This window comes from Homarus americanus, unplaced genomic scaffold (assembly GCF_018991925.1).
Source record: "Homarus americanus isolate GMGI-L3 unplaced genomic scaffold, GMGI_Hamer_2.0 scaffold25827, whole genome shotgun sequence".
NCBI lineage: Eukaryota > Metazoa > Arthropoda > Malacostraca > Decapoda > Nephropidae > Homarus > Homarus americanus.
In genome coordinates, this window is record NW_024738300.1 from 6,486,334 (window position 1) to 6,558,422 (window position 72,089).

A 72,089-nucleotide genomic window follows, 5' to 3' on the forward strand; every position below is an offset into this window, starting at 1 on the left:
CATTTAGTATTGTAACAAGCATTCTTAGTTTCTCTAACGACCATCTGCATTGTTAAATGACCCATGTTTCACCTGCTGGTCTCAATAGCGGGAAACGACCCTATATATAGTACTCCACCTGTAGACAGAGTTCAGTCCAGTCCTCTTGTCATTCAGTTCACGTTCTTTTGAGTGACACTTGTCACCTGTTACTTATACTTCATTTTATTTCTGTGTTGTTCCTGTCACCACCAATGTGGTATATCTATGTGAGTACCTATTTATGTCTCTTATGTGTTCATCAGTGCTTGCTTAGTTACATTTAAGTAATTCAGTGTTGTTTCACGATAGTTAATTTCAGTGTTAGTTTTTATATGTTTATGCAGTGTTAACGTAATCCAATGCTATATTTTTATTCTTTTGATGTTTCGATGTTTTAGTATCATTTGTGTCTTAAAAGTTTCGATAGTGAATCAATTTGTTGTGACAGCCTACGAGGCTCTTTATTGTGTTAATATTTAATTAAATTAAATTATAAAGGTACTTTATTTATTTTTATTCCCTTTTAATTTACTTCACTTTCTTTTTGTTTGGTTACGCCTAGAACCTGGATATTAAAGTAAATTAAGAGACGGCGTAACAATGGGTAATTGTCTTTCTGCTCCTTTAGTCTGTATTTATATGGATTTTTTTGAGGCTAGATTACTACCCAATAAAGGGGACTTTATTCCTCCATGGTATAGATATGTAGATGATGTTCTTTGTCTAAGGTCTAGAAACGGTGACCCAATGGAATTTTTAGACAAGCCTAATTATCTCGTCCCTAGTATTACTTTCAAAATTGGAAGATAAATAAATGGACTCCTTCCATTTCTTGATATGCTTATCATGAGAAATGGACATAACTATAAACTTAAGGTGTACAGAAAGCCTACACAGGTAGACAGCTTCATACATTTTGTATCGAGTCACCATGAGTCTACCAAAATGTCAGTACTTTCTGCTATGTTTTTGAGATGTTTACGTATTTGTGACCCTGAATTTATTGAAGAAGAACTGAAACACATTCAGTCTATTGCACAAAAACTTGGGTACCCTTCATTGTTTGTTGATCATTGTTTTAAAAAGGGCTAAACAATCCGTTTATTCTACTCAAACTAGGCAAGTTCATACATTTAAGAATATTTTGACTCTGCTTTATCACAATGAATTTGTCCCGTTAGTTCAGTCCCTTAAATTATTAAATATTAATGTTGTTTTTAATTATGACTCAACTATTACTAATATATTAATTAAGAATAGCCCAACATTGAATGTAAATGGAAGTGTTTACTGTATTCCATGTAGCAGCTGTAATGGAAATTATGTAGGACAGACTGGGAAAGCATTACAACTCAGAATTAAACAGCACAAGTACAATATTAGAACGACACCAGAAAGCGAATCCAGGTAAAAACGTCACAGGAAAAAAGTCACAGAAAAAAGTCACAGAAAAAAGTCACAGGAAAAAAAGTCGCCTCACACCTATGGAATGTGCATGACGCCACCGTGAACAACAATGCTCGTACCAACAACATTTGTGAAGGGTGGAATAATAAGTTCTTCAATAAGTTGCTGTTGGCAACCCACCTCAAAGAAGAGTTCGTCGACGCTATGTGCAGCTACAAGAAAGCTTTCGCAACTTGTGTGTTACTCGACGGGAGGATCACAAGATTGTAACAGATTTTCTTCATGGCGTCGGTTGGAATATTCGTCTTAATCATCAACACTAAATATACATGTAATGTCATGCTATTATGTAAGTTGTTTTCAACGTGTACATGTCATGTAAGTACTTCAATAAATGACTGTTTTAAAGGTTTTTAATAAACTCTGATTGTTTTCGAGTATTTATAATACTATGGCATTATGTGTGTTGTTTTCAATGTGTACATGTTATATATTACCAATAAACGACTGACATAAATGTTTTTGTTTCATTGCCTTGTATTGTCAGTTAATAAGCGACTTAAAATACTATTTGTTTAATTACTTTAATTAGTATCTATGGTGTTTAATGGAAATGTGACTTTTTTTCCTATGACTTTTTTTCCTAGCCAAAATTGTGACTTTTTTCTGTGACTTTTTTTCCAGGCCAAAATTGTGACTTTTTTTCTGTGACTTTTTTTTCTGTGGCCTTATTACTGGTCACCCTGAAAGCAGTTCACGTTTCGTTCATATAAGGAACAATAATCATCCCATGGCTTAGGAAAACAGTTTAGAAGTGTATAAACCATCATGTGTCACAGAAAGACGTCTAGTTGAAGCAAGTTTGATTAGAGAAATATATTCTTTAAACCTTAGTGATGGTCAGTACAAAACTGATATGTTACACAAATTTATTTGTCAGTGGCCCAAGGTTAAAAATTATTTGAAAACATGTAATGTAGATGTATGATAGATGATGAGTAGGTCTCATATTTTTTACCAGACGTGACATGTCTAGTTATGTCGCCCGTTCTTGTAATCTCTTCTTATGTTTGCTGTGGTTGGTGTGTGGATTAGGGGATGTCATATTTTTTTACCTGACCTCATGTTTTGTAAGGTCACCCTGTGTACATAAGCTCTCTCTCAGTCTTTGTAAGCCTGAACAACTGGTTTCTTGTGGGTGGGTCGACGCTATATGTAATCTTATTTGTTTCTGTCAAACACTTCCTTCCTATGTGTGACAGTGTTTCCTTTTGTAGCAAACGTCTTCCCTTAAAATAAACTTTTATGACAAGTTGACTGGTTTTTGGTTGAAAGTTAATTACGGAATCACCCGTTTAATTTATACAAAATGATGAATTGTTTTGTATTCTGTACATTAAGTAATAAAACAAATAATTTATCATATTGCTTACGAAGGAACAATAGAAGGGAGATGGATAGGATATATACACTGCTAGTACACCTGCTAAAAGGAGAACTTCCAGTGATTTTTCCAACATTGCACATTCACAGGGATATATCATCGCTTTCCCTGTTTTATAGATACATCAACAGATGATGTTCTGAGGAACTACACTCAATAGTGCTACTACCATAATGCATCCTCAGTCCGCCCACGAAGGCATCTGGGAGGGCCCATGACTTTTTATTTAAATTCTATTCGACAGAACTTGTGCTTACTAAAATTAATTTATACCCTGGACTATCATTCTGTGGAACGCCCTGTTATGGTGTTTACCTATAATTATATAACCCCCATCAGTGCAAGTCAACCACAGTGAATAAATTTGACAAAAACACTTGTATGATCTCTAGTGCACTTTATTTTTTTTATAAGTATAAAGATGCTTATCAGTTTGTTCTTTCATCCTTGTTTGCAGATTTGTTAATGTTACGAAAACCTTCTTTTCGTAGAGGGAGAGAGAGAGAGAGAGAGAGAGAGAAAGAAAGAGCATTAACGGAGTACCTACAAAGATTCTGTACATAGGTATAACTTTTCTCTTTAATCCATCTCCATTTCCCCTGAAACATTGCTCCTCAACAGAGGTGATGGTGTAATAGGAGCGTTACAAAGCCAAGGAGCGGGAGTGAGTAAGCTTCTCCCCCAGCAGGGCAAGGAAGGCCAAAAAAAACCCCAGAAATAACAAATAGAAGGCGCCCTGCATATGTTGCATCCCAAGTGGCTTCTCTCTCGTGTCATCCTGCAGAAAACAGAAGTTCTTTGTCACATTTTAATATTATATGTAAAAATCATTAACATCAATCACTAAAGACCTTTCTATTAGAGTAATCACCCATACAAACATTTTCACACGTATTAGATACTATATATAGCAGCCGTCGAGAGAAAGAATAGTACCAGTAACTGCTTCGGGCAGCAAAATGTAGTGGAGTGAAGATGGAAGTGTAGTTGATGTAGTATAGATGATAGTATAGTTGATGTAGTGTAGATGAAAGCGTAGTTGATGCAGTGTAGGTGATTCTGTAGTTGATATTGTGTAGGTGATGATTTGCTGGAGGTAGTGCAACTGATAGTGTAGTGGATGTGGTGTTGTTAATGGGGAGAGAAGAGTAGCTAGTGTTCACCTGTGACGTGAATGCCTGGGCTGCCTCAGAATTCGGTGGGTTCGCTTCTCTGTTCTCTTTCACGCGTCTAGCCATAACTTCTTTAGTCCAGTAGCTTATAAGACCTGCGTCTTCCAACCGAGACCTCAGCTGTTGAAAACGCGTGTAGAATGGTGCGCCCTTCCTTAAATGGAACAAAACCGCGAAGGCAATAATATCTGAGTCTATATTACAAGAAAGTCAGAAAGTCACTTGCATAGGACATAGAAACAATAAACTTACCGAAGACTCCAACCAAAGGTAGCTAAAATGGAGACACCTCTCTTACTGACGTAGAATGGGTTGTTGCCATGTTGATCAGCGTAGCGAGAGGCAACAATGATGTTAATATAGTTCTCAAAGTCGACCAGACTGAAGCCGCCCTTCAGCACCTTGTGAAGTGCCTCATCCGCTCCTAACACCTGAGTAAATAAAGGCTTTCTGTTCTCGAAGCAAATCTTAAAAGGACAAGGTACATTATGTGTTTATTTCAATAATGATAATTACAGAAATACAAAAATATTTTATTATTCTGTTTGTTTTAATGTGATTCTTTTTATTGAACTTTGTACGTGATCATTTGTTTACAGTACGTGTTATTGAATTAATTTGTCACTTACTTAGATATAAAATTTGTGATATCAATTGTTTTGGACGTGTGTGTGTGTGTGTGAAGCTAATTTTCTTTATCGTACGTTGTTATTGGTAAACTTATGAAAAATACGTATGTATTAACCTCCATATGCTTGTACAGCTTCTGTACCACCGGGTTGGTGTTCTTGGAAAAGAAATCAAGAGGAATGCCCTTAAGTAGCCAAGGCTCAGTGGCCCACTTCCAGTTGTCTTGACTCACCAGGTCCTCGAAAGTCTTTATAGGCAGCGTCTTACCCTGGACTGTCATGTGGGCGATCAGTGATGAACGGAAGCCCGTGGTGATGACCAGGCAGAACACCAGCCACCAACCCACCAACATCTACACACATAGCAGAAGATGTGATCAAGTTACCACTTACACATCAAAACCTGCACAGTATATGTGTGAAATGGTGATAAACACACACACACACACACACACACACACACATATATATATATATATATATATATATATATATATATATATATATATATATATATATATATATATATATATATATATATATATATATATATATATATATATATATGGGAAAGAGTGACAAGGGGATCATATAAACTGAAACTCTTCTCCATACAATTATGGCGAGGACCAGAAAGCCAACTCACCGCCAGCTGTAACTTTAACTAAAAGTTGACAAGGCGGCTGATTGACCATCTTCACCTGTATAATACTACAGTCATCTCCACTTTCCCTAATTTTTTTTTTAGTTACCCTATTTATTTAGTTTAATTGTGTCCCGTTTTCCTTAGAATCGAAATTCCAAGCTTATGGCAAAGATTTATAAAAATGTCTTGATAATTTTGTATTAGTATGCATATTAGTATTTGTGCCATTATGTAAACTTTGTTGAATAAATTTTTATTTTTCATACAGTTATGAAAGACTGTGAGAAGCATTTGTGAAGTATAACAATAATTAGAAATTATATGTTGCTGAAACAAGAAAGTATTGGAACATATGTGTTTTGGAGACTCTCTAGCTAGGTTGTTGATGTGGTAGGAGGGTCAAGCTTGTGTGGTATGCATTTATCTATTGTTACCTGGGCAATCATGGATAATTATGGTGTTAACTAAAGTGTAATATGTTCATTATAGTCTAAAGATTATTGTAGCAGTGAGAGAGCCTTGTATTTGGTGGAGGTAACATTATTTTGAGTGAATTGATTTGTGGCCTTTTGTATGTACAGTACATGGATGGAGAGCACATTTTATTTTTATTTGTTGTTAAATATATTTTGTTGTATTGTTTAAAGCTGTATTTTGATTAAACCAGTTTTGAGGGAACAGTGGTAATAAAATAAACACCTGTCAGCTGTCAGGAGATTGCTAGTCAGAAGTAAGTTAAGGGTCTGTGTTTAACATTTAATCTCTCTGTTAACAGAAGATGTCATTTCAGAGTCTCCTCTGATATAATGGGCCTATGGCTGACTATATATCCTCCAGTGAGTCCTAGAAGAAAGTGTGAAGGTTGTAACAATACTCAGGATTGTTGATGGAGAAAATCAGCCTCTAAATACTGTACAGAATATCCTGCATACTACAGACACAATACTGTACTATTGGTACATCTACAGTATAGTTCCATTTGAATATATTAAATGTAAGAACAGACTTACTCTTCCTGAGTCACTAGCTGAGGGGACGGATGGCGGCTGCTCCAGGAGGGCGCCCCAGCCGTATAAAATGGAGGTGCTGAACTTAATACCCAGACCTCCTGTCACCCACTGCCATGCCCTCTGTAGTACCCACATACAGACTCCCCACGCCACCACGCTCAGCAACAGTGCCACCCAGAGATCTCCTGCAGGATGGAAGAGCTAATGAATTGATTACTTAATAATTTAGAGGTAAGTGATATTATGTAACCACGTAAAGAAGTAAGGAAAAATAATGTAACCTTTATCGGTGACACTATGATCAGTGCAACATGTGTCTCTGGACTATATTACACACAATATATCCAAGATGGTGTCATCTCACTGTAAATCATTTGTCATCATTTTAGTTTTAGCTATTTCTCTATAGCATCAAGTTCTATTATTAATACCTTCAAATGGTCGGATTAACGATAGGAGTTGGGGCAGGAGTGAAGGCTTCAGAGAAGTCACTGTCATCAGATCAGAGGGATAAGTTCTAAGGAACTCAATAATCACTAAGCGTTCTGCGGATATACCCGTTATGGTGGTGAAGTCGGTCTCCTCACGTTGAAGCTGACCAACCATCCCGGTGAATGTGCCGTTTTCATTCATACCCCATATTTTTTCAGGCTCTTCGCGAATCTCATAACTGTACGCAAAAGAAAATGGACCTGAGATATTATTAAGCAAAACGCATCAGAGGTCCTTTTCATTGTGTCTGCTGACAACTGTTTGAAAAGTGACTTTTGTATCAATTAAAAGGATCCACCAGTGCTACAGAATCAAAATAATGAGTTGCACTTGTAACAGATGGTCTGAAATATATGTCATAATAAATGAATAATACAAATACTGAAGGTATGAGAGTAAGTGTTAATCATTTGCTATACATCAGTTCCTCATGATATAATCTTCAACCTCCTTTACTTCTACATGATTGCCATGTTTTTATTCAGTGTAAGACAGTAATATACCCGACATGTTAACCATTTACCATATTAACCATTTTATGACGCTAGATTCATCTGTCAAAGAAAAGTGACGACGCTTACAAAAGATTGTTTCCTTACTCTTCTTTTTCCCAGTCTAAGAAAGTTCTTTGACGTACTTTACCCGCTATATGAAAATAAAATTAAGAAAACTTTTGCATTGAACAAACAAAGAATTCTACGTGAAATTAAGTGCAGTTGCGAAGGCTTCCAGTATCCGGGTGTCTATGGAATCCTTGAGCTGAACTAGGCCACCTGGCTCATCGGAGAGAGGTGTATAGTCCACGTATGGGAAGTAAGGAACTGCCACAACCGTCATTTCTCGACCCATCAAGGTCTTCACTTGTTCTGTTGAGAAAGTTTTCTGTAGGACGAAATGTAGTGTCATGACGAAATTTCTGAAAAACCAAGTCATAAATCGTCTTTTTTTTTTAATATATTTTTTTCAAGTATATGAAACTCAAATACATCACTGGCAGAAGATATTAAAATTAATAAATTCCCTTAAAAGCGTGAAAAATATATGGGATCAAATGTCTGCAGTGAAAACACTAAGAAGAGATATGTCTTAAAGTGTGTAAGGAGAATAATTGAAGACCCCCACCTGTGAAAAGGTTGTCAGTAGGTTGAGGAACTGAGGTAATATTATACTGATGGATAGGTTGGACGTCCGCCTCCCCGTTGTTGCAGTACATACACCGCAGGTACACCCACACACGCTCACTCACTGATGCTGTGTAGAAGGTTATGCTATTCAATGAAGTGATTCACACACACACACACACACACATACACACCGAGCCACATTCTCACACACACACACACACATACACACCCAGCCACATTCTCACACACACACACACACATATATATATATATATATATATATATATATATATATATATATATATATATATATATATATATATATATATATATATATATATATATATATATATATATATATACTGCGTAAATCCAATAATGAAAATTTTGTTTTTATTCAAGACATCTTCAGGCAAATTCTGAAGATGTCTTGAATAAAGACGAAAGCCAAGGTACTCTGTTGTTTCCATTTTCCCGTGTGTGATTTTATCAAGATATATATATATATATATATATATATATATATATATATATATATATATATATATATATATATATATATATATATAGTATATATTTCATTACTGTGTGATATTTAGAGACGTTTGAACATCAGTAAGTCAAGCCAAGACCGACCATGCCTCGTGGCAAGAAATAAGCGCAAGGAACGCCACCCAAGCGCAGTGGGAGCATTATGAACTAGGCCAATATAATATTTAATGTACTTTATATGGATGCGATTCATGAAGTTAAGGGACTATTAATAAATTTAAATTTATTGTAGATCGTTTCACAGTCTAAAAATGTTACGTGTGTCCCAAAGAAGCTATTTAGTTGTGAGTGATGACGTCACTAGGCCAGGGTAGCGTCTTGAAGAGATGCTTGGGAAGCGTCAGTAAGGCACCGACGCCAGGGCCACACAGACGTCTGCCTGCGAGTATCTGCCACAGAAAGTGATCACGTGGTCTCGCCTCGTTGCGTGCACGGCCATCAGTGTTGCAAGTAAGTTTCATTCGATCTCAGACAGGGTTAAGATAGGGCAGTGATAGAAGTTAACAATAGCTAACAGTGAGTTCATTGCAGGGTTTCGGCAGAACCCACTTGACTGAGATTGATGACTGCCGTTTGATGACTACCGTTGACGATTGATGATTGGCGATTGTCGCAATTGGAACGATCAGAGCAGGCTTGTCACTGGTTAGCAAGGTTTTAGCTGGGATCCCTCCAGACAACTAAAATTACGTGGGACCAGCATCAGCACTAGTTGATCAGTTCTTCTCAAGTGGGTTCACAACACCACGTGTCTACGGTCAGCTAGAAGTATTATCTACTGGTCAGGGTCACCTGCTGACGTTCTTTCTTCCCATCCATGGATGCACTGAGTGTAAACTGAAGCAGTCTGAGTGAATGAACAATCACACATTGAGACCAGGAGTCTAATGGTACTCTGAGACACTTTCCATTTCCTAGTATGGATGTGTTCTGAGCCTGTGTGATGCATGTTTAAGGGAAATAGTGGTAAGGTATATTTAGAATGTGTATGTAGTTAATAATTTTCTTAATATTGTTTATTCCCAGTCCTCAGGGACTGGTATTATTTTGTTGAGTGCCCTTAAGGCCTATTCATGGTGGAGTTATTAATTTCTTAATGTTTCATGCCATTTTCTCAGTGACTGACATTGTCTTGTTGAGTGCCCTTAAGGCCTGTTCATGGTGGAGTCAATAATTTCTTCATATTTTGATACCATTTCTCAGTGACTGATATTATTTCGTTGAATGCCCCTAAGGTATGTTCATGGTGGAGTTAATAATTTGTTAATATTGTTGATACTATTTCTCAGTGACTGATATTATTCTGTTGAGTGCCCTTAAAGCCTGTTCATGTGTGTAGGTAACATGTCCTAATATTTGATACTATTTCTCTGTGACTGATATTGTCTTGCTAGGTGTAGTTAATATTCCGTAAATATTTTTGATACTATTATTTTCTAAGGTTTATGTGTCACTAATTGATGTCAGATAACGAGGGAACTGTTTTCACATGAGGTTCCTCCTTTCTGTTGTAAGTAACACTGTTGATTTAGTCTTCCTTTAATGCATTTAATATTTCTTAATAATTTTGATATCTTGTATAACTTTTGCTCCCCAGTGTAGTGTTTTAAGCCACCCTAAGAGGTGCGCATATGTTGGTGTACCATTATTGTTTGTGTCTGTATTGTTGGAGGGAATAGAAGTGTCAAATTTTACAGTGCGTCTCATTCACCTCAATCACAGGTGCTTTCATTCCACGAGTCACGGAGAATTCATATTTTAGTAATTTAAGTGTGTTTGTGCTGGCTCGGGATTTTGTCCAAGGGGCGCTTCATCGTATTATATATATATAATATATATATATATATATATATATATATATATATATATATATATATATATATATATATATATATATATATATATATATAGTATATATATATATATATATATATATATATATATATATTTTTTTTTTTTTTTTTTTTTTTTTTTTTTACGGGAATTAGGCCACTCAAGAAATAAACGACTCACAACGGAGCTCTGGGGGCGAAAAAAAAGAACAGAAAGAAATTGAAAATAGAGGAAGAAAAAGGTTATAATTGTGCTAATCTGGTTGTGCATAACTGAAGATGCTGGAAACCAGCTTTTTAAAGTGAGTATTATATTGTATAAGTATGGAAACACAGAAGAAGGCAGAGCATTCTACAGTTTGGCTGTGTGAAGAAGAAGGAGGTACTGTAACGGGTTATTCTAGTGTGACCGACATCCACAGAGAAACGCAGGGCACCCGCCGGCAAGCAGACGTGTTACGAGCCAACGGCTTAGCTGGCAATATACAGGATGCCAAATACATGGAGAACATTGCCCGTTAGAGTACCTTTAAAAGAGAGAGTGAAGCAACATTGCGGCGAAGAGAAAGGGAATAGAGATTGTCGACTAAAGGAGGAGAGTTAATAAGACGAAATGCCTTTGATTCCACCTTATCTAATAGTTGGACAGAAGAAGAGTCACCCCAGATATGAGAGCAGTACTCCAAGTTAGGACGAATGAATCCCTTATATACTTGGAGCAACTACTCAGGAGTGAAGTAGATACGGCATCTGTACAACATTCCCAACTTTCGGGAGGCAGCTATAGCTATACTAAGGATGTATGATTTCCAGGACATATTGGAGGAAATGGTGAGGCCTAACATTTATTTCAGAATTTGGCAGGATGATAGCGTCCTGAAATGTAATTGGTGGGAGATCGTCTGATTTACAAAGTGTAATTGGTAAATATTGAGTTTCATTACTATTGAACTTAACCAATTTTCTACCTCCCCATTCAGAGATACTGCACAAATCCGCATTGATAGAAGTAATGATATCAGTTCTAGAAACAGATCTAGTTTGAGAGTTAGGAGGAAGGGGAAAATGTGAAGAAGAGTGAAGAGTAGAATCATCAGCGTAAGAATGGATAGAATTATTTGTAGTGTGAAATAAATCATTGATAAAAAGAAGGAAGAGAGAAGGTGAAAGAGCAGAACCCTGTGGGACGCCACTACTAGTAGAGAAAGAGCGAGAGATCGATCCCTCGACAACAACTGCCATGGATCGGTTCTCAAGGAAGCTAGAGATGAGAAAACAAAGTAGGGGAAAGAAACCATAAGAGGGAAGTTTAGATAGCAAAGACGTGTGCCATACCCTGTCAAATGCTTTGGAGATGTCGAGGGCCACGACGAAAGTTCCCCATAATCCTTAAGAGAGGATGACCAAAGATGGGTGCAGTAGGAGAGCAGATCACCAGTAGATCTCGCCTGGCGAAAGCCATATTGGTGATCCGATAAAAAAGAAAGGCGTTCAAGGTGACGGAGAAAATGGGAACTCAAGATAGTTTCGAAAATCTTAGAGAGGGATTAAGTTAGGACAATGGGGCGATAGATAGAGGGATTAGAATGGTCACCCTTCTTCGGGATGGTCTGAACCAAGGTATGCTTCCAAGAAGAAGGAAAAGTTTGGGTTTTGAGGCAGAGGTGAAAGAGGCGAGCAAGCACACCGGCAACCCTGAGAGTGGAGATTATAGGAAAGTGCATAGGTTCAGTAGGAGGTGCAGGGGTAGGAGGGATAGAGTAGGAATCGTCTAAGGTGGAATTAGAGGAGAATAAGGTGCCAAAGAGGTTGGCTTTGTCAGGGGGAGAGTTGGCTATAGAGTTATCAGGTCGGAAGAGGGGAGGAAAAGAAGGCGTGCAGAAGTTGTTACAGGTGTTTTTATTTAAGGACCAAAAGGATTTACTAGAGAAAGAATTAGTCAGGTCAGCGGTCTTTCTTTTAATGAAAATTCCGCTTGGCCCTACGAAGAATAGACTTGCTGCGATTCCTAGAAGTAATGAAAGAGGTGTGGGTAATAGGAGGAGATAGTTTCATTGCTCGATATGCCCTATCTCTCACCCTGCAAGCAAGAGAGCAAGAGCGATCAAACCATGATTGTAATGTGAAAGTTTTGGTAGAAGATGGGATAAATGCACTCATACCACACTGTATAACCCCAGCAATGCTGTCTGCACATACCGAGGCATCCCGAGTGGAAAAGCAACATTCATCCCAAGGAAAGCCGGTGAAGAATTCTCGCAAGGATTGCCAGCTTGCCCTCCGATAGTGCCATAGTTGACGTTTAGAAGGGGGTGGGGGAGGTGGTCGTGCCCAGTTTGATTTAATAGAAATAAGGTTGTGATCAGAAGACTCTAAGGGGGACAGAAATTGAGTATGAATAGTGTGAGGGGTTAGAGGTAAAACAAAGATCAAGAATGTTAGCAAGTTGATCGTGTCGATCAGGAACACGTGTAGGGTGTTTGATTATTAGTTCCTCCAAATCATAAAGTAAGGAAAAGGAGAGTGCCTCAGCTCCACCTGGGTCATCCCTTGCCGAGCCAAGTCACTCTCTGTGATGTACATTGAAACCCCCTAGGTAGAGGATCTCGGTGTTGGGGTGTGTGGATAGCAATGATTCATGGCAAGAAGTGAGATAGTCAAAGAGTTCGAAATAGTTGGTAGAGTTGAGAGAACAGTATAGGAAACAAAGAAAAATAGTCACAGTTAGTAGATATATTTTGAGCCAGATGACATCATAAAGGGAAGATTCAAGATCCGTGAGTCGAGCTATAGGTGTACGTGTGCTGCAGTAGGCGCATACACCTCCCTTAGAACGGAAGGAGGTATAAAGGTTGTAGTTGGAGACTTGAAGACGTTTGGGTGAAGCTGTTTTGGTCAGTTGAAGTTCGGAAAGTATTAAGAGGTCGGGGGAAGAGGTTAATAGATGGTGCTCCACAGAAGGAAAATTGGATCTCAGTCCGCGAATGTTGGAAAAATGAAGTGTGAAAAAAGCCGATCCTCCAGCAACCTCGGTGGCGTCAGTTGAGGCCCCAGTAACTTGATGAAGATCAGATCGGCCATGGGGTCCACAACCTTCCCGACCAGTGGGACCCACCCGAGAAGGCCCCGCTTCAATATTAATAACAACTGACATAGGAGACTAAAATAGACTGAATAAAACAGATCAAGAATGAGTACGGTTATATTTGTGGTGTTGTCAATAGTAAGAGAGACAGTTGAGACCCTGCAATTGTGTGTAAATGAGGCAGAAAGTCAGATCAGCAACCTGGGACTTGGTCACAATTTTCGTAATGCCATATGACAGCAGGGTCTACCATTAGACAATACATTATGCTTCCACATCTTTCCTAGGATAATAATATAAATCTTGGACAAAACGTACAGGAAAGGAAAAACACAGGAGCAATCTTTTAAGTTTTAGCCTTTTTTTTCAAGAACCCTCAGAGGCAACTGAATTTCTATAGGACTGAGAAACTGAGAAGCTGCTATGTGGCAACAAATATTTGAAATTAACCATGTTAGGTAAGTCCAAGGGGGGTCATTGGCAAAATATACGGGTCATAGGTCCTGTTAAGGTCTTTCTTGTTGCTGACAAACTGTCTTTTCTCCATAGTACCTCATCCTCGTGCCTGGCTATCTGTTCCATCTATTTCTAGCCTCATCTGATTAAGCTCCTTCTCTCTCTCTCTTCTCTTTCTCCATATATATATATATATATATATATATATATATATATATATATATATATATATATATATATATATATATATATATATATATATATATATATATATATATATATATATATATATATATATATATATATATATATATATATATATATATATATATATATATATATATATATATATATATATATATATATTTCATTAGCCCATAAAGCGCTAAGACTTCTACATATAATCAACAACCTCATCCGGCCAGGACTCGAACCTACTATCTTATGGTGAAACGTTACTCTGATCACTTACGAGGCACGGGTAGTCCCCTATTGGAGGTTCACGGCGCCATAAACTCGATGAACAGGCTTTGTGTGAAATATAACAAAGTCTAGGACTGCAGAAAACAGCAACGTGACTTGTACATCGACCTTACCAAGGCCTTCCACTCGGTCAACAGGGAAGCCATTTGGTGGACCCTCAGCCGTTTTGGCTGCCCACCAAAATTCATCGCCATTGTGAGGCAACTCCGCGATGGCATGAACGGTAGTGTCTTGCAAAATGTCACCCAGTCAGAGTTCTTTCCCATCCAAACAGGGGTTAAACAAGGTACTGGCACCAACTCTCTTTTCATCTTCTTGGCTGCCTTCCATACTCGTGCCAGTGCCAATTTAGCCATCGGGCTGAACATTGAGTACTGGGTGAAAGGGGGTCTTTTCAACATAAGACGACTCCAGGCAACAACAAATGTGTCGGTAGCTTCAATTACTGAATTTCAGTATGCTGACGACCCCACCCTTGTTGCTCACACTGAACACGACCTGCAGGTGATCCTGAACACCTATGCAGACGCGTATGCACACTTGGGCCTTGAGGTGAATGTATGTAATACTCAGATTCTCTTTCAACCCCTGGTTCTGACACACCTCCACCATCCATCCAGCTTAACGGTACTACCCCCTCTAATATTGCCCACTTTCGGTATCTCAGCTCCCACCAGTCCACCACCGCAAATATCGATGAAGAGATTTAGCATCGGATCAGATGTGCATCTCAAGCCTTGCGCAGACTTCGAAATCGTGTCTTCAGCTCTAGGGAGCTGAAATTATCAACAAAGCTGCACGTATATCAAGCAGTGGTCCTGCCCACCCTACTATATGGCAGTGAGACATGGGTAACATACAGGAGGCACCTCAATGCACTTGAAAACTTTCACCAACGTAGTCTACGTTCAATCCTCCGAGTTCGCTGGGACGACATGAGAACAAATGCCAGTATTCTTGCTGATACCAACTGTAGAAGCATGGACTGCATTAGACTGCCAAAGCAACTACTTTACAGTCACATAGCGAATAGTAACTCCGGCGGGCAATTGAAAAGGTATAAGGATAGTCTTTAGACAAACCTGAAAAGATGCTAAGTCGACCCTCTCGCCTGGGAGTCGATTACTCCACATCGTAACGCTTGGAGGAGCACCACACGAGAAGGTGTCAATACTTTCGTGTTAGCCCGACTGCAAAGCGAGGCAGACCAGCGCCAACGTCGGAAAGACGCTGCCACCGCCCCTCCCGTACTAGATGGATCCCTCCACATGTGCAACGAATGTGGACGACGCCGCGGGTCCCGTATCGGGCTCTTTAGTCACCTCAAAACTCACTAGCCTAGGAGACATCTCGAATAACTCATATCATTGTATCATAGCTGGATGATCATCATACTCGATTCCGAGTGACAGCAAAGTAGTAGTAGTAGTAGTGTGTGTGTGTCGATTTCACGAAGTCCTGTTCAAGTTTTAAAAATATATTACACAAACACCATAAAAGATAGAATTATGTACTGGTAGTAGGCAGCTACCAAACAGGGAGGTACTACCGCCTGGGAAGATATTGGAAGCATAATGTGTTGTCTAATGGTAGATCCTGCTGCTATATGGCATCACGAAAATTGTGACCAGGTCCCAGGTTGCTGATATATCTTTCTACCTCATTTACACACAATTGCAGGGTCTCAACTGTCTCTCTTACTATTGACAACACCACAAATAAAACCGGACTCATTCTTGATCTTTTTTATTCATTCTATTTTATTCTCCTATGTCAGTTGATATTAATACTGAAGCGGGGCCTTCTCGGATGGGTCCCACTGGTCGGGAAGGTTGTGGACCCAAGGGCCGACCTGATCATCATCAAGCTACTGGGGCCTCAACTGACGCCACCACGGTTGCTGGAGGATCGGCTTTTTTCACACTTCATTTTTCCAACATTCGTGGCCTGAGATCCAATTTTTCTTCTGTGGAGCATCATCTATCAACTTCTTCCCCCGACTTCTTACTACTCTCCGAACTTCAACTAACCAAAGCAGCTTCACCCAAACCTTTTCAAGTCTCTAAAAACAACCTTTATACCTGCTTCCGTTCTAAGGGATGTGTATGCGCCTACTGCAATACACGTACACCTATAGCCCGACTCACGGATCATGAATCTCCCCTTTATGATGTCATCTGGCTAAAAATATCTCTACCTACTGTGACTATTTTTCTTTGTTTCCTATACTGTTCTCCCAACTCTACCAACTATTTCGAACTCTTTGACTATCTCATTTCTTGCCATGAGCCGTTGCTATCCACACACCCCAACACCGAGATCCTCTACCTAGGGGATTTCAATGTACATCACAGAGAGTGGCTTGGCTCTGCAAGGGATGACCCAGGTGGAGCTGAGGCACTCTCTTTTTCCTTACTTAATGATTTGGAACAAATAATCAAACACCCTACACGCATTCCTGATCGACACGATCAACTTGCTAACATTCTTGATCTTTGCTTTACCTCTAACCCCTCACACTATTCATACTAAATTTTTGCCCCCTTAGGGTCTTCTGATCACAGCTTTATTTCTATTAAATCAAAATGGGCACGACCACCTCCCCCACCCCCCTCTAAACGTCAACTATGGCACTATCGGAGGGCAAGCTGGCAATCCTTGTGAGAATTCTTCACAGACTTTCCTTGGGATGAATGTTGCTTTTCCACTCGGGATGCCTCAGTATGTGCTGACAGCATTGCTGGGGTAATACAGGGCGGTATGAGTGCATTTATACCATCTTCTACCAAAACTTTCACATTACAATCATGGTTTGATCGCTCCTGCTCTCTTGCTTGCAGGGTGAGAGATAGGGCATATCGAGCTATGAAACTATCTCCTTCTCCTTTTACCCACACCTCTTTCATTACTTCTAGGAATCGTTGTAAGGCTATTTTTCGTCGGGCCAAGCGGAATTTTATTAAAAGAAAGACCTCTGTCCTGACTAATTCTTCCTCTAGTAAATCCTTCTGGTCCTAAACTAAAAACATCTGTAACAACTTCTGCACGCCTTCTTTTCCTCCCCTCTTCCGTCCCAATAACTCTATAGCCAACCCTGACAAAGCCAACCTCTTTGGCACCTTATTCTCCTGTAATTCCACCTCAGACGATTCCCACTCTATCCCTCGTACCCCTGCACCTCCTACTGAAAATTTCCACTCGCAGGGTTGCCGGTGTGTTATCCAGGTTGGATGTGAGTAAGGCGCATGGATCGGACGGAATACCCCCTCGTGTTCTGAGGGAGAGTGCTGAAGCCCTGGCCCCTGTGCTTGCTCGCCTCTTTCGCCTTTGCCTCAAAACCAAAACTTTTCCTTCTTCTTGGAAGCATGCCTTGGTTCAGCCCATCCCGAAGAAGGGTGACCATTCTAATCCCTCTAACTATCGCCCCATTGCCCTAACTTCATCTCTCTCTAAGATTTTCGAAAAGATCTTGAACTCCCATTTTCTCCGTCACCTTGAACGCCTTTCTCTTTTGTCGGATCACCAGTATGGCTTTCGCCAGGCGAGATCTACTGGTGATCTGCTCTCCTATTGCACCCACCTTTGGTCATCCTCTCTTAGGGATTATGGGGAAACTTTTGTCGTGGCCCTCGACCTTCTCCAAAGCTTTTGACAGGGTATGGCACAAGTCTTTGCTATCTAAACTTCCCTCTTTTGGTTTCTCTCCCCCGCTTTGTTTTCTCATCTCTAGCTTCCTTGAGAATCGATCCATGGCAGTTGTTGTCGAGGGATTGATTTCTCGCTCTTTCTCTACCAATAGTGGCGTCCCTCAGGGTTCTGTTCTTTCACCAACTCTCTTCCTTCTTTTTATCAATGATTTACTTCACACTACAACTAATTCTATCCATTCTTATGCCGATGATTCTACTCTTCATTCTTCCTCACATTTTCCCCTTCCTCCTAACTCTCAAACTAGATCTGTTTCTAGAACTGATATCATTACTTCTATCAACGCGGATCTGTGCAGCATCTCTGAACAGGGAGATACAAACTTGGTTAAGGTCAATAGTAACAAAACTTAATATTTACCAATTACACTTTGTAAATTAGACGATCTCCCACCAATTACATTTCAGGACGCTATCATCCTCCCAAATTCTGAAATAAATATGTTAGGCCTCACCATTTCGTCCAATATGTCCTGGAAATCACACATCCTTAGTATAACTAAAGCTGCCTCCCGAAAGTTGGGAATGCTGTACAGATGCCGCAGCTACTTCACTCCTAAGCAGTTGCTCCAAGTATATAAGGGATTCATTCGTCCTAACTTGGAGTACTGCTCTCATATCTGGGGTGGCTCTTCTTCTGTCCAACTATTAGATAGGGTGGAATCAAAGGCATTTCGTCTTATTAACTCTCCTCCTTTAGTCGACAATCTCTCTCCCCTTTCTCTTCGCCGCAATGTTGCTTCACTCTCTCTCTTTTACAGGTACTTTAACGGGCAATGTTCAGTGGATTTGGCATCCTGTGTACCGCCGGCAAGGCCGTGGGTTCGTAACACACGTCTTGCCCGCGGTGCCCACCATTTCTCTGTGGATGTCGGTCACACGAGAATAACCCGTTATATTACCTCCTTCTTTCCTCACACAGCAAACTGTGGAATGCTCTGCCTTCTTCTGTGTTTCCATGCTCTTACAATCTGTCTCACTTTAAAAAGCTGGTTTTCCGGCATCTTCGTGGTGTAGATTAATACACTATAACCGTTTTTTCTATATTTTCAATTTCTTTCCGTTCTTTTTTTTTCGCCCCCCAGGCTCCGTTGTGAGTCGTTTGATCTGTGCCCGGGTGGGCTAATTCCCGTAAAAAAAAAAAAAAAGTTTTTTGCAGCTTTTTGTATAAATATGTTAATCTTTTTAGTGTAAATTAATAAATTTTCTTAAAATCTATTTTAGCAAGGGAAGCTAAATTTCTATATGAATATATTTATGGCTATGGCCATGAGCTCCCATTTTAATACACGAGTGGTTTTAAAAGCCACATCACTAGAAGCTATTCGAATTTTTTCTATGGGTCATTCATTTAGTGTTCGTATTTTTAGCCGTAACAGATAGCTACAAAATTGTTTTAGTCGAACTCATGGTGACTAGGATGAATGGTGACTAGGATGAATGGTGACTAGGATTCTTTCCTTCCACATGAATATCTGAAATGAGTTTTTTCGGGTAAGTATTAGGAATGGTTACAAAAATGTAATTGCAAGTACTAACCTTCCAATCCAGTGATCTTCATGAGGCGTGAGTTACCGTGGTGTGGTGAGACATGGGGGATGAGGTCTTGGAAAGCTAGGTAGATGACGTGGAGAGTGTTGCGGAAAGTGTGGTGGAGGAGGAAGTCTTTCACTCTCGCCCTCCGACCAACCGCCACCACGCGCGTTTCAGGCATCCTCCACAGTCCTGCTGCCTCTGCCCACCTAAAGTAACGTTTCTTTGATTAGAGTAACGATAAAAGCCCTGAAAAATTATATATTAAGAAAATTTGACACTGCGAACATAAAATTTGTGATGAGAAGCTAATGGTAGAGGTATTGATAAGTGAAATTAAGGGAAGGAGAGCCAGGGGAAGGAAGAGACTGGATTGGATAAGAGAAATGAAAAGTTAGGTCTGAGAAGAGGTACAAAAACTGGGAGCATTAGTAAAGACACAAGTTAAATCCATCTATCTATCTATCTATCTATAGTGATCCATGTATATGCTGTTAATCACATAGGAAAAAAGAAAACACGAAGTTATCAATCGCTTTGTGTTAAAAACTGTGGTTGTGCATATGGGGGGAGGGCAATTAAGCATTAACGGCACTAAGTCCCATTGGAGCAACGTCACAAGTGGAGTTCCCCAAGGCTCAGTACTTGGACCATTATTGTTTATTATATACATAAACGACATAGATATCGGCATAGACAGCAACATAAGTAAATTTGCTGATGACACTAAAATAGGACGTGTTATCAAATCTGACGAGGACTCGGCAAAACTACAGGAAGATCTAAACAAATTTTTCGAATGGTCTGAAAAATGGCAGATGAAATTCAACGTCGACAAATGTAAAGTACTCAGTATAGGAGATGTAAACAGGGAAACCAGGTACCAGATGAACAACGATGCCATAGAGAAATCCGACTGCGAGAGAGATTTAGGAGTAATGATAAGTAGGAACCTTAAGCCAAGTAAACAATGTATTTTTGCTCGTAACAAGGCTAATAAAGTACTTGGGTTCATACAAAGGAGTGTTAGTTACAAGACTAGCGAGGTCATCCTAAAACTGTATCTTGCTCTTGTGAGACCACACCTGGATTACGCAGTTCAGTTCTGGTCACCGTATTACAGAATGGATATAGAATCCTTGGAAAGAATTCAGAGGAGAATGACAAGACTAATCCCGGGCATTAGGAACCTTGAGTATAGAGACAGGTTAAAGCATCTTAATTTGCACTCCCTTGAGAGACGTAGAGCGAGGGGCGACCTGATAGAGGTGTATAAGTGGAAGGCAGGGCTAAACAAAGGGGACATTACAAAGGTACTCAAATTATCCAACCAGGAGCGAACTCGTAACAATGGTTTTAAATTAGACAAATTTAGATTTAGGCGTGAAATAGGTAAACACTGGTTTGGAAACAGAGTAGTGGATGAATGGAACAAGTTACCAAATATCATCATTAATTCGAATACGCTGAATTGCTTCAAACATAGGTTGGATACTCATATGAGCAATAAGGGTTGGGTGTAAACGGGACTGCCCAGTATGGGCCAATAGGCCCGCTGCAGTTTCCTCCATTCTTATGTTCTTATGTTCTTAAGTCTGGTGCTGGCTATCCTCCACCCCACACCATCACTCTACTAAAGGTGCTGAGTATCTTCCACAACCGCGACTGCAGACGGGGTCGCCGCATTCCCAGACGAATCCCTATCATCACACCGAGCAAGCATAGGAAAGTCAAGCCAGTACTTGAAAGACAGTGTACTCGCTATGAAGTGCCGCGACTATGGTACAGCCTACCATCCCTACTGCTGTCCAATGTCACATCTTTATGCAACAAGGTGGAGGAGGTCAGTGTCACAGTGAAGTCAGTTGGTGCAGGTATTGTGGCGATTACCGAGGCGTGGCAAATTGTTCCTGAGATCTGTGCCATAGAAAACTATGAGTTATTTCACCACCTTAGAAAGGACAGGAGAGGTGGTGGTGTAGTTCTGTACTGTCGCAGTGACCTCAAACCATCACCCCTAGGTGTTAATGTACCTGAAGATGTAGAAGCCTTGTGGGTTCAGGTCACTCCCACCTCCCACCCCCGCCAGCTTGCCTCCCTCATTGTCTGTGTATGCTATCATCCCCCCCGCGCACCAACCGCCAATGTACTGATTACTCATATTATAGACACTGCTGACTCCCTGAGATCCAGATTTCCATGTGCTAAACTAGTGATATGCGGTGACTTCAATGAGTTAGACATCAGTGACATCACCCAACACCTCCACCTTACACAAATAGTTGACTTTCCCACACATGGCAATGCCACCCTTGACCTCATTATGACTGATCTCGGTAACCACTACCTTCCCCCCCAGCCGCTGCCTCCCATGGGACGCAGCCCACACCTGTCCCTGCTGTGGTCACCTACCCCCACCTTCTCACCACCGCCAGTTGCCACCAGGACTTACCGACCCACCCCCGACTCTGCTCTGCGGCGTTTTGGACAATGGATAACCCGGTATCCCTGGACTGAAGTGATCACGGTAGACGATGTGCAGAACAAGTGGGATAATTACCTGGACACTATCACCAAAGCCTACCACCACTTCTTTCCAGCCAAAACACTGAGGATCCACCCCGATGATGTCCCGTGGATTACACCCCGCATAAAAAGACTTATTGAGCAGCGCAACAAGGCATACTACACCAACAACCGCCTGTACAAAAGTCTACGTAACCAGGTCATCAGGGAAATCAAGTCGGCCAAGAAGACTTATTATCCCAGGAAAGTGCACGGCCTCAAGGAAGTCGGCATCGGTCAGTGGTACTCCAAGGTAAAAGATCTCTGTGGTCTCAACCGTCAGTCTCCCACACTTCCTTTCATCTCACATTTACCTAGTGAGGAGGCAGCTGAGATAATTAATAACCATTTTGCTACCATATGTCATACCTTACCCAGTCTTGACCTCACTCTCCTCCCGGCTTACTTACCTTCCCCCTCCCCCCCTCCCAGTGTCCAACCATATGAAATCGCCAACAAACTCCTGAAATTTAAATCCAAACGCTCCACGACCCCAGTTGACCTCCCACTCAAAATATACAAGGAGTTTGCAGTCGAACTTGCCACTCCCCTCTGTTCTATTATTAATGCATCCCTTAGACAAAGCAAATGCCCAAATGAATGGAAAACCGCATTTGTCACCCCCATCCCCAAGGTCACCACCCCAAAGTCCCCTAACGACCTCAGGCTAGTTGCCATTACCCCCATACCCAGTCTACTCTGTGAGGACTTTGTTTTTGAGTGGGCATTTGCCAGAATCTATCAGTCAATTGATCCACAGCAATTTTGCAATATGAGGACCTCCTCTACATCACACTGCTTAGTGAGCTTTCTGGATTTTCTCCACAAAAACCTGCAGAAACGTAAGACATCACTGGCCGTTGCCCTTGTTAACTTCAGGAAGGCCTTTGACCTTGTTGATCACTGCACTGTTATCAACAAGGCCATTGCACTAGGGCTCCCCACCAACCTGGTCTCGTGGCTCACTGAATTCTTGAGTGGACTCCACATTCCAACACCTCACCTGCGGTGTTCCCCAGGGGACCAAGATGGGACCACTGTGCTTCCTCATCCTGATCAACGACGCTCTATCGGACACTCCTCACAGGTGGAAGTACGTGGATGACTGCACTGTGGGGGTTTCAGTGGACAACGCACCAGACTGCTCATCGCTGCAAGGCATCCTGGACAGGCTACAGGCATGGACTACGGAGAACAAGGTCACCATCAACCACACCAAAACCGTAGTCATGCACATCAATACCGCCACCACTCCAGCAGTCACAGTGGGTGCCCATCCTCTCCAGCTGGTGCAGTCTGCCAAACTCCTGGGTGTAACTATAGACAACAAACTGGAATGGAAGGCCCATGTAAATAACACAGTCAAGGCAGCCTCGTAACGTCTCTACATGCTACGACGACTTAGGTCACTTGGGACACCCACGCCAGAGCTGAGGACTATCTACAACGCCTTTATTCTTCCCAAACTGACGTATGCGTCACCAGCCTGGTCGTCTTCTCTCAACTCTACCCAACAAAGTCGGCTAGAGAAGGTACAGAAAAGGGCCTGGAGAATCATGCTCGGCGCAGAATACTCCGGCTACATCAACGCTCTCTCCACCCTGGAAATGTCAACCCTCAGTGACCACCACCAAGCACTGGAAAGGTTTGGCAGCCAACTAATGCACCACCCTCGTCATCGCCACCTCCTGCCACCGGCAGCCCCCACCCACCTCGCTCAGTTCGCCACTACAACAAAATTCAACCCAAAAGAGCCCGCACCAAAAGATATAAGAACAGCACCATCCAATTGTTAAAATAATAAACAAATCCTGATTTATGTACTGTACAGCCCTGTAAATGTATTCAATGCATATTATATCATCATGTCTAAATCAAATGTAAGTCTGTATATTTTCAGCCTCCGGCTGCAACTCTATTAATAAACCGTTTATTATTATTATTACCTAACTTACATCTACTACACTATCATTTTAGTTCAAGAGCTAGGGGGTTTAATCACCAGTCTGAGGTCAAAAGGTTTGATAGTATTTTTGAAATGTATATTATATGAGTAAGACAAAATACCATTTCTTAGTTGATACAGCCTGGCCAAAACCTATGGCAAAGGGTTAAATATTGTACATAACAGCTGAGAGTTATATTTTCTATGTTTACAGGAAAAGCTTGTCAAGATTAACCATTTACGTGTATTTTTATCATTCTATATAATACATATTGAATTATAATTTAGTGGTGAGTACTATAGCTGAGTGATAGGGTTTTGTCATCAAATGCTCTACTTTATTTCTATAATATATCACTATGAAACTGTTAGTGATGAAAATCTGTATTGCATTTCAACTGGCTCTGCAGTTTCAAAAAAAGTGAAAGAAGAGTTGACACAATGTTCTGATATTGGCCAGAAATAGTGCGATGAGTTCGTAACAGGCAGTTTTAATGAAGCAAGTAGATTTGAAAAACCAATACCACGGCGTAGAGTGGACAAATTTGCAACAGTAAAAGTGGAGTTAACTGGGAAAGATATGAAGATCCAAGAGACACAAGCAACAAGAGACTTATTTGGAAGGTTATTATACCTAGCCACAAAAAATTATATTGATCTTTCCAAACTTTGAGTTACCCTATCACCCCTGTACCTGCATCTCTGGCAAATCTCAATGGATTAATCAATAAAATAGGAAAGTCTGTACATACTCCAAAAGAAACTTGAAACGAAAGTAAACAGTCAGCTAAATTCCACAGTCGATGCCTGTGTTATAGATGCAATGTTTCTCTACCTATAGCGGGGTGGCTGAATTCCTGCTGTCAAAGTTGTGTCCTAATGGTAGACGTGTGGACTTTGTGTGTGATACTTGTACAAGTCCTTCAAACAAAGACAATGAACTATACATGCGTGATGCAACTTAGGTCAACATTGTTATTGCTGGCCCTGAACAGAAACGATAAAAAAACTTCAGTCAATCACTGTCATCCGGCCTATTGAAGACATCACTCTTCAAATTCCTTGCAGCTGAATGGGAAAAGAACACCTACAAAATTTTTTAGACGGTCATGAAATCTATCTAGCAATAGAAGACGAGTGTTATAAATTTGAATAAAAAAGAGGATCAGTGTTTCTGCAGACTACACCTGAGTTTGGCTGTCAGCAAGAGTAAGTAGACACATACGTTATTTTGCATATGAACCAAATCAAGGAAACCATGACAGATGCCCAGGTTAGTGTTGCAAATACATGTCTTTACAGGATGCATCTACACATCATAATTCATGCAAAAAGGAAAGGTACGCCCGCAGGATATTATGGAAAAGTCTAAGGTTTTTGAGGAAGCCTTTTCCAAGGTTGGGGATAATCCAAGAGTATCTCCAGAGGTGATATTGTCATTAGAATCATTTGTGTGCACTCTCCTTGGAAAAGGAAAGTTTATAAGTAAGAATGATGCAAGATTTGCTTTGTTTAGGCAAAATAATGCACCTGATACTCATCGGCAATCACTTAAAAATATTAAGTAGAATGATCCGAGTCTTTTTCCTCCATGCAGATCAATTTTGGCTGAACAAATTAAGCGTACAAACTATGTGTCATCAGTATAGAAGAAGGCAGCACAGTGGCAAGCAGAAGACAGAGGCTGGGAACTCAAACAAGGGCGGTACACAATAAAATGGTTTGAAGGTGATTAGATTCGACCGGAAATATGTGTAGAAATGGATGACACAACCATGTTATCTACAGATGTTAGTGAAGATGAAGTAATATATGAATCATCAGGTGAGTCAAATTATGATTCTGACTGATGCGTACTCAAAATTGCTTAATTCATTTTGTAACTATATGATGCAGTGGACGAAATTCTATTTAAATTACAATAGAATTGTTTTATTTGTTTACTAGCTGAATCGCCTCCCTCCGGGCGGCTCTTTCGCTAGGCCACGGTAGGACGCCACCCTCCGGGAGGCTCCACATTGTCTCACTGTAGTGCATTAAGGTAGACCACATTTTTGGTTTTGCCATTAGCAGCAAGTATGTACAGATTTTTACCAGTTCCCACTCTGGAGCATCCAACATAGAACTGTCCATAAGAGAAGCAATGAAACACCAGGTTTAGGCCAACCATCATTAGGGACTGTCCCTGGCTTTTGTAGATGGTCATGGCAAAGCTCACTTTAACCGGGAACTGAAGTCGCTTGAACTCAAATGGCAGGTCAGTGGTGATGAGAGGTATCCTTGGTATAAAAAAGTAATTTCCTTTAGGCTTTCCTGTCAGTATTGTAGCTTCCAGTACATGTGGCATCATGTTCTTCACCACCAGTCTTGTGCCATTACAGAAGATTGGTGGTTCAAGATTTCTTAAGAGCATTATAGGAGTTCCAATCTTGAGAGTGAGGTGGTGAGGAGGCATTCCAGCGGGCTCCAAAGAATTAAGGAATTCTGTCGGGTACTGGACTGCTTGGTCCTGGTCGATTACTGTATCAACAGATTTGAAGGAGGTCTCACTGCCTGGAAGCTGTCTGAGTAGTCATGTTGTTTTCAACCACTGTTTCATTCTTTGGTGCCAGAATTGCGCGTTCACGTAGCCACCTGTGATCCTTGTAGTGGTGGATAATATTTAGGTAGACCATGTTAGTGAGCTCAGTTGAGGACTTTACAACATTTCCATATCCTTGAGGAATGATTATTTGTCCTTCTGAATCAACAAGGAAAGTTCCATTCCCAATCTGTAGTAGATGGTTTGCAAACCGTCCAGCATCCTGATCTCCTTGTAGATGTACTCTCATGTTTGTGGATGGGGTGGGTATCTGAACACTTCTCCACAGGTATGATGCCTTGAGGTACGCATTCAATTCATCAGCTGGAGTGCTTCGAGGAATGACATGTAGGGTCTGGCGAAAGTCTCCAGCAATGACCATTGTAATGCCACCCACGAGGTGGTCATTTTCTCGTATGTCTTGCAAGGTCTTGTCCAATGCTTCAAACGCTAACTTGTGAGACATAGTGCATTCATCCCAGACTATGAGGCTGCATTTTTCGAAGAGTTTTGCCTTTGCCGATCCTTTTTTGATGTTGCACACTGGATTCTCATTGTGAGCGAGGTTGAGAGGCAGTTTAAAAGCTGAGTGTGTAGTACGTCCTCCTTCTAGTAGTGTTGCAGCAATGCCTGAGGATGCCACAGCAATTGCAAGTTTCCCCTGATGATGTACTTTGGCCAACAGAAGATTGATCAGGAATGTTTTTCCTGTCCCGCCAGGTGCGTCGAGAAAGATCATACCTCCCTGCTCCTCTCGTATCGCCTGCAGGATCTGTTCATAAACATTTGCTTGATCAGGCACCAGGTGAGGCTCATTTTCTTCAAGAAAATTCACCAGAACTTCAACTGAGTTGTCTGTCTCTCTGAGCAACTCCCTGTTTGCAACTACTGTTCAGTCCCCAAAACTTCTTCTTCCATCAATAGTTCACTAACGGTGTTTGTAAGTTGCACTGCTACGGTACAGCAAAGTATAATTTTTAGCATTAAATTGGTATTATTTTATTGTCTAATCATCACTACATATAACAAGATCCATCATCACTACATATAACCTCATCCATCATCACTACGTATAACACCATCCAGCATCACTACATATAACACCATCCAGCATCACTACATATAACACATCCATCATCATCACTACATATAACACCATCCATCTACTGATCGGTAAAGTAGTTTCAGAGATTCTCGTGCGGACACACACAAACAAACAAACACACAGACATTCTTCTTTGTTATATATATATATATATATATATATATATATATATATATATATATATATATATATATATATATATATATATATATATATATATATATATAATATATATATATATATTGTTCTGGGGTATGAGGTATGATAAATAAGAACCATATCATGGCAGTGTACCTTTCTTTCGATGCATTTCAATACCCTTAAAGTACTACCACCTGGGAAGATATTGGAAGCATAATGTGTTGTCTAATTGTCTAATGGTAGACCCTGGTGCCATATGGCATTACGAAAATTGTGACCAAGTCCCAGGTTGCTGATCTGACTTTCTGCCTCATTTACACACAATTGCAGGGTCTCAATTGTTTCTCTTATTATTGACAACACAACATACACATTTTGTTTTTCACTTTTGATCTTTTTTTATTTTTTTTATTACTAGCGGAATCGCCGCCCTCTGTGCGGCTCTTTCGCTAGGCCATGGTAGGACGCCACCCTCCGGGAGGCTCAACATTGTCTCACTGTAGTGCATTAAGGTGTCTGCTTTGATCCTGACTTTGTACTCGTCAGAAGGCATGCTTTCCAGGGCATTTTTAAATGACTGTACATACGTGTTGCACTCATGCAGCATTTCTTGGATAGATAGGACAATATCATGTCTGACACCTTGAATGTTGCCACACCTGATAATAGTCTGCTTTTCATGATCTCCCATGAAGTAGATATGGAGGAACTTTGCCTGCTCATCTTCCAGGGGTAAGAAGGATCCTGCTTTGTGATAGACTTGACCCTGGACTTTGAATGTGGGCATGTATCCGTGCTCACGAACTACTCTGGTAGCTCCAAAGGATGTCATCTGGAAGCATGAAATATACTTCCGTATATTTTCCAAGTAGTGTTTTGACTCTGGTGTTGTTCCCAGCATGAGAGTCTTCAATGATTGTGGTGGTTTTTCCAAATTTGGCAGTCGTACTTTCCCATTAGAGCAGCACAGTCCAGCAGATTCTCCTTTGTACTTATTTGCACCCCATATTCACATTTCTTATCCATGTTGCCAATGACAACAGAGGGATACTTTTCATATTCTATATATAACATCATCCATCATCACTACATATAACACCATCCATCATCACTACATATAACACCATCCCTCATCACTACATATAACACCATCCATCATCACTACAGATCGGTAAAGTAGTTTCCAAGATTCTCCTGTGGACATACATACAAACAGACAGACTTCTTTGTTTTATATATAGAGAGAGCAGAAACGCCGCCCTACGAGCTGCTCTTTTGCTAGGCCACAGTGTGCAAAATCGTACGTTTGGCATACCTCGTTAAAATGGACTACCTTGTTAGAATGGACAGCCTAGAAAAGTTAGAGATCAAAGAAAAGTATGCTGTAATGAGAAAGAGCATAAGGATAAAATTAGCTGTAATACATGGGATGTGATACGACTTTTCAACCTCTGTGTGGTTTAATGGATGGAGGCTAAATCCAGAGAAAAGTAAGCCATAATGAAAGAGAACCTAAGGATCAAAATAGCTATAAATCATAGGAGGGAATATGACTTTTCTACGTGTGGGCGTCGGGGTTGTGTCAGATTGGATTGGTTGGAGTTTTTTTGAGATCACTACATATAACACCATCAATCATCACTACATATGACACCATCCATCATCACTACATATAACACCATCCATCATCACTACATATAACACCATCAATCATCACTACATATAACACCATCCATCATCACTACATATAACACCATCCATCATCACTACATATAACACCACCCATCATCCCTAGTCCGAGAATTGCTGTTCGACACCACAACCGCATCCAGCCCATACGTGCACGAACTGATCGCTATAAGAACAGCCCAGTCCCAACCATTGTAAAAATTATCAATAACTTGTAATAAATCAGTGTATTCACTCCCAGTAAACACTACTCCTTGCACTGTCACTATGTTGAAATGAACTGTAGTTTGAGCTTTTCCCCATCTAGTTATTATATGTCTTATTTGTGTCACTCATGTTACTTGTATATTATTCGTAATTCGTAACCCATTCCCCAAATATGTAACTGTATATTTTCAGCCTTCTGGCTGCCAAGCTCTTTCAATAAACCGTTAATTATTATTATTATCATTATTATTATTATTAACATCATCCATCATCACTACATATAACACCATCAATCATCACTACACATAACACCATCCATCATCACTACATATAACACCATCCATCATCACTACATATAACACCACCCATCATCACTACATATAACATCATCCATCATCACTACATATAACACCATCAATCATCACTACACATAACACCATCCATCATCACTACATATAACACCATCCATCATCACTACATATAACACCACCCATCATCACTACATATAACATCATCCATCATCACTACATATAACACCATCAATCATCACTACACATAACACCATCCATCATCACTACATATAACACCATCAATCATCACTACACATAACACCATCCATCATCACTACATATAACACCATCCATCATCACTACATATAACACCACCCATCATCACTACATATAACACCACCCATCATCACTACATATAACACCATCAATCATCACTACATATAGCACCATCCATCATCACTACATATAACACCATCCATCATCACTACATATAACACCACCCATCATCACTACATATAACATCATCCATCATCACTACATATAACACCATCCATCATCACTACATATAACACCACCCATCATCACTACATATAATATCATCCATCATCACTACATATAACACCATCCATCATCACTACATATAACACCACCCATCATCACTACATATAATATCATCCATCATCACTACATATAACACCACCCATTAACACTACATATAACGACATCTATCATCACTACTTATAACATCATCCATCATCATTACATATAACACCATCCATCATCATCACTACATATAACACCATCCATCATCACTACATATAACACCACCCATTATCACTACATATAATATCATCCATCATCACTACATATAACACCATCCAGCATCACTACATATAACATCATCCAGCATCACTACAGATCGGTAAAGTACTTTCCGAGATTCTCGTGCGGACACACAATACACAAACACACACACAGACATACTTCTTTGTTTTATATATATATATATATATATATATATATATATATATATATATAGGTGCGATGATTTTAAGCAAAGCTTAGGAACTTACAATGTTTTCTTGTAGTTATCAGCATATATATATATATATATATATATATATATATATATATATATATATATATATATATGTGTGTGTGTATTATTATGATTACGTTTTTCGCCTCCTAGGCCCCGATGTGTGTGAGTGACCTTTTTTGTTTTTTTACGGGAATTAGCCAACCCGGGCACAGGTCAAACGACCCACAACGGAGCCTGGGGGGCGAAAAAAAAAAGAACGGAAAGATATTGTAAATATAGAAAAAAAAGGTTATACTGTATTAATCTACACCACGAAGATGCCGGAAAACCTTTGCCCGGGTGTGCCAAACCCTGTAAAATAAAAGAAAAAAAGCAAGGTATGGTAAAAACATGTTTTGTCATAGGCATATAATTCAAAGATCGTAAACAAATATACAGTTTGCCTACTGTACAGTTTACCTTGTACTTAAGTATGATTCTGTATGAATAAAAAAAAAATATATATATATATATATCAGGGATATGAATCATTTCTTTTAATTGTGCACCATGATATCAGAAATTTTGTTTTAATGTGATGACTGTGCTTCTTTGGATTTTACATGTTTTTATATGTAATATCTATGTTTCTATGGTTTTTGTGATGTATATTTTTGTTACTTATAAAATTCCAACTTAATTACACAAAATAATAAGGTCAAATTGCAATTATGGCAACGTTGTTTCCCTGTGTGTAAAAAAAAAAGTCGCCACAGTGAGGTACAATTTTTTACCCTTTGCCACAGGTTTTTGGCCAGGCTGCATCGAGTAAGAAATGGTATTTTGACCTACTCATATAATATACATTTAAAAAATACCATCAAACCTTTTGGCCTCAGACGTGTGATTAAAACCCCCTAGCATTTGCTTTATCTACATTACATCCTTCACTACACTAGGTGTGTGTGTGTGTGTATGTGTGAGCGTATTATGTGTGCGGGTAAGTTCTAGAGCACTTTCGATTTTGGTTCTAGTTTGTCACGTTTACTGTTCCCGAAATATTTGTGATTTTGCAATAATAATTCCAAGTATGTTCATAATTATTACCTGAGAACAAGGTCAGTACTGTTGCTGGTGGTGAGATCAAGGATCAGTGCCCGACAGGTGGTTGTGATGTCTCCCCACAGTCCCCGGAGGAAGAAGTCCTGGGCCAGCTGGTCCTGGGAGAACACCCACGCTTCTTCCACTACTAGGCCAGTCTCCACATTCATATGCACGTGTCTGAGTGACAAGTTAAAATAATGTGTCATCAGCCTTATGTTCTGGCACCTACAGCTACTTTTAATAAAAGTATAAAAATGGCCTAGTTGTGATGGCTTTTAACAACAGCGTGCTCGCCATTTACTAACTTGGAGTCTCTACTAAACGAAACGAAACTCGTACTGATTCCCTTCCTAGATGAAATTACCAGAAATGCGTGATATCTATTTCAACCTGGCTTAATTTTGATATCTTACAGAAAATGCACATACAGATACATATTGATCAGACCATCTGCGAGAACTTACGTGAAGCTTTGGCTGTCAGTAAGCAAGTAAAGCCCGGAATGCAATGGTACAGTAGATACTTCCACAACGGAACTGCGTAGGTTTGTAAGTTACATACTATGTATAGCCATCGTAATAAAGCTCTACGTTTATATATTAAAAGGATTAATGAAAAAAAAAACATTCACCTAATTATATTGGTGGATACATATGAGCGTGGTGTAGTGGTGAAGAGCACCAGGTGACAACCGGTGAGATGGTACTCCACAATCTGACCCACCATCACGCCCACATCCACGGCCACCTGCACCACGGGTCCATCCATAATCTGGCTGACTACGGGCGCAGAGCTCATCACTGTAGCAGCCAGCACCACTATATGATACCCTGGTGACATCACCATCTCCTAGAATGTGGGGAAATGGGGTTATAATGCATAGTTACTGTACTGTGATAAAGCAGACAACTTTTTTTATGGATCTTGTTGAATTGTTCCTTTGGGAAAAAACTTGGTAACTTTAAAAAAAAAAGTGTTGCCTTCTGTAAGGGCTGTAACGAGAGTGATGGTTTTCCGCTGCTCGTTTGTGGCCCCACTAGGGTGGTAGACGGAGGTTAGAAGGTCTCTGCTACCTCGTCGCACACCAGACACGATCCAGCCTTCACCACAGCTGCTACTATCGCCGCTGTTCGATTCCAACTCTGCTTGTGTACTCATCTGAGGATTCTGGGGCTCTTGGCCTGATTTCCCAGTCCTTCACTATTCGGCTGTCAACTCCGGTTACCTACTCCAGCTACTACGCAGCTGCCACGTGATCGCCCCTTCCTCCACGTCCTATCCACCGTCCGTGTCCTGGCATCTCTCCTGTGTGGCAAGACATCGCCCACCAACGCCGGCGCCAAATGAGGAAGCTGCCCTGGACCTTCCCCCTTAGAGCGGATCACCGCTTTACCAGAACATTCCGCCGTGCTGGTTAGGAGGAAGATTCATCTGCAGCCGTAGGAAATACCTGTTCTTTGTTGTATTTTTTGTTTTGTTTTAAGTCTTTGTTTGACTCCAGTGCTGTTTATTTAATATTTCTGTGAGTGGTGTCAGAGTGAAATTATTGTGATTATTTTCGTAGTAAAGAGATGTCAATCTCAAACAGTTGTTTGTTACCCCTTGGAAACCCATGGTTCTTGAGTTTCCTTTTTATAAGATCCTGATTAGGCTGGCACGGGATTTAAATCCTAAAGGCCAGGCCTTTTCACCTTCCATGACCCCTGAGTGACTAGTGTCACTTGTGGTACTAAATCTTATACGTGCATGGAAAGTTATGTTACTGATATAAAATGGGTGAAGATGGGTACCTCAGTGGTTGAAGTAGTCTAATGCAACAGGCCTTTAGATACAAAAGCATGACAGTAGAGAATAACACAATTAATAATATCTTATATTCTCTGAGGGAGGGAGATTTTACCGGAGGCTCCGGGTGAGTTACGGGGAACACAATATTCTGTCCAGCTTTATATAATGGTGACATTCGTTTGCGAAGCTTAATGGGATGTCATCACATTTAGTACCGTCGTCTCTCATCAAGTACAACGAGACATTCACCAAGCATTTCACTAATTAAATTATTTTACAGGGGCGACTAACATTCTTCGCGAGGCGTCATGAAAGGACATTGGGCGTAGATGACCAACTTTACTTATTACATGATTATGGAGCTTTATACGAGAGGAAAACTGTTAGTCGATGAAATAAAATAAAAATGTTTTATGGTGATGCTGGCTCACTCTTGAACTTTGCAACTTTCTTTTTTTCCCACGGGAATCTATGGAAAAGTCGGGAGATTATTATGTGCGATCTGTTCAAAAATATATATTCTTTTTTTGTACCCTCCTGATTGATTTCTCATGATTTTGAACATCGAGGATTTCGAAAAAAATATCTATTTCCCGCTCATTTTTAGGGAAAATGCTGCCTCTTGGACTTTGAAATCCAATACCGACAAATCTCTATTTATAGTTCAATTGACTTAAAATGGACATGTCACAGAATAATATCTCTTTACATATAAATAAATATTCAAAAGCCATTGCTTGAGTGCTATTTTTTTAATCAAAGGTGAAATATCATGAGTAAAATACAGTATACAATCAATGCAATATTAATCGTATGGCAAAGATAAGAAGGTTTTTTCAGTGTAGAGTAGTTTGACTTGTACTAATCTAGTTTTGTAGTGTGTAACTAGGAAGAATGCTTTGATGCAATTTATGCCTCTCCATCAAAGGCACTGAAACTTTGTAAAAAATAAAGATAGAAAAGGTGATTCAGGTGATAAAAGAAACAACTTGGAGGTACATCTTGACGAACTATTTGATATAGGAACAACTGATGCCATATAGGTGATAAGAAATAATAGATTGTTATCTGAAGGAAAGAAGGAAGATGACATATCCTTTTACCTGGACCAACGAAGAATAACACATGACAAGAACTATTAGAAGAAAGTACACACCAAATTGCCAGACTGTAACAGCACACTCAACATCTTCAGTTGGTCTCTGTAAATCCTGTGATGCTATTGATGATAATAATTTTAATTATCAACTAATTTCTGGAGCCAATTAATCAGATAGACCAACAAATGCAATTCTATTTCCAACAAAGATAATGGAATGTGAAAAAACTGCACTCTTACTGACAGTCTTATACTGTCTAACATTCAGTCTACTGTTATGGTTTCATATCGAATCACGGCTGGAAGAGGAGACCTCAATGATTTTGTTATCTCAACTTCCACAATGCGTCGCAAAAGGATGACAACTCGTCTTAAGCTTTATCACAAACATATGCAAGACTTGTGTGAATTCCCTCAATTCTGTGCACTGCACTGGGATGGCAAAGGAAGCCCTGGCAGTCCTCATATCTGGATCTCCACAGTACAACGAGGGGAAGTTACTTGGAATCCTTCCCGTCACCGACTCAACTGGTGTGTCACAAGCTGAGGTAACGGTTGATCTAACACTGTAGAACCTACCTGACCTGAAAGTGGCTTTGGTATATGACACTGTAAAGGCCTGGCCTGTAGGATATAAATCCCTTGCTAACCTAATCAGGATCTTATCAAATGAAAGTCAAGAACCACGGGTTTCCAAGGGGTAATAAACAACCGTTAAGAGAGGACAACTATTTACTAAAATATAATAAAAAAGTTTTAACTGTCTTCACTCACACAAATATTAAATAAACAGCACTGGAGTAAACACAATTATTTAAATAAAGCATCTATCTATCTATATCTATAGCTATATCTATATATATATATATATATATATATATATATATATATATATATATATATATATATATATATATATATATATATATATATGTGTGTGTGTAACATAGAAGTCTGTCTGTCTCTTTATTTATTTGTTTGTGTGTCCACAGGAGAATCTCGGAAACTACTTTACCGATCTGTAGTGATGATGGATGGTGTTATATATAGTGATGATGGATGGTGTTATATGTAGTGATGATGGATGGTGTTATATGTAGTGATGATGGATGGTGATGATGGATGGTGTTATATGTAGTGATGATGGATGGTGCTATATGTAGTGATGATGGATGGTGCTATATGTAGTGATGATGGATGGTGTTATATGTAGTGATGATGGATAGTGTTATATGTAGTGATGATGGGTGGTGTTATATGTAGTGATGATGGGTGGTGTTATATGTAGTGATGATGGATGGTGTTATATGTAGTGATGATGGATGGTGCTATATGTAGTGATGATGGATGGTGTTATATGTAGTGATGATGGATGGTGTTATATGTAGTGATGATGGATGGTGTTATATGTAGTGATGATGGATGGTGTTATATATAGTGATGATGGATGGTGTTATATGTAGTGATGATGGATGGTGTTATATGTAGTGATGATGGATGGTGTTATATGTAGTGATGATGGATGGTGCTATATGTAGTGATGATGGATGGTGCTATATGTAGTGATGATGGATGGTGTTATATGTAGTGATGATGGGTGGTGTTATATGTAGTGATGATGGATGGTGTTATATGTAGTGATGATGGATGGTGTTATATGTAGTGATGATGGATGGTGTTATATGTAGTGATGATGGATGGTGTTGTATGTAGTGATGATGGATGGTGTTATATGTAGTGATGATGGATGGTGCTATATGTAGTGATGATGGATGGTGCTATATGTAGTGATGATGGATGGTGCTATATGTAGTGATGATGGATGGTGCTATATGTAGTGATGATGGATGATGTTCTATGTAGTGATGATGGGTGGTGTTATATGTAGTGATGATGGGTGGTGTTATATGTAGTGATGATGGATGGTGTTATATGTAGTGATGATGGATGGTGCTATATGTAGTGATGATGCATGGTGTTATATGTAGTGATGATGGATGGTGTTATATGTAGTGATGATGGATGGTGCTATATGTAGTGATGATGGGTGGTGTTATATGTAGTGATGATGGATGGTGTTATATGTAGTGATGATGGATGGTGTTATGTAGTGATGATGGATGGTGCTATATGTAGTGATGATGGATGATGTTATATGTAGTGATGATGGGTGGTGTTATATGTAGTGATGATGGGTGGTGTTATATGTAGTGATGATGGATGGTGCTATATGTAGTGATGATGCATGGTGTTATATGTAGTGATGATGGATGGTGTTATATGTAGTGATGATGGATGGTGCTATATGTAGTGATGATGGATGGTGTTATATGTAGTGATGATGGATGATGTTATATGTAGTGATGATGGATGATGTTATATGTAGTGATGATGGATGGTGCTATATGTAGTAGGGTGTGTCATAGGAGGGAAGATCAGCTAAAACTAATGGCCCATCACTTTTTTGGTAGATTTTAGTGTATATAAACAGAAAATAATTTCAGTTTCAATATTTTGCAACCTTTTGCTTGGTAAATTTTAGCGTGAAATTTATCGAAAATCTAACGTACAGCTGCATTAGTGCATTACAATTAAATAGTGAACATTGCTTTCTGACTTCATTCTTTAACAACCCAACTAACAATATTTTTTTCTGTTTCAGATTCTGATGCATTTATAAGTTGATAATATTTGCGATGGCTGCTTGTGTCAGGACGAGGAACCAAAAATCCAGCCATCTCAGTCACTATCTTGGGTCTGGGAGAGAGCTCCTGAAGTCGGAGTTGCCTACATTGAGAGATGCTTTGAGATACGGTGTTTTAATCAGGCAAATCAGTGAAAAGAACCAAAGAACTTACACAAACAACGACATTGCCAGTGATATGACCAAAGCTGTCTTGGCACAGTACACTCTGGCTAACGCTCAGTTCAAGTCTCCAGTCATAACAAGTCAGAAGAAGATTAGTGAGAGACTGCTAGCCAGTTGGGAAAAGGCAAGAGATATCTCTCTTGGGAGAGGAAAACTTGCAGTTAAGGACAGCTTTGCCAAGCAACTGGACCAGTTATTTGACATAATTACTTGCAAGTGCCCAATTGTTCTCTGTCCTGAGTTTGGATGCGATCGTGACTGTAAATCCGAGGCCCACATCTCCTGTATTTGCAAGCGTGAACTGAAGATTCCTGTGATCGAACTGGCATTTGTCAAAGCACAGAGAGAGAAGACTGGCAGTATAGGGGCTCTCATGATTTCTAGCCAAGATATTCCGGAGTCCAAGAGACAGGAGGCTGCCACAGAGAGACAGAAGAGGAGAAGAGTTGCCGAGGAAAAGAGACTTGAGAAGGCCCAGGGTGAGGTAAAAAAGGCCGATGATTGGAGTCAAGCTGATTCAGAGTTTAATGACTTCCCCATGGCTGATCCGAGTGCTGACCAGGAGAATGGTGACTTTGTCCCTAACCCAGAAAATAATGATCCCAAACCTTCCAGGCATAAGATTCGAAATAGGAAAGATATCCTGAGCATAGCTCTGGCCAGCATGCGACACCACACTGGTCTCAGAGAAACTGCAGAGATAGCAACAGCTGCCTGGATTGACGGTGGTTTGATAACACCTGATGATGTTCACCTGGTGATAGATCATAACAAAGTAAGGAGAGCTCAGGAGAAACTTGTCAGTAACCTAGAAGAGGAGTTTGATAAGGGGATAAGAGAAAATGGAATCAATTGTTTGTTCTTTGATGGGAGAAGGGATGACACTAAAGTGTTCATGAAAGTTGGAGATTCTGACAAGTTGTTCCCTGCCATGGTGAAGGAGGAACACTACTCCTGCTGCAGTGAACCAGGAGGGAAGTATTTGTGGCATTTCACTCCAGAGAAAGATGACATCAGGAAACCAGCTGAGATAGTGGCAGATAACATTGTGAACTGGCTCAGAGAGAGGAACGTAGACCAGACCCTGCAGGCCATAAGGAGGGGACAGGGCCAACACGAACACAGGGTGGCAAGGGGGGGGTCATACAGTGGATAGAGCGGAAGATTGGGAGGAAGCTTGTCTGGATTGTTTGTGACCTCCACACCAACGAGTTGCCACTCAGACATCTGATCCAGGAGCTGGATGGCAAGACTCTCTTTCAAACAAAGATGGTCTGGAATTCCTGCAAGATGCTGCTGACTCTGCCACTGAGTTAGAACAACTGAGCTTGAAAAATCACAGTTGGCCCTCCACTCGTTGAGCTTGCACATACTGTCATTGACGACCTGAGTACTGACCAGTACTATGGTTACATGATTTGCAAAATATCAAAACTGGGGTCAAGTGCCTGATAGACTTGCTTACTCTGCAGATAGGTCCAGTCTCACATTCTAGGCTCAACTACCTCAGGTTCTGCAGAATTTGGGTCGCTCATCATAAACTGAAAGGGGAACCAGCTTCACAACCTGGAGACTTATTGTCCACCCATCAGAGTGTCTACTTGCCAAATTGGTTCAACACCAAGGTCAAGCTCACTGAGTTCTCCGAAGGTCCGAGGCATGTTTTCTTCCAGCTTGAGCTCCTGAGGAGTCAGCCAAGGAAGGTTGTTCAGATTGTGGAGCAGACTGTGAGGAGATATTCCTGGTATGCTCATCCTGAGGCAGTTCTGCAGACAATGCTCTGCAGTAAGGATGAGGAGGAGAGAAGAGTGGCAGTCAAAAAGATCTTGGATATGAGACTTATGAGAGGATCTGGGCATGACGAATCAGTTGGTGACGATTCCTTCAGGGTCAGGAAGACTCCTGAAGTCAATCTAGGTGCCAAGACCCTCACTGATCTCATAGATCTGGATAACATCCAGGCTGGCAGTGAGCCCTCTACCTGCAGCCTCACCAATGTTCAAGTCAGAGCTTTCCTCTGAACAACCCCATGCATGTCCCTGCCTGGCCCCTCGCACACCCAGAGTATAGGAGCTGCCAGCAAGTGAGCGAGGCCAGCAGTCACGTGTACAGCCAGGAGAGGAGGGAAGGCTACATCCGAGCTCAGGTGGTCAGTAGGGAGGTGATGAGTAGAAACAGAAGCAAGAAAGACATGTTCTCTATGGTGTGCAGCAACACCGGGTCGTAGTAGTAAAACCGGTTTTTGTATTTGATGATTTTGTTTTCTAAAGGAATATTAAATTTAATAAATGTGTCAAGATCATTCGTTTCACTATTCTGGATCATTTTCATCCTAAAAAATTAACCTGATACATTTACTTTACTTTAAATAAGCTATTTAGTGGTGTTGGTAAAAGGGTGGGAATACTGAATTTTCATAAGATTTCAAGTTAAAATTTACCTTACAAAAAATAAAAACTTTTCAAATCTGAAGATATCACATGATTCTGCACATAGAACTACATCATTAATACCATGGGCCGATTTTTCAAACTCAAAAAAAAAAATTCGCCTCCGTATGACACACCCTAATATGTAGTGATGTGCATGGTGCTATATGTAGTGATGATGGATGGTGCTATATGTAGTGATGATGGATGGTGTTATATGTAGTGATGATGGATGGTGTTATATTTAGTGATGATGGATGATGTTATATGTAGTGATGATGGGTGGTGTTATATGTAGTGATGACTAGACAGGGGTGGAACTTACATACACCGTTAATGAACTATTGATGGAAGAAGTTTTGGGGACTGAACAGTGAGACAATGTGGATCAGCCGCCCGGAGGGCGGCGATTCTGCTAGTAATCAATAAAACAAAGTACAGTTATTTCCTACGGCTGTAGATGAATCTTCCTTCTAACAAGCACTGTAGAATATTCTGGTAACCCTGTGATCCGCCCCTCATCAGGGTGAGGTCCGAGTGAAGCAGTCGGAAGAGGGGAGGTCCAGGGTAGCTTCCTCACTTGGCGCCGACGTTGGTGGGCGATGTCTTGCCACACAAAAGGGACGCCAGGGCACGGACGGTGGGTAGGGCATGGAGGAAGTGGCGATCACTTGGCAGCCGAGGCAGTAGCTGGACTAAGTGACCAGAGTTTGACAATCGAATAGTGAAGACACGGGAATGAGCACATGAGCCCCAGGAACCTCCGAGGAGTACACAACCAGAGAAGGAATAGGACAGCTGGGTGAAGAAACAGCTTTGGTGAAGGCTGGATCGTGTCTGGCCGGCGAAATGGGCAGCAGTGGCCCTCTCACCTCCATCCCCCCCTCCCGAGTGGGGCTGCGAACAAGCAAACGAGCGGCGGACAACCAACCTGCTCGATAGTCTTTACAGACGCAACAACAAGTAATTCTGGTATGTACAAGGGAGCAACCAAATTACTGGAAGGAAAGCTATCTTTATAAAGGTGTTCGACCAAGCTTGTCTACACCTTGTGTTGGAGGTTATTATAGGGGCTGTACAGTATGGAAGAAGCTGTTTGGTTCCAGATAATACTTGGTTTAAAGAGGTCAAAAGCTCGGAGATAAATGTAAACAAAGAACACCCGAACACATTAGAAGCAAAGATCTTGGCTTGAAGAGAAGAAACAGCAGGTCATCAGTTGGTGAATGACATTTTTCATAATAAGGATTCGACTGAGCCACCACGAGCAGGCTATCGTGGTGTGGCAGAGCTCTCCATCATCACTATTGGTGGCACTCCACTTCGAGAAATTCGTTGGAGTAAACCAGGGGCTATACACAAGGCTACGTGGATGGCAATAACTCTGCATGCCATGAAGATGTGTAAGTTTTCACAAGAGATTGGGTATGTCCCAGAGACACAGAATAAACTACACAGATTTAAAAATTTCTTGGCACTGTTTTACTCGGCACAGTGGATGCAAACCACGTGGGCATCCTATGTACAGGTCAATGACTTATAGCTAGTTCAAAATATGTTGTAATACCAAGAAGTAAACAAGAGTTTGTGGCTGAAGCTGTTCTGAAGAATATGGAAAATCGTGGTTGGTATTTAACTCAGGAATTTATCCCATTTACCCTGATCATCATTTAAACTGCTCATAACTGATAAACCAAACGACTTCAGAAGGCGAAAGCATATATTAAAAAAACCCAAAATGAATGGAGATACTACTCTTATTGACCATATTGGACGGGAGTCACATTTTATATTTGAAGCTTTCAATGTTGGTTTCAGTTGGCTCTCTCAACCCATACACACATTACACAGAGTATTTGGTAGTTGAACAATTTGTGAATACTGTTAAAGTGGTTAAAGACATATTAGCGAGAGGAATAACGATGATGAGCGATTTTGCCACAACAGTTGCAGAACAACGAACTCATTTTTTGCATAGGCTAAATAGTACTTGTAAATCTGTAAAAACTATAATTCACTCAATAAATGTTGGATCACACAATCCTATTTTAATGCCACATAGCATTAATTCAATATGATTGTGAATGGTCAATAAATAATGAATCTTTGTTTTGAATATATGTATTTAACTCTGCACGTGATAGAATTTGACACATATAATTTCCACAAGCATTAATAATAACTTTGACATTAGTAAAGTGTAAGGATAATAATTTATGCACATTTTCTAATAATATTCAGGGATATTATGTCTTTTTCAGTAGACTGAACTAAGAACAGTGAGAAATTTGCCGGTATTGGAATTCAGAGCTCATGAGGCAGCATTTCCCATCAATTCAAGATAAATATATGTCATTTTCGAAATCCCTATGTTCAAAACCATGGGAAATTAATCAGCAGGGTGCAAAAATAAGAAATTTTGTATTTCTAAACACACACACACACACACACACACATATATATATATATATATATATATATATATATATATATATATATATATATATATATATATATATATATATATGTATATATATATATATATATATATATATATATATATATATATATATATATATATATGCAAGCAAATCACTGTAGGTGCGCGTGATCTAGGTATATGCTGATAACCACAAGGAAAGAAGAAAACACGAAGTTCCCAAGCGCTTTCGTGTAATTCACATCTTCAGGGGTGAGTACACTGTACAGACTGTACTCACCCCTGAAGATGTGAATTACACGAAAGCGCTTGGGAACTTCGTGTTTTCTTCTTTCCTTGTGGTTATCGGCATATATATATAAATATATATATACATATATATATATATATATATATATATATATATATATATATATATATATATATATATATTGTATATATATATATATATATATATATATATATATATATATATATATATATATATATATATATATATATAATTTATTTATAAATATATATATATATATATATATAATTTATATATATATATAATTTATATATATATATAATTTATATATGTATATAAATTATATGCAAGTAAATCACTGTAGGTGTGAAAGAAGAAAATGTTTTTGTGTTGTTTCATACCAGGGTGAGTACAGTCTGTACTCACCCCTGAAGATGTGAATTACACGAAAGCGCTTGGGAACTTCGTGTTTTCTTCTTTCCTTGTGGTTATCAGCATAAACTAGAATTAAACAACACAAATACAGTGTTAGGACAGGCCAGGAATCCAATGCTCTGTTTGTTCATTTGAGGGATAACAAGCATTGCATTGACTGGGATAATGCCTCCTCAATATTACCATGTAATTCAATTGATAGTAGGAACATCATAGAATCTAGTCTTATTAAACATACCGAAGGAGGAGCAGGCGTGGAGAGTGGTTGTCTCCAAGGGGACTAGGGTCAGGCTTAGGAAAGCTGACCAGGGTGTGGAGTGCAGTAACCCTTACCAGGTGCTACAGGAAGCTGGAGAGGAAGAGAAGAGGCAGGACGGTATGGATCAAGGAGAGGAAAGGGCAGTTGTACAAACCCTGCCCACAGGTAAGGTCGTGGTAGTTGGTGACAGCCAGGTGAGGTTTATGGATAGGGCTTTTTGTGTGAGAGATAGGAAACGTATGACTAGGGTATGTTTTCCTGGGGCTGGGATAGGGCATGTAGCCGAGAGGTTAGACAGAGTTTTGTCAGGGGAGGGTACCAATCCAGTAGTGTATCTTAGTGTGGGAGGAAACGACATAGGTAAGGTTAGGAGTGAGGAATTTTTCAAGAGGTATAGGGAGGCGCTGGGGAAGATTAGAGATAGGGGAGGGATCCCGATTGTATGTGGTGTCTTGCCTAGAAGAGGGGTTGGTCGTGAATGGCTGTCCAGGGCAATTGCTATTAATTGCCGACTGGAAAAACATTGTGCAAACAATGGTTGGGCATTCATTGATGACTGGCAACGATTTTATGGCAACGACTACCTGTACTGTCGCGACGGAGTACACTTGTCTCGTGAGGGGTAAAGACGTTGTCTGCATCCCTGGAGCGTGAAATTGTCACTCCGAAGGGGGGGTTTCTGTAGAGAGGGGTCGGGGAAAATGGGAGCCAAAAACAAGCAGGTCCTGGGAAGTAGTGAAACAGAAGTAGATAACGCCATTGTTAGTAAAGAGAACATAGATATAATTGCAATAACGGAAACATGGATAAATTCAAACAGCAAGCATTTTTTAGCAGAATTTCATTTTCCAGGATATAACCTATTTAAATTTGACAGAGTAGGAAGGAGAGGTGGCGGTGTAGCAGTGTATATCAGGGTGTCATTAAAAAGCTGCAATAAATCAAACATTAAAGCAAATAGCGACAATGAAAGTATTTGGGTAGAGATTGGTGAGGGCAGTGAATCCGTAGTCATTGGTGTTATATATAGACCACCTAATTTGAGTAGGAACGATGGTAAATTGCTATGGGAGGAAATAAAGAAGGCATCTGATAGAAACAATGTATGTATTCTAGGCGATTTCAACTTTTCAGGCATAGATTGGAAAAATCAACTTAGCAATAATGAATCTGAAGATTTTCTAGAAGTAGTACAAGATAGTTTTTTATATCAATTCATAAACTCGCCCACTAGAGGAAATAATATCCTCGATTTAGTTCTCAGTAATAATGAAAATCTAGTAAAAGATGTTGGGATTGGAGACGAACTAGGAAACAGTGATCATAAAGCCATATATTTTAACATAATATGGGATGGTAGGAAGAAGGAAAATTCGGCCTTGATCCCGGATTTTAGGAAGGCTAATTACGGTAGCTTAAGGAGAGACCTAAGGGATGACCCTATGGTCAAAAGATTAACCCCCCCCCACACCTCCGGAAACTGTCAACTTAGGACGGGATAACCCCGAATTTAATTTAGCAGCTACTTATGGAAATCACTTATTGCGACAATCAATAATGCCCAAAAATAAACACATCCCTAAAAGAAAATTCAGATCGACACGAACCAACCAAAATGGATGAATAATAGACTTAGATCTTCTAGGGAAAAGAAAGAGTATATAGAAAAGTTAAGAAAAGGCGAAATCACTTACTTGGTTACTATCAGAACTCAACAAGACAGGTAAAACAGAAATTAGAAAGCAAAGAGAAATTATGAAATCAAGGTAGCAAACGAATCGAAAAATAACCCCAAAGCTTTTTATCAACTGTATAAATCAAAGGTTAGATAATAATAGGTCCCCTTTAAAACTACTTTACAGGAGAAATGACTGATGATGAAAGTAGAAATGTGGCACGTTAAATAGTCATTTTCGCTCCGTATTCACAAATGAAAACCAAGCACAGTTTCCAGAAGTTCATAAGGTATATAACGACAGTATAGAAAATATGTTGATGAATATCAATATTACTAGTAACGATGTGCTTAAAGTAATTAACAAACTGAAGCCTCATAAATCGCCTGGTCCAGACGAGGTATATGCTAGAATATTAAAAGAATGTAGAGATGAGTTGAGTAATCCATTCGCAGTTTTATTTAATAAGTCATTAGAATCGGGCCTAGTGCCAGAAGCTTGGAACTTGCAACGTAGTTCCGATTAAAAGGGTGATAAATCAATAGCATCAAATACTGGCCCCATTAGTCTCACGCCAATCATAGGCAAGTTGTTAGAGTCAATTATTGGGTACAAAATCAGAAGCCACCTTGGAATATCTAACTTAATTCATTCTTCTCAGCACGGGTTCACCCAGGGACGTTCTTGTCTCACAAATTTGCTTCGCTTTTTCTCAGAAGTATATGAAGCGGTAGATAATGATAAGTCATATGATATAATTTATTTAGATTTCAGTAAAGCATTCGATAGAGTCCCTCATGAGAGATTGATAAGGAAGGTAGAAGCACATGGAATAGGTGGATCAGTATTAAAATGGATTAGGTCATGGTTAACTGGTAGGAAACAAAGAGTCGGCATAAATGGATTAAAGTCAGACTGGGGTGCGGTCAAAAGCGGAGTTCCCAGGGATCTGTATTAGGCCCTCTGCTGTTTGTTATATTCATTAATGATCTTGATTTAGGCATAACTAGTAGGATTAGTATATTTGCAGATGATACCAAAATGGGGAGAGTGATAAATTCAGACAGTGACTTTGAACACCTTCAAAGTGATCTAGATACCTTACATGAGTGGTCAGTAGACTGGCAAATGAATTTTAATACTGATAAATGCAAGGTACTACAGATAGGGAAGACGAATACAAACGTTAAGTATAAACTAGGTAACACGGAAATAGAAAACTTAGTTTGTGAAAAAGATCTAGGTGTATTTTGTTACAAACGACTTGAAACCAGAAAAACAATGTATTAGCGTTCGCAACAAGGCAACAGGGACTTGGGTTCATATCTAGGTCTGTGAGTAACAGAACTGCTGACGTTATCTTGAAACTTTACCTAGCATTAGTGAGGCCACACATGGATTATGCGGTTCAGTTCTGGTGTCCTTATTATAGAATGGACAGATTCTTTGGAGAGAGTACAAAGAAGAATGACAAAAATGATCCATAATATTAGAAACCTTCCATGTGAAGAAAGACTGAAAAGCTTAGGTTTACATTCATTAGAGAGGCGTAGAGTTAGGGGAGATATGATAGAGGTGTACAAGTGGGTAAGTGGGATTAACAAGGGTAAATTGGAAGATGTTCTGAAGCTCAGTAATAACGAAATAACTAGAACAAATGGCTTTAAATTAGTAAATTCCGATTCAGAAAGGATATAGGCAAGCACTGGTTTGGTAATAGAGTTGTGGATATGTGGAATAGGCTACCGAGTGCTATAGTAGGATCGGGGACGCTAGGGAGCTTCAAGACGAAGTTGGATAGGCACATGGAAGTGCTGGGATGGGTGTGAAAGGGATCTGCCCTGTATGGGCCAGTCGGCCTCCTGCAGTATCCCACTTTCTTATGTTCTTATATATATATATATCTTGATAAAATCACACGGGAAAAGGGAAACAACGGAGCACCTTAGCTTTCGTCTTTATTCAAGGCATCTTCACGATGGTTACAAATCTTCTTAATTACAAAATTGTCCAGTTTGTACATGACAATTTTGTAATTAAGAAGATTTGTAACCAGGTGAGAAGGTTGGGTCACCTAATCCTCTGACCTGACCACCAACCGTTGTGTGCTATTTAATGATTAGTAGGGTCATTACCTAATACCTGACCATTGTGGACCTGGTCTCACCCTCCTCTGTATATATACACCTAGATCACGCGCACCTACAGTGATTTACTTGTATATACAGTATATATATATATATATATATATATATATATATATATATATATATATATATATATATATATATATATATATATATATATATATATATGTATATTGTAAAGGCATGGGAATTAGGGATAGAAATCCCTTACCAGACTAATCAGGTTCTTAATAAAGGAAAGTCAAGGATCATTTTTTTCTGAGGAATAGCAAACAACCGTTTGAGATTGACATCTCTTTACTATAAAAAATATTACACAAAACTCTGACACCACTCAACAAACATCAAATAATTACGGGAGTCAAACAATTAATGCAGTCAATAGTTAATGGAGTTAAACAATTAAGGGGAGCAAACAATTAATGGGAGTCAGCAATTAATGGAATCAAACAATTAATGGGAGTCAACAATTGATAGAATCGAACAATAAAGGGGAGTCAGCAATTAATGGGATCAAACAACCATAGAATCAAACAATGAACAGATATTTCCTAAGGCAGTGGCCCTGGGGGAAGGTTCTGGAACAAGGTGATCCACACTCAGGGTAGGGAAGCGTCCATTCAACTCCACACTGGAGAGACAGTGGCAGGAGAACACGGGGGCACAGACGGAATGAGATGAACTGCCGGTCGTGGTATGTGGTAGTGGTAGATGACCAGAGAATTGACAGTCTATAGGTGAAGGTCTGGGGACACAGCCCACGAGTCCCGAGCCTTTGATGAGATCACAGCCAGAATTTTGACGAACAGCTGGGTAGCTAGATAGTGACTGAATGGCGGCTGGGGTGAATCTGCCGGTGACACGGGTAGCATCGAACCTTCTCACCTCCGTTTCAAGGGGGTCCATCAAACGGGCATGTAAAGCGGTAACGGGAAGATCGTTTACACACAACTATATATATATATATATATATATATATATATATATATATATATATATATATATATATATATATATATATATAAAACGAAGAGGAGAACCAGGGAAAACACAAACATCTTGACTAAGTTGGGTTTCTTTAATTACTAACGTTTCTGAAAAATCATTTTCCATCATCAGAGCCTAGCTCTGATAACTCTCATCCATGAACACTTGGGCCGTTCCGTCCGAACAGGCCAGTTAATCACACAACCACCACATTCAGCTAACCGTAACCACGCCCACCAACATGACCACACGTTTTCGCCGTCTGATTTTTCAGTTCTTGGCAGAAGCAACTGTGAGACGGACCTCCTCATTATGGAAGCCTTGCATCAGTATAAAGTAAAGTTATCCATTTGTGACATGGCTTCTTGTGAATTGTTATGGTTTTCACACTAAGGCTCGTCTAAATTAAGGTAATATTTCACCCCTTGTATATTTTTATTTCACTTTTTTTCTTGATTTTAGCTTTGTACGTAGGTCTCTCGTCATTTTTTGTAGGTTTTAAATTGGAGTGCTCTTTCTTTAAATTTTGTGGAAGGTAAATTTTGGTGTATGTTACGTTTTTATTGTATATCACCTGTATTTTTAAAACTTTTTTAGAACTTTTTGTTTTCTAGGCTCTGATGATGGAAAATGATTTTTTTCGAAACGTTAGTAATTAAAGAAACCCAACTTAGTCAAGATGTTTATGTTTTCCCTGGTTCTCCTCTTCGGTATATAACTACGCTTTCCACGTAACAAGTCCATTGCTGAAGTTATATATATATATATATATATATATATATATATATATATATATATATATATATATATATATATATATATATATATATATATATATATGTGTGTGTGTGTGTGTAATATAAAACGCCTCGCCAGCTAGAACTCGCAATACCCTAAGTCAGAGGTGTCAAACATGTGGCCCATGGGCCAGGTGCGGCCCGACACACTCTTGCATGCGGTCCATGGCCCATTTGCTGCTCCAGCCTTACCTTGAGGAGCTAAAACTAAATAGTGAGTGTATCCCTCAGCTGAATAAAATAATTGAGCTCCAGTGTGATTCTGTGTTGAGGAACAAGTTTTCGAGTGTTGATGTTGGCACATTTTATCAATATTTTGGACCAAATTATCCCGGGATTAAATGTTTTGCCTCAAAGATTATGTCAATGTTCGGAAGTACATATGTCTGTGAAGAACTCTTTTCTGTGATAAACTTGAACAAGTCTCGGCTTCGGTCTCAGCTTACTGATGCGCACCTTAAATCAATATTGAAGGTTGCTACAGCTCAGTCGTTAGTGCCAAACTTTGATGCATTGATCCATACCAAGAGGTGCCAATTATCAGGAAGCAGCAGCAGCAAACAATAAGATTGATCAAGGTAAATAAACACTTGATTTGTTTGTTTTTAAGGGTTTCGCACGAGCGCAGACTAAATCCACCTTTCTTATTTTGTCGTACTACTCACCTAAGAGGTGATGGCGAAGTGCTCATAATTATGTTACTTGGCCCGCTTACTGTGTACTCATATTAAATCTGGCCCGCCTTGGCAAATGAGTTTGACACCCCTACCCTAAGTTATAAAGCCTTAACTTGGATTTTCTTCTGAAGAAAGAAACAAATTTAATTTATCCAGAACAAATAAAGGCTCAGGTCTTGAGAAGGTGAATCATTTTGGTGAACTGCCCCGCTCTGTACACAAGTTTTTGGGGGGTTAAATCACACGGATATATATATATTTTTTTCAGAATTAATCTAGAATTCATCACAATACGACTCCAAATTTTTCAGTGAAGGACGCACACAAGTACACACTCACACACACATGTACACCATACACTTACACAAATGGTTACACACACACACACACACACACGTGCTTGGGCGAGCGCACGCGATAATATACCCATGAAAATACTAACAATGACCTTGTAAACGAAAATGTGTGATCATATATTCCTTTATTATATATTTATATATTTACAATGTCTGACAAAGTATATCACAGAGTAAATAAAACTACTCCTAAACAAAGTCCGTAAGAAGATTAATTCATGGTTAAGTCATTGTTAACACAGCAACAACAGTCGAGCCGATAATTTTCGCAAGATATTTATTTATGAAATAATTCACATTCATAGTTCAGTTTCATTCAGTGCGTAATTGTTGTTTAATTCTTAAATGCACAAAACTATGGCTGAACTAGGCCAATGTCGATAGGCCTGAACGTTTATATTATAATGGGTTTTAGTAGCGAAACCCAATTGTCTGTTTCTCCTTTTATTGAGGAACTGCTGTTGATACAATTCCAGAGTGTAAATCAACCCTAAATTTCACTATAAATGAGTGTTAAGAGAAGGACGGAGGCTATGTAAATAGACCGGTTAATCACGTCCGACTTGTGTGAGAGATTGAGTAGTACTGCCTCTTGGGTGCCGGCTTTTCCATGCTGATTCAAGCATTTACTGGGCGCACCTCAAGGAAGCTACCAATCACGTGATGAGAACATGACAACTCATATCCAGTGGAAAGTTACAGGGGGTGATTTGGAATATAATTCAAATGTAATTAACCCATTTATATGGCACCAACCCTCAAAATATTGGACTGGAGTTAAAACTGCATCTCGGTGCTCCATTTGGGTGTTCATTCTTTACTGCGTAGACAAAATATTATCTCCAACAGTTAAACTCGATACAATAAAAACATTAAATTTCGGCATATTCGTAATGTGCAGTGTCTTCTTTGAGTAAAATAATGCATCCTTGTTGTTTAGTTGTTGACGTCTAGTGCCTGATCAAACTTAGACTTCGCTGTTGAAGCACAGTAAAACATCTTCCTTGAGTTCTATAACGACATCCTTCTTTCTCCGCAATATCTGGTGAAGTAATCGTCACTAAGTAGAGAAAACTTTTGGTATATACTCTGAGGGAAGTGATGATCCGGCGTCTTGCAGGTTGAACAAATTTCACAAGAGCAAGACACATTGGCTGCTGGTGATAACGGGTGGTAGTGTGAAGGCGGGACTGTTCTCGGATCTCTTTGCCAAGGGTTCAGCTGAGGCCTCCTGCTGTAGGGACGTGTCTCCACCGTGCCGTACTTCCTCCAACGACGGATCCACCTATACACTGTAGAGAGACTGACCCCATTGTCGAGCGATATGTCCCTTGCTGACGTGCCACCCATCCACATCCTCACGATCCTTGTCCTCTCAGCTAACACAGCTGGGCTTTTAGCTTTTCGTCTATCCATCCGACGGATTCTGCCAAACAATAGTACTGTATATACAGTATATAAATATCGAAGTGTGTGTGTGTGTGTGTAGACATACGATCGTAAATTTACTTTTAAATCATTCATGACACCGAAATAAGCATCTACGGCCCTAAATATATAATTTCCTGCAATAGATGTTTAAATAACCTTGTTTTATATGCCTCATGTTATATTATAATAATTATTTTTAACAGAATTTCTTACTGAAGTGTTTCTTAGACTGGTGAACTGCGCTGCTTCTCAGTATTGTACACGGTTTATCTCCCTAACTTTTGCTACTGTCACCAATTTGTATGTTGACATGGGCAACGTTTAGTCCAATTATTTCACAATGTTTAATAGGAAACTCCAAGGTTCGATCAATAGCATTGATATATTGTGCAAAATTTTGGTAAGGTTAAGATGGTAAATATGTCTTAAGCGCGACATAAGATCTGATGTGGAAACATTTTGCGGATCAAGAATCACTGGGTACCTTCCTAACTGATGTTAATTGTTCAAAATACGATTAGTTAACAAACACCAGTTTGCACAGAAAATATCAAAAGAAAATAAATAAATTAAAGTTAGGTTAGAATCGGTTAATGCTTATGTGGCCAAAAATAATTAACATTTAATGGTTAAAAATGTAAACTCTACTAGAAAAGACAAAGGTTATTCATGTCAATGCTAGAAGGCATCAGAGCTGAGCCTTAAACCTTATCACACAGTTAGCCTACCTTATTAAGTGTATATGGACTGTTGAGTTATCTATATACTAAGCTAAGTTGAACTGGTAGTTGGTACTCAGGAACAATTAATCTATTAATGCTGCATTATCTGTATTTCGGTTGGCCACTGCGTGGGTGTTTAATACAGTGTCTAGTTTGTTTTTTGTTTTTATCCAAACATCTTGAATCGGTGAAGTGACTAATCTTAGTTGAAAATTATTACAAAATAGCAAGAAAAGTATGTTTCATATACTGGTTATAATATATTCTACTTTGGACGTTGTGGCCCTTAACAGCAGTGTTTCACATATTATCAGTACGTCAGGTGGAAAGTTGCTTAAGTTACAGTAAGCAATAGTGTCACGCACGTATTTCGTATTCCAATTGAAAAGAACTTTGTGAGATATACTACACTTGCTTTCCGTAATTCTAATTTTATCAGAGAACTTCACCTGCTATGTATTATATACTGATTTCTTTAATTTCCCCCGCTTTAATTTATAATAATAATAATAACAATAATAATAATTATAATAATAATTATTATTATTATTATTATTATTATATTATTATTATATTATTATTATTATTATTATTATTATTACTGCTGTTTTTGTGTAGTAATCGAAATCTCACCAGATCGTTGTACAACTAATAATTCCTGCTATTTTAATTATGTAAATAAGTAAATCGATTACTAATAATATAAACTAAAAAATATTACTGATATGTACCCGCATGTAATAATAATGCAAGAATAAATGCATTACCCTGAAAGAAAAATTAACGAGAACTTTGGAAGGGGATCAACAAGTGCAAAACTGAGGTGTGTGTATCATGTAGGAGTGCGGGAGAGACAAGACTACGATAAGATAATAACTGAAAAAGGGAGACTCTTTCCGGCTTGTTGTCCTGATGTCTCAGTAAATACATTGTTTTAGCCAACATGTGAAAGTTCTGTAAATACCTTGATGGTGAGAGAGACAGAGAGAGAGATATTCAGCAGAACTGTCTTATAAGTTCTCAGTTGGTTTGGCATGTATATAGACAATGCAGGTGAACATAGACCGTGAAGGCATATAATTTATAATATACGTACCTAGGCACTGTCGGTATTCAAACAATGGTAAATACTCAGGCAATTTGACAAAGGATAGTTGGTTTAACGAGGTGCAAAATCATGAAATAATATGAATTTCTCTGTTGTACAAATAGCTTAAACTTTTATCCAACCTTCCACTCCTTGGGATTTTGATCTGTAACTCTAATTCAAGTACTTCAAATTTTTATGTCAAATACGTAGTAAATACTGCAACAAGAATAAGCAAATTATAATAAACGTGTTTATGCAACTTCGACTGTACAATTTCGCCAAATAATGCAGAAATAACAACTAAAATAAAGTGAACGATGACATTTCAAGAACACAAAAGTTAATTAGCAATTGAGCGCCTTAGTACCACCGGACTGTCTAACATGATGAAACACGAAAAAGTACTAATAAGGAAGAATTAATGGCAAGATTGGTTGTAGGTTGGACTATCAAAATTCTGTCTGCTTGTACAACATTATCACGGCTTACCCTTTAGTTGACTGAGGATATTTTGTGAATATTTTCAGTCTTTATTAAACAATTAGACAGATTTAAATAATAATATGTCCGCTCCGTTATCACTATTAATTCTTCATTATTATTTAATTTATATTTCCATGAAACTTTGAGCAGTTAGAGGTATTAATGAAAGAATAGTGATTTTTAGCTTTTGTTTAGAAGTTATTTGTATGGCTGGAAAATTTTCATGATGAATACTTGTTCGAAACGTCTTGTCCAACGGTTAATTTTTCTGTTTAATATTACACACACACACACAGAATAAAAGGGCCATAACGTATCAGATAAAGTCAATAACAGAGTTTATGAATTTTATCTTGTCCAATCAGCATGTTCGGTAACTGAGTCTAAAAAAAAACAAAAAACGTTTTTTTCTTGAAACATAGTTCGTGTAGTACAAAATTTGTATCCTTAAATGTAGTAAAATCTTTTCTTCAATATTCCTGTCACTTACCATATATGGTCTTGTAAATGTACTAAGGTTCACTATGTAATTTGAAATAAATAATTCCTAAGAGGGAGACCAGAGCGGGGTACTCACCGTGTGCCAACCTCGCCTCACCGCAATTCAGTGTCGAGTGTTCGTCCCCTCTGTCAGTCTGGCTTTTTTATTGGCAGCTGCCGCACGCACCTGTGTACCCTGACTTCTGACGTCATGGCAAACTTGAGGTTTGATTGGTCGCTTCTGTCAGTGCAACTCACATTTATACTAAAGCAGTTGATACCAAGAAGCAAGAATACAAAATGAATGTTTTAAAAGTTTTTCGCATGTTATCATAATACACATTCCTCCAAAGAACATGTGTTACGAATATCCTGAAATTTACTCTTTCAATGCGCTATTGGAAATCCTTGTCAGTGTATGACTTGCTATGTTGAAAACCTCAATGGAATTTCTATTTACTAAAACTCGATAAAACTGTTTATATACGTAACAGGCAATTTGTTTCTTTATAGAGAAATGCCTAATATTTGTCCAAGATTATTTTGCTTATGATCTTTATTTACGTGTTAACACAAAATATGTCCGGTAATGTTAAAATTATTCATATATAATTTGTTTATGCTTGACAGACACGAACACGCACACACACACACACACACACATACACACACACACACACACATGTACCAGCAGAGCCCTTACAACCATACTAACAGGGCAGGGAACTGGTTGTGAAGATGTCAGGGCTAATCTGCTAATCTGAGATATCTGCACACTTTACTGTATGTATTTCGTGGTTGAGTTTGAATAAAACTATAGTGCCTTTCACTCGTACTGTACACTGATATACAATAAAGATAACAAATTGGCAGTGTTTGTTTATCATATGTCAAAGGAGCGTCATTTGCTTCTAATGGGAATGTTTCCACATGCTATGCATAAAACTTGCCAGTAATTAGCATTGGAATTTGTACTATTATAAAATCATGCATAAGTGCAGCTTCTAATTTGGCTATATGCTCAGCAGTAATTGTATTAAATATCACTTAATGGTTACTATAAGCATAGCTTGCAATGGAGTATAAGAGCTGAAAAATAATCTTTCTTGTCTTTATGCAAAGCTTGAAGAGGATTACTGACAACTGTGTTTTATGTTCATGCTTTCTCTGAACACGTGTTAGTTCTACACACGGAAGTACAGTACATTGCAATTAGTTGAATATTCAAGTATTATTTCCGCCAAACATTTGTCGTGGTCGGAATAAAATATGCCAAAAAAAAGACACTGTTGCATGGAGTGATTACCGTCGCTCATAGTATGTCAGGTACTGTACGATAAATATGAGACAGGAACCTGCATATTCCGTCGTTGAGCGGTGAAGTATGTTTTATCGCAGTTCACAACTGTTTGAACGAAAGAGTAAATCATGGAAGATTGTCTTCATTCCCTGATTCGAGTTAAAACTATATTATATTCAACGCAAGTGTTGAACAAAGGATAAACGTTAAGCATGTGTGGTAGGTAATATTATTAATTCAATGGAATTCGTTGCATTAAACAAATTATTACTAACCAAAGCTGTAAAATAAATATATTTATTTAGTGTAAGTTTACACTGATTACGTGTGAGCGCAACATCGTAATTTTTTAGCATTACCTTGTGTTCAATAAAAGCTGAAATATAAGAATGTAGATCTTTATAATTAAGTGGTAATTGTAAATTTCAATTACAAAATTAAACGGTAATTGCTACTAAAAGTCCTTGGGGTACCTATACTAGTCCGGGGAAATTAAGAAAACAAGTTTAACTAATGTATAATGAAATAATACTTGGTAGAAATATTGGGAATAAGTTCCTAAACAACAAACCAAATATCCAGACCGATCTGAGGTGAGCTTTCGCCGCCATCTTGAAGAAATGGAGTGGGTTTTGTACCGAATATATGGATGAGAGTGTCACTTACCTTATTATCAAGCTATTACTCTATCTGGAATATCGTGTCAAAACTGGAACATAGTGTAACCGTGCAGGAGACAAAGCCAGTAAAAGCCACAATCTGTATCTTACTACACCTCTGGCCCCAGAGTAAGTGGCTTTGGCAGTGACAGAAAAAGTTCAGCTCGTTGACCTTATTAGTCTAGTGTACTTACGATTTGACTTAGACATTTAGAATAACAAGCTGAAAATTTGATGATATGTAGAGGACATCTTCCTAACTTGTATGCTAAAATTCCCCCCAAAATCTGGTTGAGGGTTTTCTCGTTATCATAAAAAATTGGCAGCCATCTTTGATCTTGGCGTATGGATCTTTGAGTGCCGCTAGCAGGCGACCCAGCAACATCACTCTCTATCAATGGTGTATATATATATATATATATATATATATATATATATATATATATATATATATATATATATATATATATATATATATATATATATATATATATATATATATATATATATATATATATGTAACCGGTCGGAATTTGCTGGACTTTAATTTCTCACTTGACTTGGGGTTTATTAAAATTTAATAGATGGTAAAGGCAGTGGAAGCGCCCCTTTGAGAAAAATCCCGAACCAGCACAAGAACACTTAAATCTACTACACAAAATGAACTGTCCGTGACCCGTGGAAGGATAGCGTCTGTGACTGGGATGAATGAGACACACTGTAAAATTTAGACACTTATATTCCCTCCAACACTACAAACACAATCAAATAATGGTACACCAATATGCGCACCTCTTAACTTAAACTTTAACCACTACTCTGGGGAATAAAAGTTATACATGACATAGAAATTATTAGAAACACAGGCAACAATAAATTTGAAGTATCAAGAAATGTTGCTCGCCCACATGAACAGGCCTTAAGGCTTTCACAAAATAATATCAGTCACTTAGGAAATGGTACTAAAAAATAAGAAATTAAATACTCCACAATGAACAGGCCTTAAGGGTTTTCAACAAAATAATATCAGTCACTGAGGAATGGTAATAAAATATAAGAAATTAAATACTCTACAATGAATAGGCCTTAAGGGCTTTCAACAAAATAATATCAGTCACTGAGGAAATGGTAATAAAATTTAAGAAATTAAATACTCTACAATGAATAGGCCTTAAGGGCACTCAACAAAATTATAGCACCCCAACAGATGTACACTTCCTAACCTAACCTAACCACTACTCTGGGGAACAAGGTTATACCTGAGATCAGAATTATGAAGAACAATTAGAGGCATTAAAAGAATCAAATCACAGTATCACTCTGGTTCCACTTAATGGCACAAACATTCAAAACAATATTATCAAAATTATTTAGAAACTATTAAGCTACACACGTCAAGATAATATCAGTCTGAGGAATGGTGTTAACTACACCCGTAATAAGGGAGGGAAAATGTTCCTCTAGGTATCTCCTAGAGACCTAGACTCACGGTCTCAGTGTGTGACCATTAGTTTACTCAGATAGCCTCAGTGTACTCCCAGTGCGTCCATAAAGCGGAAGGGAGTGAGCCAATCAGACCTTGTACAGTTGAGAGAAACTTTAGCTTCCCGTTAGCAAGAGGGTTTCACTAGCTGCTCGGGACATGTGGGGTTGTGCACCGGAGTGGTAAGAACTGATCACCCACTGCTGATGCTGGTCCCGTGTCGTTTTAGTTGTCGGGAGCACTCGTTCACTCAAGAGATCCTTTGCTACCCCGCTAAACAGTGACAGGCCTACACTGATCGGTCCAATGGCGACAATCGCCACCCTCAATCATCAACGGCAGTCAATCTCTCGCAGTCAACTCCAACTCCGGTCAACTCCAGTCAAGTGGGTTCTGACGGAAACCCTGAAATGAACTCACTGTTAGCTCTAGTTTACTTTATCACTGCCCTATCTAACCCTGTCTGAGATCGAATGAGACTTACTTGTTATACTGCAATAGCGCAGCACAGGTGACTAGGCCACGTGACTATTTCTGATGGACGCGCGGAACGTCTTGTCTGTGTGAATGCTCTCCGGGACTGGCCTAGCCAGCGTCGTGTCTCCCCAAGGCGCTAGCTTGGGCCTACGTGATATATTTTCCGCCTAACTAATAACTCCTTGGGACACCCGTAACATTATTCAGACTGCTAAACGATCTATAATAATTTCAAATTCAATAATAGTCCCTTAACTTCATGAATCGCATCATTATTAATTCGGTAAATTACATTTAATATCATATAGGCCTAGTTCCGCAGTCTCTCGCTACGAGCAGGCAGCGCTCCCTCCCCTCAGATGACCTTGAACGCTCAGTATCACTCATGGCGGTGCATTTGAAATTACTCTGAAATTTCTGGATATCACATATATATATACTGTATATATATATATATCCTAATTTTCATATTTAAGTGAAAAGTATTGGCGCCAACAGACACTAGACACTGTAGTAAGAGAGACCACACCACCTCCCCACCTGACACCATATCGGTGATATAGATTCTTAGAAAACCGGAGATGTATTTGAATTACAAGAGTCTGAAAGAAATCCCATTGTGTACCTTAAAAATACATTAACAATACAGTATATCCCCATAAAATCTACTGTTGTAAAAATCAACAGTTGTTCATGCTTTGTTTACTTAAGGTATTTAAGCCCGACAGGGACCACTGACTCACCAAGCCATGGGAAAAAAAAAATTGTGAGTGTGTGTGTGTGCACAGGGTGGTGTAATGCGTCTCTTGTGACATTATAATTTAATGTTAAAGTGCTGGCCCTGCTTACTTCCTCTCGCTTTCAACTACTGCCGCCGGCTAGCCCTCGCAGTGAACAGGGAAGCAGCCTTGCATAAGTCTTCTCCTGCCAGTACACAGCCTTTTCGCAACACAGGGTAGCTGGGTACCTCACAGTCCCGGGCTAGACCAGCAGTGGGCACCAGAGGGACGGCACATAGGCCCACCAACATGTGGGCACGCCCTGCTGCCTTGCAGATTAACCCTGGTAGGTATAAGGCTACGGGAAAAAAAATCGAAATATCTACAGGGGAACCCCGTATTAGACAGACATGCTTACAGAGCTTCAGTAACACCCCAACAGCGGAATAGGCAGAAGAGGTAACCAACATGGGAACCCAACGAATACACTGACGGATGAAGGCAATACAAGATGGACAGGCTACTTTTGCAAAACCCAACAAGCTGAGCTATCGGCAGCTCATTTCAGCTTTCCTTCTTCACAGTTATTGCACCTTCCTGCACCACTGGATTAGGAAAAGGGAGAGCCAAGATGTGTGGTTGAATCCTGGGCTCCTGCCTCACCATATAAATCAACTCAAACACAGCAATAATCCAGCTTATTATACTTTTAATTATTATTAAAACCCCTAACCCCCAAAAAACCCTATGACGACAGACGAGTGGCGAAGGGGACAGACAGAGAAGACTGCCGGGAGTCTCCAGTCACATGGGCGGCATAGGTAATATAGTGCTTTATGCACTGGGATCTAGGCAGCAGTTCACTCCAGTCCTGTCTGTAAGACTGGAGCCACTCTGCTCACACCACATGAGGAAGGGGCTAAAGAATTTTTCCTCAACATAGCCTGCCTAAAAAACCGACCTGACTGGGCAACCGCACCGTGCAAGTAAGTTCATCCTAATGCAGTCGAAAACATAATTATAAACACAGATCAAAGCAGAAACAAACAATACAAACTCATATGGTTGCTGCATAAAATGTTAGGACCCTTCTGGATACTGTCTTGGTATAACATTGACATAGCAACCATTAGTAACTCCAGGCTCCCAGACGACGGTCGACTCACAGGACGGGGGTCTGGTTGTACCTTCTTCTGGAAGGGGAAGCCTGCTGTGAAAAAAAAAAATAACAGCATTTATGGAATTGGCTTTACCATTCACCAATCCATCTTACATGGGCTAACTGAAATGCCTGTTGGCGTCAACGAGCGCCCCAGAAAGCTCCAAGTCCAATTTAGTTACTCACGTCATGCCTTCTTCATTGGTGCATACGCTCCCACCCCCATCACTGGGTGGACAGGATGACAACAAGGATGCCTTTTATGCCGAGCTAAAAAGAGTGCTAACCTTTATCTCCAGGAAAGATAAGGTTGTTCTCCAAGGTGACTTCAATGCCAGAGTTAGCAGAGATACTGACTTATGGCGGGGTACAATAAAGAGAAACGGAGTGGACAAGTGTAATTCCAACTGCCTAATTCTCTTCAGCAAGTGTGCTGAACAAACCTCTCTATCATCAGCAACTTGTTTAGGCAGGCAGCCAAGTTTAGTGGTTCTTGGCAACACCCACGATCCAAACATTGCTATCATTGACTACATAATTTTTAGAGAAAGAGATCGCCAACATGTCCTCATCACCTGAGCCACCCGTGTCTCAGACCACTGTGACACAGTTTGTCTCATGAGAGCCAAACTCTCCCTTCACGTCCCCCATAACGGCAAAGGCAACAAGCCTCTAAAAGAGGTTTAAACACCATCTGACTGGAGGTCCAAGCGGTAGCACATGCTTTCAGAGAGCAGCTCGACGATGGGCTGATAAAAGCACCCTACAGCAAACAATCTAAATCCGAGTTTCGAATGCGGCATCCTCGAAGTTGTTGTCACAAAAAAATCTGCAATATCGGCCATATCCCTAAAATACGCCAGGTTTGATTTTACGAAAATAACCAGGAAATCAATGCACTCATCGATGATAAACGTGCTGCTTTCAATGACTGGCAGAACAACCCTCATTCTCTGACCAAAGCTGAAACCGTCTACGAATGGTGGAAAAATAAGGCATTTGAAACGCAAAAATTTCCAGATCAACACAAGATGCGTGACTTTTACAATTCCACTAAAAACAATGTATGGCCCATTTACTCATGGTTTGGTCCCCTTCCGCTCATCCGAAGAAAGCATCTGTCAGTGCTGGAAAGAGCAGTATCATTCACTGCTCAATCGAAACACCGATGTGGATGTCCTGACTACCCAGTAGGACCCTCAGCACTCAGAGTTCACCCACTTCAGCTATCTTCCATCCCGAGATGAGGTAGCTACTGCCATCAAGCAGATGAAAATTAACAAAGCCACAGGGCCTAATGGAATCCCAGCCTACCTGTATAAAGCAGGAGGACCTCTGCTAACCAGCCGTCTCCACTCTGTTCTGGGGGATATATGGCAGAAGGAGGAAGTACCCAAGATCTTAAAAACGCTTCCATCGTCAACATTTATAAGAACAAGGGAGACCGGGCAGACTATGATAACTACCGCGGGATCTCGCCGTTAACCATAGTTGTCAAGATTATCACCCAACTCCTCCTAAACAGACTTCTTCCTGAGGCGGAAAACTTCCTCCCAGAATCTCAATGTGGCTTTTGACCATCACGTGGCACCACTGACATGATCTTTGCTACCCGCCATATACAGGAAAAGGGCAAAAAACAACATCGTGACTTGTACATAGCCTACGTCGACCTTACTAAGACCTTCGACTCGGTCAATAGGGAAGCCCTCATTTGTTTTGGTTGCCCACCAAAATTCAACGCCATTATGAGGCAGCTCTACGATGGCATGAGCGGCCATGGCCTGCACAATGGCACCCAGTCTGAATTCCTCATCCAAACGGGGGTAAAACAAGGATGAGTACCGGCGCCAACTCTCTTTTCCAGTTTGTTGGCTGCCTTCCTTGCTCATGCCAGTGCAAATTTAGCCTGCGGAGTGTACATATAGTACTGAATGAAGGGACTTTTCAACATAAGACGTCTCCAGGCAGGAACAAATGTGTTCGCCGCTTCCATTACTGAACTTCAGTATGTAGATGACCTCATCCTTATCGCTCACACTGAACGTGACCTATAAGAGATTTTGAAAACATACGCAAATGTGTATGCACACTTCTGCCTTGAGGTGAATGTACAGTCTCCTCAAAAAGTTCGTGTCCTCTTGAATCAGAATGAATTGCTGGTGCGAACCCTGTGAGTCCTTTGGTTCAGTTTTGATTTTCTACCCTTAGATGGACTTTCTTACAGCACGAGTTACACAACACCGCGCCTCATATAGTTGCTGGGAGTGTCCCAACAGATGAAGCTATTCACGCTTGGCGACTTTATACACAAATCACTAACTATAATAATAAAAAGACATCATTATGAGACTTAAAGTAGAAAACAATATTTGGCTACTGTATTGGGAAATGGACGAGTAGTTGGTTCTGAGTAAACACGAGAAATACACTCTACCACGTTCGTAGAGTGATACGGTATATATAATTTGTTATAAAAGTTTAAAGTCCTGCTATAATAGTCGAGATAAGTTTATTTCTCTAGAAACAGGGCCGCCATTTGCAATGACGTCACCAGTTTACCTGCAGACGACGTTCTCCAACAAACTCAGCGCTGCAGTCGGAGGTAGTACAAAATGCCACGTTCATGTAAGTTTAAAGGTGGTTTTTTATGGTCTAAGTCATGGACATTTCGAAAATGAAAAAAAAAATGTTCCGTGAAGAACGTATGAACATAAAAAAGAAAACATTTTCACCGACTTAGCAGTTATGGTTGACTTTTTTCCAGTGCATTTACAGAGTATATCAGAACTCGATGGAGATACGAGTCAATTTAGAAGTAATGACCTTGTCTGGACTTTGTTTTGAGAATGCATTGGGATATATCAGCATTAATATTAATTAATGGGTAGAATTTTACTTTAACTACCATAAGTATGTTTAGATTCGAGATAGGCTATATTGGGTAAATTTTAAGTTTTGGTCATCCCTGTACTTAGACATGCAGACTATTTTTTCTGGTGGTTTGCTATGTGTTATGAACGATTTTGACCATATCTTTCGGAAATCACTAATTTTGAGTTACTTCCACCCCCCCCCCTTACCGATGAGTGTTAAGCTAATCTTATAATCTATAACTCATCATACCCTAACCTAACCTAACATATGACCTGTATTTTCTTATGCGATCGAAAAATGTTTTGCGACAGAAATCCCGTAGATAATTTGTCTTGTTTAAAGTACCCATAGTTAAAATCTTTAGGTTCTCCAGATAACCAAAACCAAAATAATACCATTATTGTTTGGAATGTTTATACCAGGAAATTTGTAGTAGGGGCAGCTAATATCTATTGAATTAGTTGTTGTGCTTAGTAATATTTACATATTCATTATAGCATACCTGTGTTGCACAGTAAAGCACAATTAGTTATCTAGTAATATTTATAGACAAAGCCGATCAGCCGAGAAGGTTGAACAACTACTTCCCGGGTTCATCGAGGTAGATAAAGAAATTTACCAAAAGTAGATGTCTTTAGGAATGTAGAGTTAAAATTACATCTGTCATCTGATCATCTCAAGCCCATCCTGTGGGCGTCCCTCGTCCTTCCACAATATTAAATATAGACATCAGTGACGAAAACTTACAATTTACAGACATGAAATAGAGAACAGTGATGAAAACTTCCATGTTGGAGTTATCGGTCTTTTGCATCATTGTGGCACCCAGCAAGTAAATACACACGATGATACTTGAGCAGTAATGTATTTTATCCTAAAAATAAGGTATGCCTGTGTATATCAATATTGTATATGTGTGTGCCATGACTGTGGACAAACTGGTTAAGGGCTCGTTGGGCTGGTTCAAGCAGCAATTACTGACGCCAATCAATGTCACAGTGCGTCATAGTGGGCCAATGAGACAGGACTACTGAGTGGTGTGACGAGAGTAAGTTAACCTCCAGACGCCTCAGGGTCAGTCTGCTACCTTAGCCCGACCAATTTAGTTTTAGTTTAACAAATTTATTGGAGTACACTTTGCTTATTCTGAGTAATTCAGCCAGGTCTTGACACTGAGGGTGGTATCACTTCTCACTACCACGCTGGACAGAGGTACATACACAAAGAAATACATCATGTTCATTAACAGTATATATATATATATATATATATATATATATATATATATATGCTGATAACCACAAGGAAAGAAAAACACACGAAGTTCCCAAGCGCTTTCTTAATTCACATCTTCAGGGTGAGTACAGACTAGAGAGTAATACAAATCAAGGTGTATATATACAGAGGGTGAGACCAGGTCCACAATGGTCAGGTATTAGGTAATGAAGCCCTAATCTTTAAATAGCACACAACGGTTGGTGGTCAGGTCAGATGGTCAAGTGACCCGGCCTTCTCACCTGATCACCAAATCTTCTTAATTACAAAATTGTCCAGCTTGTACATGCCGTTACTCAAATTCATGTTGAATGCTTCGGTATGTTTAATAAGACTAGATTCTATGATGTTCCTACTATCAATTGAATTACATGGTAATATTGAGGAGGCATTATAGTCAATGCAATGCTTGTTATCCCTCAAATGAACAAACGAGAAATGGAGATTCCGCAACCTGTCTAACACTGTATTTGTGTTGTTTAATTCTAGTTGCAAGATCTTTACCTGTCTGGCCTAAGTAAAACATATTACATTCCTTGCAAGGAACTTTATAAATGCAACCAATTGTGTTGTTGGGGGAGTTCTTGATTAAACAAATGTACAGCACTGTCCTTATGTGGTGAGAGAACAACATAGAGCCACCTTCAAATCTGCATGATTCCAACTCACAAGCCAGCAAACTCCGCTTTCTGCCTAATCCTTGAACTAGAGAAGAGAACTAGTGTCAAAAATTAAATCGACCCGAACCAGCACCCTCCTTTTTGCCTGGTCAGGCTTAGAGAACCAGTGTAAAAAATAATACTCAATCCAAATCGAGCGCTCTCACATCTATGTTTCCGGACACTACAATGATCAGCACTCAGTCTACGCCTCCGAACCTCATGCAGGCAGACCAAACTGACAATGCACCAGTCCATATTAGTGAGGCCCTGGTCATTACAACAGTACACATAATCCAGCTCTTGACAGCAAAACCACAACCAACAGACATTCCTGACATAGCCATCTCTCCTATTCTCTCTGTCCTACTCACGACTCCTCCAAACTCCACCATGCTTGCTAGCTTCACCCTCGGCAACCTGTCTGTTTCTCGTTACCATGCACACCTGAACTGTAATCGGCCGGCTTCGTCTTCGTCTCTCAGCTTGAGGGCTCGATCGACCTCTCTGAATTACTTACGTACCTCTGGCCCTGCTTTACTGTCGAACTTAGAAATAGTCAGTGCGGCCCCGCAACTAACGTGGTGTTTCCTCACTTCGCCCGTGGTCTCTTTTCATGCTGTGTTTGTTACAGTGTTTCTACCCTGTCTGGTGCATCTCCCTCTGAGCAAGGTGTTATTGGTGTTCCCCCCTACTTTCCCACTTGGGCCTGATACCCCCGCCTTAATTTCTCCCTTGACTGCTGGATATGTGCCTGATGCTCCCCCCTTGCTTCCTCCCTGAACCGTTGAATGTGTCTGATGCTCCCACCTGAACCTGTTCACCTGTGCCTGATAATCCCTCCTTAGGTCCACGAAATCCTCTCCCAGCTGTTCCACCTGTACTCCCAGTTGCACGGTCTCACAACTGTCTCTCTTCCTCTGTGGAAATGTAGCACCTGTGATTGGGGTTAATGAAAGGCACTGTAAAAGATGACACTTCTATTCTTTCCAACGCTACAAACACAATCAATAATGGTACACCAACACTAGAGTACTTCTTAGCATGGCTTAAAAACACTACAATGGGGGAAAAAAGTTATACATAGTATCAAAAATTATTAAACAATATTAAATGCATCTGGAGAGGACTATTAATGCAACAATACTGCCTACACCAGAACAGACACCAGAATGAGGAACTCATCTGAAAACAATTCCTTCGTTATCTTACATCACTTAGTGGTACATAAAACATTAAAAAAATATTACTTGCATCAATGAACATGCCTTAAGGGCATCCAACAAAATAATAGCAATCACTGAGCAATAGAAATCCCGATTTTAGTCATACTACACAAGCACATGGATCACTCATAGCCTGTCTGGGATGACACACAAAATACTATAATCCTAACTATCCAGAACCCGAAGGTTGTAACTACTAACCTGCCAAGGGGCAGGCACTTACAAGAAACCGAGAAAAACACTCATGACCCATCAGGCAGGCGGGTGCTCCGCTGTTTCTTCCATTACTTTCTCTAGATTTCAGGAGTCATGAATGTTTTTCTCCACCAACACCCGTAACCTGCTTCACACATAGGTTCAGAATGATAGTAGCACCCGTACTTTTAAGGTACTAACAGCCATCACAACTTTTTGGAGAACTCTTACGTCCCACGTGTACAATAGACCATGAGAAACGTTGATCTCACACCTGGACTTGGCTATTCTAATCACACTTTACCACCATCACCCATAACATGTTTCACACATATGCTCAGAGCACACCCTACTTTAAGGAGTTACAGCCTTTCAACACACTTGAAGAACCCCTACGTCCCACGTGTGCAATCAACCAAGAAGAGCGTTGATTACACACCTGCATAGTTAATTCTATCACATACACCCAATACTAGGGAGATAAATGTCTCTATGCACCTACTAGACTCCTGGTCTCAGGCTGCAGTCAGTTTACTCTCAGTACTCCATGGACAGGAAGAGAGTGACCGTCAGCAGATGAACCCTGCCCAGCTGAGGGAGGGGTTCTATTTTCCCGTAAGTAAGATTTTTCACTGACTGACTGAAGAGATGTGGTGTTGTATGAACATAAGAACATAAGAACATAAGAATGGAGGAAACTGCAGCGAGCCTATTGGCCCATACTGGGCACTCCCGTTTACACCCAACCCCTATTGCTCATATAAGGTTAAGTTAAGTTGAGGTGACTTTTTACCATGAAAAGAAAATATTATTATAAGTATTACACAGGTGAGGTTTGAGGTAGACCACAACACATAGTCAGGTCACCTGTTGGAGAGTTACTGTACTCAGGTACCTTAAGCAGTGATCAAGTAGAGTGAACCAACAGAGACCAAGATTGATTATATTTTAGGATTATTTAATAGCACACTAAACAAATTAGATTATGTAAGATATACATAAATAAAAGGATAAAGTGAGCAGATATACAGACATATAGGGCGTTGTTGTCCCCACCTCCTCCCTCCAACTCACTGTCTCAGGGAGCAGAGAGCAGGGACATTTCCTGGGTCACCCTATATAGAGACCCTATTTAGTGACATAATAATGATGACTATATATATATATATATATATATATATATATATATATATATATATATATATATATATATATATATATATATATATATATATATATATATATATATATATATATATATATATATATATATATTACAAGGACTGAGGGAGAGGCTTATGTACTCAGGGTGACCTTACAAAACATGAGGTCAGGTCAAAAACACGACATCTACTAATCCACACACCATCACCACCGCAAACACAAGAGGAGCGTATATGAAAGGGCGACGTGACTAGTAATGTTAAGTCAGGTAAAAAAATATATGAGACCCACTAATCTTACATCTATCCCAAATGCTTTCAAAGTATTTAACTTATCCACGTGTGATTCCATCAATATATACATATACACATATACACACACACATATATATATATATATATATATATATATATATATATATATATATATATATATATATATATATATATATATATATATATATATATATATATATATATATATATATCTTGATAAAATCACACGGGAAAATGAAAACAACGAGTACCTTAGCTTTCAGTTGCCTCTGAAGATGTCTTGAATAAAGACGAAAGCTGGGTACTCGTTATTCAAAATTTATCACGTTTTCATTGGATTTACATGAAAATATATATATATATATATATATATATATATATCATATACACATATATTCCATATAAATCCTGACGTGAACAAAATAAATCTTGATAAATCCGGGAAAATGGAAACAACAGGTGCCCCAGCCCGTTCATTTCCAGGACATCTTGAGAGCCTCTGAAGATGTCTTGAACAAAGACGAAAGCCAAGGCACTCCGCTGCTTCCACCCTCCCGCGTGACCCCATCAACACATACACATACACATATATATATATATATATATTATATATATATATATATATATATATATATATATATATATATATATTATATATATATATATATACACATTGACAAAATCACACGGAAAAATGGAAACAACGGAGTACATAAGAACATAAGAAAGTGGGATACTGCAGGAGGCCGACTGGCCCATACAGGGCAGATCCCTTTCACACCCATCCCAGCACTTATGTGCCTATCCACTTCGTCTTGAAGCTCCTAGCTCCGATCCTACTATAGCACTCGGTAGTCTATTCCACATATCCACAACTCTAGTACCAAACCAGTGCTTGCCTATATCCTTTCTGAATCCGGAATTATCTAATTTAAAGCCATTTGTTCTAGTTATTTCGTTATTGCTGAGCTTCAGAACATCTTCCATTTTACCCTTGTTAATCCCCTTACCCACTTGTACACCTCTATCATATCTCCCTAACTCTACGCCTCTCTAATGAATGCCTAGCTTTTCAGTCTCTTCATATGGAAGGTTTCTAATATTATGGATCATTTTGTCATTCTTCTTTGTACTCTCTCCAAAGAATCTATGTCCATTCTATAATAAGGACACAGAACTGAACCGCATAATCCATTGTGTAGCTCCTGCTAGTAGGATTTCAAGATAACGTGCAGTTCTGTTATCCACAGACCTAGATATGAACCCAAGAATCCTGTTTGCCTTGTTGCGAACGCTAATACATTGTTTTCTAGGTTTCAAGTCGTTGCTAACAAATACACCTAGATCTTTTTCACAAACTGAGTTTTCTATTTCCGTGTTACCTAGTTTATACTTAACGTTTGTATTCGTCTTCCCTATCTGTAGTACTTTGCAACACTGATGAATCGTGCGTGAGAAGGGACGAGGCCACGTGGTCGTTTTCCTTGGCAGACGCGTGGACTCCCTCCGCCTGGGACAAATGCCTGCGCTCTAATGGGACAGCCCGCCTCGCATCTCCCCAAGGCGTTCGCCTAGCCCAACCCAATGACGTCATCTTTCTCATATACTAATAGTTTCTTTGGGACACACGTGACATATTTAGACTGAGAAACAACCTATATTAACTTTTAAATTTAATAATCGTCCTTTAACTTCATGAATTGCGTCTACATTAATTCGATAAAGTACATTTAGTTTTATATAGGCCTAGTTAAAAATGCTTCCACCGCGCTTGATGGCGTTGCTTGAGCATATTTGACTCGCCATGTGACGTGGGTGTTTCAGCCTGGCCTACTTATGCTTTCCTGTTTCGCAGATCGGTTATTTTCGTTCTAACGTCTCTAAATATCACACCGAAATTTCTGAATATATATATATATATATATATATATATATATATATAATAATATATATATATATATATATATATATATATATATATATATATATATATATATATATATATATATATGATAATTCAGGTGAGTACAGACTGAGGAGAAGTACCAAAACAGAGTATATATATACAGAGGGTGAGATCAAGTCCACAGTGGTCAGGTATAAGTAATGAACCTATTAATCTTTACCAAAAGCAGTGGTAGGTAGTCAGGTCAGAGGGTAAGCTGATTCTCACCTGGTTACAATCTTCGTAATTACGAAATTATCCATTTGTACATACCATTACTCAAATTCATGTTGACGGATTCGGTATGTTTAATGAGACTAGATTCTATAATGTTCCTACTGTCATTTGAATTACAAGGTAATATTGAGGAGGCATTAACCCAGTCAATGCAATGCTTATTATCCCTCAAATGAACAAACAGAGCATTGGTTCCTGGCCTGTCCTAACACTATATTTATGTTGTTTAAGTCTAGTTATAAGATCTACCTGTCTGGCCTAAGTAAAACATATTACATTCATAGGAACTTTATAAATGCAGCCACATTGTTGGGGGGTTCTTGATTAACATTTGTTTAACAGTGCATGAGTTTTTAAATGCCACATTGACGTTCCAGGTTTTTAGTTGTAAAGGAATTTGAGAGAAATTTTTGTGAAATGGTAATACTAATAGATTCTTATGGTCATGGGTGGGCTTGGTATCAGTTCTATAAAAAGATTTCTTAGTAATGTTCAGGCACTTGTCTATGAAAGATCTAGGGTATTTAAGGTTCGAGCCAATATTATAGATATATTATATTCCTCATCAATGAATTCCGGGCTGCAAATTCTCAAAGCACGTATAAACATTGATGAAAATACTGACTGTTTGACTCTATTATGGTGGGCAGAATAATAATGAATGTATGAACACACATGCATAAGAACATAAGAAAATAAGGAGTCTGCAATAGGCCGGTTGGCCTGTGCATGGCAGCTCCTGTCGAGAGATACTACCACTTTCTATCATCCATGAATTTATCCAGCCTCCTTTATCCTCTTAAGAACATCCTCTTTTCTGAGAGTGATATTCTTTAATTTCTCCTCTTCCTTACCCCTAAATATCAGTTCCACCTCTGGAATTTCCTCGCGAATTTCTTCTATGAAAACTGATAAAAATAGCTGTTCAATGCTTTGCATATTTCTTCACTGCCATTTATCACTTCTCCCCTCCATGACTTTAAAGGCCAACTTTGTCCTTGACCTTTGTTTTAAATACCGGGAAAATTCCTTGGGATTCACCTTGGATTCTCTTACTATTTTGATTTCATAGTCTCTCTTTTGCTTTCCTTACATTTTTCTTAACATTCCTAGATAGTTCTATTTATACCTCTTTCTGGGCTGCTCCTCCCTCCTTTAATTTCTTATATATTCCTTTCTTTTATTCCTATGTCATGTTTTAAGTTTCTGGTCATCTACCTTGGCTCATTCTTATTTGACCTAATTTTTCTGTATGGTATATTTTGTTCTTGTGCTTTGTAGCAGTATACTAGTATTGAATATATTATAGTCATGATCAATTATTGTGTCATCCTATGACCTCAACCCTTCCTACTGAGGACTGAGCGTGACTGTTTCCCAGGTGACCTCACCTCGGTACCTTCTTAAGCCTGATAATCCGTAACCGAAAGTTTGGGACTCTGTTATATTGTCATTGTTTTACGTTTCCCAATTTAGGGTAGACAGATTTCTCTGTGATCCTCTTACCTAGTTCTACTATTGTGATATCTCTGATAATATTTTCTTTTATTTGTTAATACTAAGTCTAATATATTGTCACCTCTAGCAGGTTTTGTAATTAGTTGTTTAAAAATTTTTTCTATGCTGCATCTAGGAAGTCTTTAGATTCATAGTCACCTGCAATGTTGTCCCGGTCAATATTTCTGAAGTTGAAATCCCCGTATGCACAGGTTATTTATATTTTTGCTGCCCTACTCATTTCACTGCCATATGGGCTGAAACTGCTTCTTTTACTTAGGGCTTG

At 39.4% G+C, this 72,089-nt stretch overlaps 1 protein-coding gene across 1 annotated transcript; it reads right to left on the reverse strand.

Moving 5' to 3' along the window:
* Positions 1–2,505: 2,505 nt before the first annotated feature.
* LOC121873805 (probable glutamate receptor) lies at positions 2,506–54,779 on the reverse strand. Its single transcript, XM_042377509.1, has 12 exons — positions 54,754–54,779; positions 32,873–33,090; positions 32,245–32,418; positions 19,600–19,802; positions 7,944–8,072; positions 7,522–7,687; positions 6,761–6,999; positions 6,330–6,514; positions 4,790–5,026; positions 4,297–4,475; positions 4,036–4,198; positions 2,506–3,650 (listed from the first exon to the last, which is right to left on the reverse strand). The coding sequence occupies exons 2-12, from the start codon at positions 33,085–33,087 to the stop codon at positions 3,516–3,518; spliced, it is 2,025 nt and encodes a 674-aa protein (XP_042233443.1). The 5' UTR covers positions 33,088–33,090; positions 54,754–54,779; the 3' UTR covers positions 2,506–3,515.
* Between the last annotated feature and the right edge of the window lie 17,310 nt (positions 54,780–72,089).

Coding starts and splice junctions, on each gene's coding strand:
- LOC121873805 (XM_042377509.1), bottom strand. CDS start 33,087: ATGGTGATGTCACCAGGGTATCATATAGTGGTGCTGGCTGCTACAGTG. Junction 8,073..19,599: donor GAAGATCACTGGATTGGAAG/GTTAGTACTTGC, acceptor CCTTCTACACAG/CATCAGTGAGTGAGCGTGTG. Junction 4,476..4,789: donor AGCTGTACAAGCATATGGAG/GTTAATACATAC, acceptor TTATTTACTCAG/GTGTTAGGAGCGGATGAGGC.